This window comes from Passer domesticus, chromosome 2 (genome assembly GCF_036417665.1).
Source record: "Passer domesticus isolate bPasDom1 chromosome 2, bPasDom1.hap1, whole genome shotgun sequence".
Lineage (NCBI taxonomy): Eukaryota > Metazoa > Chordata > Aves > Passeriformes > Passeridae > Passer > Passer domesticus.
The window spans coordinates 32870935-32943023 of NC_087475.1; the positions used below are offsets into that span (position 1 = coordinate 32870935).

The window sequence follows — 72089 nt, forward strand, 5'->3', positions numbered from 1 at the left end:
AAAAACACAGAAGTGGCTGCTTTCCTTTGAAATACTAACTAAATACAGCAGCAGGTCAAAACAAGCCAGTACTAATGCATTCTCAGTGGGAAATGAAAACTATTGTAAGTCACAGCAAAAGTCCTCTCAGCTACTGAAACCAAAGGATGTTCAGTTTTCAGTTTCAATTTAAAGGCAACATTTTCAGCTGTATGTTTTGTTTTAAGGTAAGAGTGTGGGCTGGTTTTCTGTTTAGAATAAAAACCCCCAACTTTTGACTGATTTATTTAAATGCTAACATTTAAAATCCAAATCCTCTATCTGTGCAAGAAGGCTTTTATATATTTCCAAAATGTCTCTGAAATAATTCAGAAGGCAGCAACACAGCCAGAACAGACTATTCAAGCGTGAATTATTCAGTTTAGTTCTAGGCAAACTGTAAAACAATAGATATCAGTGAAAAGAGCACATTGCCAGCATTTATTATTGCATACTCCTTGAATCTTCAAAAATTTGTATTGCTCAGAAGTCATAATGCCATCAGTCATAATCCTGCTCACATGGGCCCTGTTTCCTATGCCAAATGGTCTGGACAAGATCAGCAGGTAAGACAGAAATGGGACAGTAAATGACGCATGTGTGCATCCAGTGTGTGGGTCTAACATCCTCGCTGTGCACAGGGAGAAGTGCTGAGGAGAAAAATGACAGAAGGGAATTGCACAGACGCTTTTGAAATTTGAAAAGTTAGCAAAAAAGAAGTATAAAGTATTTGTATCTTAGGAGAGAGGGCATGGAGCGGGAAGGGAACACCAGTGTGGCCCTGTGGCTCCACAGTGCCTGCCCAGGCAGACTCCCTGGGCACAGGGGATGGGGATGCAGAGAGCACCAGATGGGATAACCATGTTGGTGGAGTGCAGGGGGACCCACACCCCAGGATGTCCTTGGTGGGCCTGGGGGGGGCTCCTCCACTGTGGAGTATTGGGAGCAGTGAGGGTGACATGCAGCCAGAGCAGGCACATCCCGCGTGTGCAAGCATATCTGAGATCAGAACTTCTTGGGATCATCTGTAGAAGGGCAATTTTAGAAACTTGTAGGTTACATTGATATTTTGTAATTGTCTAGTATTTTCTATTTTCTCTTAACAAAAACAAAAGTTTTACCAATATTGATTCTGCATAAATGGTTCATGGATTTTGAGTCAATGATCTGTCATTAATAAATCATAAATGGTATCAATACTGAACTACTTCAAATCATGGGAAATTATGTTCACAGTTTTTCTTTGTGGCCTCAGGAAGGTCTGCAAGAAACAATTTCATTCTATACTGCCATCCTTACAGTGTTTTTGTGAGCTGTTTAAAAAGAAAACTCTTAGCTTCACAATGTATGAGGTCCTTTAAAAAATACCAGAAAAGCACAAAAAAACATTAGATTTCCAAGCTCACTAACCCTGCATCTGACACTGCCCACAGAGAATGGGAGTGGGCTGCAGATCCTGGAAGTTCAAGCATAAAAGGCCATATTTACAAATTACTGGAGGAAAGTAACTCTATTCTATCTTTCTGCCCTCTGCTTCTCTGTTGGTTTGCCAAGGAGTGTTTAGTACAACCAAGCATTGCCCAGATTCTTAAGGACTCCAAGAAGTATTTCTCCTTAGATATGCTTGAATGACTCCTTCCAGCAAGCCTGGTCTGCTATCACTGTGACCTTGTCATCTACAAAAGTAACTGAAAGTGGTTGACCACAGTTTTTTTGCTATATTGGAGGAATATGGTTTGGAAGACTCACGAGCATTTGGGATAGGGAGGACCCAAGCACAGAAGACTTCTGGTGTTTCTGTACAGTTGCCATTTTCTCCTGGGCTGAATAATTTGTAAGCAGAATTTCTCTCTTCCAGTAAAGCACCATTAACTGCCAGTGCTTTAACACTGTAGTTACATTTTTTCACATTTTCCGTTTTTTCCATTTCTTTTGTGACAGTAATTGATTTTGAAAGAAAAATTAATGACAGTAGGGCCTGCCTTTCCTCCAGGTATCTCTATAATGGACATAAGTGCACTGCCAGCAGCTACTTCAGCACCTTTCAGATACATTAACTGGTAACAGCCTTTTCTAGGAAAAAGGTATGCTATCACTAATGGAATAAATATATATATGTCTGTGTGGAAATACAGGAAAATTATAGCAGAGAAGAAGATCATTACTACATAATTGCAATTTTCAGAGGGAAAGACTTGTGTCTTGTCTGGCACTATTCTGGCATAACTAACCTTCAAGACCATGCAAGAGCTGTTAAAAGAGACTTAGAGACAACAACAGCCTCTCATGCTGTCCCTCTTCTTCAAGTTCAGGCCTGAACAAAAACTTCATAGACTTCATAGCAGAGTAACTGGTGCACAGTCCCTCTATAGACAATACCCACCAAACAAACACACTAATTATTTAATTAGAATTAACTGCAAAAATACAGTACAAATACCCACCAAACAAGCACAGTAATTAGTAACTGATCCCTGCATTTAGTCAGTCGAATATAAGCAGTTGCTTGCTTCTCTGCTCTGAGCATGTTTTCTCATTCTTCTCCTCTGAGCATTTCCATAAAGCAGTTGCAGACCATGGCTGCCTGCCTCCTTTCATACATATAGCTATACTCCTTTACAACCATTATAACAGAATGTCACCTGTAGGTTTGATTGCTTTCATCCAGAGTAAAAATTTATGGCTTTGATTCTACGTGCTCCCTGTGGGAAAAGGAGGATTACGTGTCTGGGCAGCACGGTCTGGACAAGCACACCAACCTCTGCTCTGATGGGGGAAATTAGCAAATTATCTTGGTTTCAGTGGTGCAAAATTTGGCAAAAAAATCACTGAACAGTTCATAGCAGTATTTCTTTTGTGACTACCTGTGTTTTTTGTTACAGGTAAATTTTGAAGATTAAGAAATCCTGACTGTCAGATTAAAAGGAAGAGAGACTTTGGGGAAGGTTGTTGAGCTACTTATCTACACCATGGAGAGAGAGCACGAGAGGGACTAAAATTTGCAAACTGGAGCACTGATGTCAACTGGGGCTCAGCTGCAGGAGGGTTGTGAACCAAGAGATGTTTAGCATTCAGATGCTAAGTTACCAAGATGCAAGTCTCCACATAGTGAGAAATTAGGATGTCAAAACCTGACAATCCAGATAATTAAAAGCTTCGATGCTGGAGCCTATGAAGTAAGGGGAAGAAGCAAATGGGGAGACAAAAGGGAGGAGAAAGATTTAATTATTCCTTCAGGGAAATTAGTTTCCATTATAATTTTTTGTATTTTTGCCAATTTCTGGTTGACAAATGCATGCCCAGAAAGCAGGAATTTTAAAAAATCTGTATGACAACATTCTTTTCAATGAAGATGAATTTAGTATTAACTCCTTGTGGGCCCTAGTAAAGGTTCTAAATAAATAATCTTCTGTAATTCTGTAAGGTAAGCTGCATCTGGAGTGGGAAAAAAGGTGTAATTCCTGATACATGAGAGGAGTCACAGCGGCACTGCCTCAATTATCACAGTGGCTGTCCAACAAACATTTGCAAAAGGTTTCACCTTGAGACACATTTGCAAGTTCCTTAGAATGAGGTTTGAGTGTCTCCTAAAAGTCTTGTGAAATAGAAGTCTCAGCTAATTTTCCTCACTTCCATGAAGCCCCCTGTGGTCTGACAAGTATTCCAATGCTGACTTAAATGAAGGCAAGGTATTACTGAGGTACTTTCCCACAGATTTACAGTGAAATATTTTTGTTTTTTCTTAGCATTCACAGTTGTTGGGGTTTTTTTGTGTGGTTTTTTTTTTTTTTGGGGGGGGGGTTATGGGGTTTTTTTGGTTTTTTTTTTGTTTGTTTGTTGTCAAAAAATATTTTATTTTGCTAATCTAATATCTGGTTAGTATTCCTTTTCCCAAACTATTTAATCTGGATTTTTCTGTTTGACTTGATGCTTTTCCAATGTCCTCAGAGTCCTGCAGATCCCTGCCAAGTGTCTCAGATCCTCCCTACTGATCTCTGGGGTGAACAGGCTCAGCATCATGGGGCAGTTTTCCACTTGCTCTCGCCCTCTGATTGCAGCCTTTCCTCTCTGTTCAAAGGATTGAATATACCCAGGACCATCTTGAATGAACCCAGGACTTGTATTATGGCAGATCTTCAGCTGGCTGCTTCGGCCAGGGGACACTGGGGACAGAGACCACCTGGGTTTCAGTCTCAGCACCCCAGAAGAGTTACACATTTTACACATAGCTAAAGAGTTTCAACATAAGTGAAGAGCATGCTCTATTCTAAGAGCTGTCTGAGGATAAGGCTCTTTTCCTGGAGCGTGAGCACAGGAGAAAGGAAGGTTTATACTGTGGGAGTGAAGTTGCAGATGAGCTGAAGTTGTTCTCCTGGTTCCCTTTCCTCCTAGTGAATTATTTAGCCTTGTGGCTAATGAAAAATTCATTGCTTTTTGTTGATGTAACTAACAGTGGGGCCTGACTCCTGTCTTATTACCAAATTCAAAAGTTTTTAGTTTATAGTTTTTGTATTTCATTTCAGCTCTGTTTTTCTCCATTTCTCATGATTAAAAAAAAGGAGAAATAATAGAATAAGGGTCAAGGACTCACACAGCAATAATAAAAGAAGTTACTTTTCTCTGACAAATTTTGTGATGTACTAGCTATATCCATAGCAAACATTAGGTAGGAAGAAAAAGCCCCAAACCAAAAACAAATCTGGGAGCTGGAAAAAGACTGTTTACGTATTCTTTTTATTTATGTACTTATTTCAACACCATTACCCCCCAAAATGCCAAAGCCCATTTTCTGAGATGAGATTCTCAAACAGAAAAGATGAATAATTAAAGATGAGGAATTCTGTAGTGGAAATTAAAATTTTTCATTAACCACACTGCTTGGATTACATCCATAGTACTGGGATTGCTATTACTCTTTCCTGATCCAGGTTAGGGTCATCCAGCTGGCTGACAGGACAGAATCAGGCCTATGTATGCCCACCCATCTCAAGATGTTAGCTCATACTAGGAGGTAAGCATAGAGTGAGGGCTGATATAGGTGCAAAGGGATGCTTCAGGGGATCCCTGCATGGTAGAACATATATAAACTGCATATATAAAATTTCTTGAATGGAGCACAATATAACTACATGCTATCAACAGTTAAATTCTAGCTATGGAAGAAGCAGGTTAGTCCATTTTTAACTATGAACTTCTTCCCCAAAGTAAAAATGGATTAGCTGAGTTAAGAACAAGTTTTGCTCTTTCATTCAAGTCACACACCAGCAAGAGATCTGTGTGCACTTGATTGATGCAGTGTCACAGCAGTGCTAAGTTACGTGTTTGACTGTCAGTGGTGCTGCTGAGGTACAGATGGGAAGTAAGAGCTTGCAATGTGCCAGACAGTGAGGCAAAGGACATGAGAATGGAAGACTGGAGTGGAAATGTCAGTGGGTGTCTTTCTTGTGCAAAGGCTTCAGCCCCACAGGAACCTTCATAGTAGCTGTGAAGAAAACAATTGGAGGAAAACTACCAGTGGCATAAAAATGCTGGTACTAACAAAAGGAAGAAAGGAAAAAGGTAGTAAATTACATAGCAAACACCCAGTTTTCTAGCCTTACTCTATAGAACACTGCTTTGGCCATCTTAGACCAGATACCATGGGAAGAAGAAATGTCAATTGAAAATGGCACAGACATTTTAATTGCTACAAGTTTTGACTTTTTAGCATGGTCCTCATTCCCTGGACCTTTTCAAGCAAAATAAGATCACATATGCTGCTGTAACATATCTCCCTTCCTAAAATTTTTTCAGTGACTAAGACCTCAGAAGTTGTTCCATACCCTTGTGTTGTCACTAAAGAGAGACAGTGAGCAGCTGAAGAGAGTGAGACTGAATCCTCTGCTGGTCTCCTCACTTCTGGCATCCCACAATTCTAATGGAGAAAGGCTCAGCTTGGCCTGTCCCCCTGGGCTTATACTGTGCTCCTGCTTTGTTATGGCAGGACCTTAAAAAACAAACTGATTACCATGGGTGGATCTCAAAGCAGATCTTTCCTAACTGGACTTTTTCCTCCAGCCTGGTAGCCTGGAGAAGGTGCCATACAGCCACTGCACTGACTGCTGAAGGAGTTGCTTCTCTTAACATGTAGTTCTTTTTCAATCTCAAGTACCTAAGTCACGTGCACATAATTGTATTTCAGCTTTTACTCTAGCATATGACCCTTTTTTAGGGTCAGACCTTGGGAGTTTAGGTGTAATTGACTTAGAAGGGTATTTAGGACCCAACAGACTATTGAAGGTCTTAGGACTCTAACTTGTTTAACTGCCCTTAAAACTGTTACTATCAAATGTGTCTGGTGAAGTTCAATAGAATCTGTCAAACCAACACACGTCAAAAATCAAATCAGAAACAAAAGTGTCCGTGGATTGTCACTTTGTGCTGTTTCACTTGTACTGGTTTAGGTTTTGCTTCCCTAAAGGGAAAAATAGCAAAGAAAAGTTACTTGCAGCAGTTGTTATATTATTTTTTTATTTTTTAAACATTGCAATAGCACTCAATCTTTTTTTTATTTTTATTATTATTTAATCAGTTCATCACAGCTGTACTTAAATGCTGATGGGGGACTCAGGCAATATCTCTTAGTCAGTGAGGTCTCCTCACTGACTAACAGATATTGCCAGGTCCAGAAAAAAATTAAAGTTTTCATTGCAAAGAAATGCCTTTAGTACATCTCTTCATTATATCCACATAGGTATAGCTTCATTTTAAGTGTCAGAGTTAATTTTAATAGCCATCAGAGGGAAGGGAAGGGAAGGGAAGGGAAGGGAAGGGAAGGGAAGGGAAGGGAAGGGAAGGGAAGGGAAGGGAAGGGAGGGGAAGGGGAAGGGGAAGGGGAAGGGGAAGGGGAAGGGGAAGGGGAAGGGGAAGGGGAAGGGGAAGGGGAAGGGGAAGGGGAAGGGGAAGGGGAAGGGGAAGGGGAAGGGGAAGGGGAAGGGGAAGGGGAAGGGGAAGGGGAAGGGGAAGGGAAGATTCATAGTTAGCAAGCAGCCCTCAGAGGGAATGAAGGAAGTACAGAAATATGGGTTGGCACCTTCTATATTGCATCCTGCTGGCCAACCACATTGACTGAATATTTTTATTTACTAATGAAGGAAATCTTTTTATCAGCTTCTCTTTGAATGCACAACAACTCTCCAGATTGCAGTTGTGTGTGCAACTATCTATACCTCCACAGCTCCCAAAAAATTATCCAGGAAGCAGCCACTGGAGGAATGCAAAAACCTTTATAAGAAGCTGAATTTCTTTACCCTCAAAGTTCCAAGCCTGGCATGTGCCAAAGGCTGTGTGGCCAGAACTGGCTCTGCTGTCAAATTAAATCTTGCAGACTTTGTTCAGTGTTTTGCATTAATGAACAGGGATTAATTTTGCTGAAGAAAGTATCAGTGCTACTTAGAGATCTTGTGGGAGCAGTCATGTACTGTTCTTGGCAGAATTCCTTCATCATCTAGTTAATAACTTTAGTTTCCTGAACTGTTGACCCAGAGATATCTTTGAGGAGAGATGGATGATGAAAATAATTGTTCTTTTAATCTTTGATTAAACACGACAATGACATACTTAGACTGATATACATATTGTAAGAGCTGTTTCAAGGGAAGAGGCCATGGGAAAGGATGGACTACCTTTCATTAGCAAAGCCTTCCTGTATACGTTCCTGGTGAAACAAATTTCTCATTGTGCTAAGTGGCTACCACAGGCTCTTATTCTAAGCTGAATGTTAGCTTTGGGACCAAGTTTAATTTCTTTTGTCAAAGAAGAAAATTACATTTAATCCTCCTAAGTAGATTTTAGTAGTTTTCTGGAGTTGATACAACATAAGCAACTTCATGAAGTTACATGGCAATAGGACCATTGTCTTCTATGTTCAGTCTCTCTTTTGAGGTTTCCAGGAGCTAAGTTTGAAGGTGATGTGAATTCTGCTCTGCACAAAGTGGAAACAAAAGTAATTAGTTCTGGAGACAAATTTTTGGTCAGTTCTCAATCTGAAAAATGTCTTTTGCCTGACAAAAGAACCATTAGTAACTTGGATCATTTTACTTCCCTCTACATAGAAAAACTTCCCTACATATCTGATATATTAAGCAGGGCACTGTGCAAAACCTCAGCAGTAGCAGTGTCATCTATTCCACCCTGAAAATTTATAGCAACTGAAAAGTAAAGAGATCCAGGATTTGGATCCTGATTTTGCCTCTGCTGTGTTAGAGGTTACTGAATGCAGAACTATCTATTTTGGATAAATAGACCATGCTGACCTGTCAAACACACTCATCCAATGCTTGTCATAGGAATGAGCTAGAAAGGCTCTTCTTCTTGAGAAATTCTTGAGCAATTATTATTTTTTTTTATTTGAAAATACAGAGTTTACTTTATTTGTACTGTTTTTCTTTGCACCATGGAAGGGAACTGAAAGAATGTGGCAAAACATGTTCTTTTTGTTGTAAATTAAGTTTTCTGAGATGGGGCATTGAGCAACCTGGTCTAGTGGAAGGTGTCCCTGCCCATAGCAGGGGGTTGGAACTAAATGGTTTTTAAAGTCTCTTTTAACTTCCAATTATTCTATGATTTTGTAAGTGACCAATAGGATTTTAATAACCCTCCAAAATCCTGTCTACTTAGCATTAAGGTTTGATTGCTCTCCATTCAATGATGATTCAGCTTCCATAAGTCAGCATTTAAGTCAGCCACCTATGCATTCAGAGTCAAATTTCCCAAATACCCATTTTTTTTCCAAGACTAAAATGAAACCAGTCTAAAAAATTTCTATGATTTCTGAAAGCAGAATGATTAAAAGTCCTTTACTAAGATTAGATGAATTTATTTATTGATCTTTTATAAACTTAAAGAAGTGTCTAAAAAAATGAAGTTATTTTCTAAGAAAATGTTGTAAGTTGCATCAATATGTTTCGTGTTTTTTTTTAATTTCAGAAATAAATTTTCTCCTATGCTCCTCAACAAAATATTTGCTGTCTGAAAAGATTCACATAAAATATTTTGTGTTATATTATCAGGCCTTTTCATTGCACCTTCCTACATATAAGATTAAATTGGAATAAGCAATTTATATAAATTTCAAATAGGGATATGGATATGAAGAAAGAAATTTTAAAAAAGAACTGTTAAATTCTTAAAAAATGTATTATTTTTGTTTACAAATCATTGGCTAACACCTCCTAAGACAGACATGCAGTAGTCTGTCAGAATAGTCTCTGTGAGATAACATTGATACATGTCTGTATATGATTTATGTCTTGTTTCATTTAAATCCTATTCTCTTTTCTGCTTCTAATTTGTGTAACTGTTGCAGATTTTTATAAGTCAAAGCAATGATTAGTGATTAAGAACACAATTTGTTGGATGAACTTTGTATTAAGCAGCAATTTACAACATAGAAAGATTTGGGGGACAAACCTAGGGCTTGTTGAATACTCAGTAGATGAAAGGCCAAGAAAATGAGGTATCTGCATGTATGAAAATGTTAGAACTGTATGTTTTAATATGTATGATTAGCTCTTATAACAAATCTGGAATCTAGGAAGAAGCTTGTGAAAAGCAGGAATATTTCAGGCACAGGGAAAACGTGTGCAAACGTGAATGCTTTACATGAGCTCATTCCCATGGCTGAGAAACCCATCTGTTTCTGTTTTCTTGCTTGCTTCCTTTCAGGCACACAGAGTTCTGTGATACCCCCCAAATAAAATAACCACCATCAAAGCAAATAAAGGCATTTCCCTTATCTGATAATTGTGACCTTTCTCATCCCCTGCTGTGTGTGCTTAAAAAACCAGTGTCATTGACATCAGCAGCTCCCAGTACGTGATGTCTCATTTGTACACCACAAGAAACAGAGCTGGTAAGAAATGTTCCCAAGAACTAGAAGGCCATTCATTGTCAATTAACAACACACTTTAATGGGTTTCTTAGCAACAACATTTGCTTTAAGCATAGGCCCCTAAGGGACGTGCTCTGTGTTGTCAGACAAACAGCAAATGAAGACAGCTATTGATCCTTATGCTTTTGTGTGCTGAATTACAACACACAAGGATAACAATTTCACAATTACATTTGGAGTCAAAATGCTTATAGCACAAGATGTTTGCATTAAGAATGAAATGTTCCTTCCATTCCCCCGGTGGGATTTGCATCTAAAAATACAATTTGCTGAAGGAATTTCAATCAGGAATTGCCAAAAAGGATGTCAATTCTCCAGTCTTGGAGTTATAGAAACATGGTAAACTCCAAAACCAGTGGAAACCCAATCCAGGTGAAAACATTTAGTCAGAATATTTTTAGGGAAGATACAGAACCAAGGCATTGAAAATCTTTCAAGATGTCAGCCAGTTCCATTAAAAATTTCCAATCTGAGATATGCATAGTTCCAGGGTGTAACTTTACCTAATGACAAAATTTCTCTTAATGCTTCATATAATTTTTCATCTAGTATCTAATTTTTCATCCTTCTCTTATTCAACAACCTGGGCATTCAGGACTGCTCATTTCCCTCTCTTTATTTGGCAAACATTACTTTATGTGTGTAAGAATACTATTTTTCTGAACTGAAAAAACACCATTCCTGGATTCATTCTTCATACAGCAAGTTTTCTACACATCTGTTTACTTTTGCTTCTTACTGAGCATTTTTTCTCCCTTTATTTTTCTGGGAGGTGCTAATACAATTATAGAATTATTTGAGTTGGAGGAAACCTCAAAGACCATCTAGTCCAGCCCTGCTGACATGGCCGGGGAGACCTTTCACTAGCCCAGGTTGCTCAGAGTCCCATCCAACCTGGCCTTGAACACTTCCTGGGATGGGGGATGCTGACCAAAGTAAGTCTAATACTCCCACTGAGCCCCAACTAGAGGGAAAGCTTCGACTTAGAAACTCCTGTTAGTGTAGACAGCTGTGGCAGTGCATCAAACAGGCTCTGTAACTGCTTCTCCTTCCTTGGGGTCTGTCTACACATGCTCAGGACAGTTTTCCTACGGCTTGGTTGAATAAACTGTGATCACATTGTTGTGAAAGAGCTCCTCTTTCTCTTGAGCTGCATTTGAATTCATGGTCTCTCTGCTTGACCTTGCCTATTGCCTGCCTGATGATTGGTTTAGGCATGGCTACACCTGGACAGGTACCCCACTGACCATCACCTACAGACTTGACCTGGCTGGAGCTCAGCCCTGTCCTGGCCCTGTGGCCATGCTGAGCAGTCACATGGCTCTGAGTGTGCCTGGTCACTATCCCCAGGCTTGCTGAATCCCATGAGACCCTGGCTGGTGAGAACAGAATCCCATGGCCATCCCAAACATCCCAAACCTGTTGGGGCAGCTGGCCAGTACTGTGGTCTGGCAGCAACTCAGGATGATGCATAGGGTCCTTTCAGACCCAACCAGTATCTAGAGATGTGTATTCCCCACCCCAAAAAACGGAGTTCGCTGTTCCAGGCTGTTTCCCTGTATTTTACCTGAGTAAACACAAGATGGACTAGCTGATGGACTAGCTAGTCTTTTGGACCACTGTAAAAAAAGGCAATTTTACAGATTTTTAGAGAGTTATTTTAAAGGACAGCTATTGTTATCTACAACCCAGGCATGCAACAGTCTTCAGTTAAATAAAATTTTCATTTTAGCTAGTTGATTTATTTGCTAGATGCTTAATCAGAGGGTGTTACTCATCTCTGACCAGTGATACTTGCTGGATCTGCCTTGTTTTCTGGGCTCATTTGCAGCTGTCAACAATGTTAACCCTCATTTCAAATATTTCTTAAAATAGCAGTTGTTTGGGCACTATTTTTGTTATGTTTTCATTGTCCTTTTAGCATTCATGCTAAAAGGTAGCCATCAAACACTGGTGAAAATAAGCCATATGTTAACTTTATGCAAGGTCTAAAACAAGAACTGCAGATAGACAATTTGTCTTCTCCTGGGTGGACTCTTTTTTCAAGGACTAGTTCTTAAAAATAATAATAAAAAAAAGTAATACAATTTGTACAAAATCTGTACAACACAATGCAATTTCCTTGAAAATATTAAGGAAATAATATGCAAGGCATGTTATTTTAAAGCCCTATTCATGTTTCCATTCTTGTCAAGTAGACATTTTGACCAAGGTAGAAAACTGATGTTAAAAAACAATTATGAAAGAGAGCATAGCCAGCATCTACCTTGGTTTCTTTAATCATTGCACTGCCTGGGCCAGTGCCAGATGCCTGAGAGCCACCCCCATAGACTGTCCCTGGTGGCCTCCCACTACTTGACCTGCCCTGCCCATGGCCCAGGATGGCACATAGCCCACTGAGGCTGCCAGCCCCTGCCTCTGCCACACCACAGCAGTGCTGGTCCCCAGCTCCCCATAGCCCTTCCTTGCTCAGCCATGGGACCATAATCCATTCCTGTCCCCAGACAGGTACCAAAGCCCAAAGCTGGAGATGAGCCAGTGGCTCCCAGGGCCTTGCTCCTGGCCGGGAGTGGGATGAACTTTGACTGCCAAGCATTTAAGGAAAAAGATATTGTTTCCTGTTAACAGTGGCTATTGTGCAGATATTTCTGCTGCCCTCATTAGCTCTGTCTCAGCCCTTGAGGTTAGGGAGAAGCCATTGTTCCGCGTTTTGAGGGCCTTTTTCTAAAAAGACCTCCCAGTAGTTTTGCAGAGTTATCATGGTGTTTTTCCTTGCTGTGCAATGCATATATGTACAAGACTCCAAGGGCAAAGGCAGCCCCATGCTGGATGCACAGATCAGATGAAGGAGGCTGGCAACTCACATCCCACTGACATCTGACCCAGGTGTCAGGCGATTTTTTTCCTTTAGGGTGCTCAAGGCTACAAGCAAGTGGTAGATTTAGGTGCCCTTATCATAGCTCTTCAGACCTTCTGCTTTCCTGCTTTGTCGTGGTGGCAAAGGAATGGTTGTGCCTGACTGCATCGGGGGGGACCTAGGGATTTCATATATAAGCCTACCTACAGAAGTGTTCCTTCAAATCCAATGGGATTTGAATCAGGCGACTAACTTGTATAACTAATTTTTATTGAATAGTCAAATTGAATTTTATTGAATTTTGAATATTGAATTTTATTCTTCTTTCTAAACTCTAGAACAAAGTTGCTGTAATGTTTCTTCCTTGCCTTAACCACACCCAGAAAAACAATACTGTAGGTGTTCAAGGCCTTGCAAAAAGTTCAAGACATGGAACAGTTCAGAAAATTTATTTCACTGCCCACCCCATATCTAGCCTCTGAAGAGGTTTATGGATAGACCATTTGCAAATGTAGAGTCATATCAGTCAGAAAAAAATCTTATGAGGCACTTTCTTCATCAGATATTCTATTGTACCTCTGAGTGTCTTGATCTCACTGCTCTTTTAAAGATGTTAGGGCCAAAATAGGGACAAGGAAATGAAAACTGGAAAAGGTTTCTTTATTTACTGTGGACTGCCTGTCTGCATTTTAGTTAAGGTAAATTATTCCACCAAAGCAAATAATTTAAAAGAATATTTTGAAAGTTAAGCATTTTAACACCACACATAAAAATTCCAGGTTGTTTCTAAACATGTCTTGTAGGGTTCTTGTGGCCTAAAATATAATTTTTTTTTTCTGATTTGCAAAGATGGCACAGTGGATTTACCACCATTTCTGTGAAAGGATGCTAAGGACTTTATTAAGTGGCCCGGATAATGTTAGCAAGCATGAATAACCAAAGTATTTCTCTCTTCAGACTATTTGATAGTCATTGCATAGGTCCCTTACCAACATACTTCTCTTTTTTAATTCAGTCCCTCTGCTATTCTTTTCTGCTGCTTAAGAACAATTTTGGGACTTGCCAGAGAGTTATTTTTTCTTTCCAGTTAATGTATAAATTTACCCAATTCTGCTACCGAGCTATGAAAGATAAAACAAGGTTAAAAAAGTACAAGATTCCTGCTTTCTTTACTCTCTTGTTACAGGTCAGAAAATTGCATTTTGACCAAAAAAATACTCTCTGTAACAAAAAACTTCTTTTGAACAATGTCTTCTAAATCTTGCATTTCAAGAACCTTCATCAAGTTATGAACAATAGTTTCTCTCTATGAAGAGATGGAGTCATCCACCCCCCATAATTTGGTTTACAAAATGGCTCTGTTTCCTCGGTAAGGAAAGAAACAACCTTTCAACATTCTGAAGAAAACTGGTTTTGTTCTTTGGGTTATTAGTAATTTCTGAAAGTCAGGAGCTCTTATAATTCTGGCTCCTGGCTCATGATCTTGATTGTATTGTTTCCAAAGTGAATCTATATTTCCCATCAATTTAATAATCCAGAAGTCCCTCTATTCTATACCGTAAAGTTTCAGAGGTAGTACTTATACACAAAAGAAAAAAGTCAGCATAGATACAGGAATGTAATTCAAGCTCTATTGATTTATATTTGCTGAGGATATGCTGGTTAATGTGATACAAACAGGGAATGTACTCTTTGAAAGACAGGGCAATCCTGTAAGGAAACCAGTTGAAGTTGCTACTTGCCAGGACAACACTTTTCTATTGCATTGATAGTTAACAAGTATTTCCAAGACAAAGGAAATACCACCTGGGAGTAATAGAGTAAATTCTTGTCTTACCCTTGACTTGCCATACATATTTTCAAATATTTTTTAAATGATCCTTTGAGCCATGTGCCAGATTAGTATGCCTCATTAGAAACATCTCAAAGGGCTTATTTTCAGAAAGATAATCTTATAGCTCTTGCCCCATCAAATTTTTAAAAAATCAGAAAGATATTTCAAGGGCAGCTTTGGATTAAATATCTGTCTTCAGAAAATCTTGGTCATGGACATCACCATCAAGAAATAGAAATCTGTTGGCTCTATCCTTTTGTCAGCTTTGTCTATCTTGTGCCCCTGAGTTTAAGAGTTACAAGGCCATGGAAAAAGAATTCGGCAGTCTCCCTCTTTGCCACCAAATCCAAAGGGGTTTCCCAACTTCTTAAGACCTTCAGCTTCAGTGAAGAATACATCTCATCAACTAAATGAGGTGTCTGTGTTTGTCATTGTCCTACTACCTTCACGCAAGTTTCTGTGCTCAAAAAATACATGAGAGAAAGGGCATTAACAGAAAAGAAAGGCTGAATACAGTACTGAGCCTCCCTCTCAAAGACATATCTGTTTCATAAGCTATCCTTGAGACAGTGAATACAAATGTGAAGAGAAAGTGACAGAGCCTTCGGGTCATGGAATAAAAAAGCTCATCTCAGTGTAAATCAAATGGGGATCAAAACAGTTTAATTTATGTTTTTAACTGATAATCAGTGCATTCAGGACTGATATCAACACTCAAAGAAATGTAAGATGTGCCTGTGATCATCAATGCAGTCTGTTGTGTTCTAGGACAGGTAGAAGAGCAGCACCTCTTTACCGACAGGGAAAACCTCAGGAGTCCCTGAAGTAAGATCTTCTCCACAATATTCTGCTTTGCCTGCTTTCCACATGCTGTTCTCGGCTGGGTAGCTCCTGGCTGCCTTACATGTTTTTCTTAGAAACAAGGAAAAACATCTGAAACTGCTCAGCATGTGGAAACAGAAGTTCTAGATGGGGGTGACAGAGTATGGGGGTGGAGTGTGGTGCCCTAAAAATAGGTATCCATGGGCTATTTAAGTGTTCCAAGTTATCAGACTGCCACTTCAGAGTGTCAGGAATGTCTTTTAGGATGGAGAACCTAGGAAGGAATTGTGTCAAAACTGATAGCCCACAGGCATTTCTTTCCTGAATGTCAAGGAATTCCTCATGGTTACGTGACAGCACCAAGCCCAGTTCAGCACATTTAGTGGAGTTTGGAGACTCAGTCAGCTTTTCATGAAGTCAATGCTCCCACTTGGAATCAGAGAATCATGGAATTGTTGTGGTTGGAAAACACCTTTGACATCTATGAATCCAACTGTTAACACTGATAAGTCCACTGTGGAGACCCTGGGGGCCTTCCCTGGTCTAGGGAGACACAAAAAGCTTGCCTCAAAAAGCTGTTAGAACCCATTGGCTCCTTCCCTTGTTCCTACGTCTGCTCCTATGTCCCTGAGCCACTCCTTCCCTATTCCCTGATTGGCCCTCATCTTTTTGTACTGCCCTGAGACCAAGGTCAGCCCCAGGCCCCTGTAGAGGGAAAGTTTAGACCCCCTGGGTGCCTATGACTGGGACCTAATCATCTCACCATGTGGCGGAATGAAATATCTGAGGATATTATGCAAAGGTTCTTTTTGCTTCCTTACCCCGGACTATGCTAGCAGCAAATCAGACTGCTACAGTCCACCACTAAACCATGTCCTTAGGTACCACATCTACACATCTTTTGCGTACCTCCAGGGATGATGACTCAACCTCTTCCCTGAGAAGCCTATTTCAATGCTTGACAACTTTTTCAGGGAAGAAATTTTTCTGGTTGGCTTGGGAAGCAACCTCCTAGTAATGCTAAAATGAAGAAAATGAGTTTATTTTGAAATACCATGAGACAAAAAGTCAAAATAATGTCATGCATAATATACAGTAAGTGCCTTATGTTGTTAGAAACATAGCACTATAGTTCCATTTGGGAATCAAATTACTTTGGGGAAGAGGGGGAGTTTGGTAATGCCTATTCAGTGTTACTGGGAGAATTGTAGCTTCAAAGTCCCTCTTATTCCCTTCCTCAGTGTAAGGTAAAGGCTTCCCTTTGCTGGTGTTCCCAGCATTTTGGCTTAATAGGCAGTTACTCCTGCTTGTAACAAACCTACTTTATCCTGATTTAATATCCTTATTTCATGCTAGGAAATTTAAGTGGGCCGACTCTTCAATGATGTACACTGCATGAGTTACTGAGAAAGTTACTCTCCCCCAACTTTGGCAGTTAAAGATCTAGGCTGAGTACCTGTATTACCTTTAAAGTTGGTTCAAAGGAAAAAAAGTGCCTCCATAAATGACCCATCTTACCCTAAAACAGTTCTTCAAGACAGATTGAGCGAACTATCTCTGGAGGTGTCCATTTTTCCCTAATAACTGTAAAAGGAGACTGTTGTGACTAGCCCAAACTTAGCCATCTAAAGGTCATACCTTCAGGATACATTAGGTGCCATCTGCTTTGTGGCCTCCAAGGGTGTCAAGGCAATGTTGGAAAAAATCAGGTAGCCAAGGAAAAAGGAGTGCCAGGTCCCTCATTCCATTTTGTCAGAATTGTGAACAATACTCCAGCCTTTGTTTTGTTGGAGATATTTCTATTTTGAAAACAGACTGTGAAATGTTGTTCACTTTCACATTTCTTTTTTCTTAGTAAAATTATCAGGTGTCTCACACAAAAGTTCCTTTCTGACACTCCAGATTCACAGCCCTGTGAAAGGAGAGGTATTCACTGCCAGGCTTGTGTCTTAGTCCCATGCAGCATATGCAACTCACCCACAAGGAAGCATTTATTCTTGCTTTGCTAATCCTGAAGAAAAGTGGCTCTTACTCTATTTTAGCTCTGGGGATTACAGCATTTAAACAGTCCAGAGAGCAGATACTCATAACTTGGGTCATTTTAGAAAGCAGCAATTCTTAATTCTTCTTCCTATTAAAACAAGGTGAAGATTTGCCATTTTAGTTTTTCAGCAGAAAGACTACAAAAGCAGTGGGGAATTGACCCCACACTGTAAGTTATAGACTAGGGAAGTGCAACAATACAGAGACAACTATGTAGAAAGTACACAGAAGCTTTTTTCTTTTCTTTTCTCATTAACAGTACAGATTTGGTTTGATTGTATGAGGTATTCATGTTCCTAGATTCTGCTTTGTTTAAAAAACAAAAAAGATTTATTGTAAATAAAAAGGAATCTGTAACTTTCTCAGTTAGATGTCTAAATCAATGAATCATATTAGAAGAAAAATGTCATAGTGTTTGGGCACAAAAATATTCTAGAGGTTGTTACTGCTTTCAAATGACAAACAGAGAAACCAATGTTGAAATGACGGAGTCTTATTCAGTAAGAATCCCATACCAAATGACAGAGACTCAGCAGAGAGACTTCTGCCATGAAACACTGATTTAACAGTAAATCCTCATCACAGGAACTAGACAAGAAGTGGTTTTCAGAGCAAGCCTTTGCAGTCACATACCAGGTTTCATTCAGCCTTTAGCCCAGCTGTGTACCCACTGTAAGGATATCCATGTGAGACTAAGAGGCAGAGTAGACTTGAAGAGAACATCCCCATATTTCAATATCTCCCAATCCAGCTTCCCTTTGCAGAGGGTTCTGCTACTCTGGGAACTCTCCACAGCTGTGCAGAAGGAACCCGATCCTCCCCACAACATCTACTCCCTTCAGAGACCATGCAGAGGGACCAAACACAGCAAAGGTGTACAAAGTTGAGTGCCTGTGCCCTGTGGTGAAGACAGATAATGTACTCCAGAGACCAGAGTGTAGGGGAAATGAGGAAGAAGTGATTACTGCATAATGGCTTCCTGCAGCTGGGATGTGACAAGGTATTTAACAGATCTCTGATTTGTTTACAATTACACCTAATAATACCTTAGACCCTCTCTTATGGGAGTCAAAATGTGGCTTAGACTTAAAGCAGTTTATAGACACATTAGAAAGAAATGTATAGAAGATTATCCTAATAAGGGTATATAGAAATATATATAATAAGGGTATGTATAAATATATTATAATTCATATATATTATATATTATTATAATCAATACTGAAACATGACTTAAGATATCCACAAAAAACTTGGAATCAAAGGTAGTTCTATGAGTGACAACTTGGAAGCTAATTTTTACATACGCAACTCTTGACTGTTAGGAATTGAATGCTAAATGTCAATGTTTACAGCTTGCACAACTGTAATTGTGTTAATGATGAGTTTGTGTTTGTAAGTTCAGGCTTAGCATGATTGATATTTTAAATAAATTTGTTGCGCTAAATTTTAGCACTCATTACTTGTTTAGCATTCACTAAATTACAGGTTTTAATTCACAAGTCTATAAAAAACCCCAAAAAACAAAAAAAAACCCAAAAACAACTGAGATAAGTAATTTCCCTAAACTACAGGTTACAATCTGATTAAATTAAAATTTGAGTGCTTTGATTCCCATCAGTGATTAATAATACTTTTAGACTTTTCTTTTTGCTTTTTCTTTAGCTTGTTTATGGAAATACCTTAGAGCTAAATGGTAAGGAAAAACCTAGCCATTGAATTCAGCATCATCTCTTAGAAAAGATTTTGTAGGCTCAATGCAATCTATTGAAAAGGCTGTTCTATCAAAATAAAGGTAAAATTGAATGAAAATAGCTATTTCCACTTCTTTGCAGTGATAGCAGAACAGAGAATCTCATCAATTCATACTCATCTGAGCATAGCAGTTCTTGTTCTCATCTACAGATGTAATCTGTAAATGCGAATTTTGTGTCTCCACCTGCCGTTTACCTCCTTGGATGAGTTAGGAAAGTTTCAAGGCTGAAGAGCTGCATGTCCTAAGGCCATTTTGGTGGCAGAGACTGTCCTGGTGACCCAATGATCTCTTTAGATATATCCCTGCCATTTAATAGGAGATACTGCAGTGCCTTTCCTTGAGCAAGCAAGGGCACTGTAATTGTATCTGTATGGTCTCTGATAGCCACTCTTCAGTATGGATTTGAGTCAATGATGCCTGCAGGAATGTGATTTGATTTAAAGACCAACTCTATGCACAAGCCTGTGTCACATATGGTTGTTCATGTCTCAGTAAATTGAGTAATTTTCGAGGTAATAAGGGAGATCAGGACATTTGGGCTCAACCCTAAGGAAAAAGGTTACATACATTTGCAGACTTGCCTTCCACTAACATATTTGGTGAGCATGACATGTTGAGACTTACAACTCTGTGAGGAGGAAGAGAAGGCACAAAATCTAACAAATAATCTTTCTACCCATTGTTTAGCAATATTAACTATGGAGATGGAGATTTGATCAAAAGGCCTTCAATCCTCAGCAACCCCTATTCTTCCAGAAGAGGAATTCTTTTACTGCTCAGTTTGCTGACTGTGGTAATTGTGTCAGTAACCATCATAACAATGTCAGAGAAAAAGGCTTTGCCCCAGCTCCTGTCCACAAGTTGGTAGTTTTCCCAGCTGTGTGTTTCAGCTGCTCCTTAGATCTTGCTCTGGATGGTACAGCTGCCTGCTGTTCAGAGCTGGCAGGTTTGCCCAAGCTCCCCTTGTTCCCTTCCCCTTGATGTCTGTTGCACTCACTTTGCTCTTCATCCATTCCTGCCTACTAACACATTCCTCAGTCCAGCACCAGCTGGGTAGTCTGCTCCCTGCAGTAAAATTTTCATGGGTGAGCAATGTGTGTGCCTCAACTCAGGCCAATGCTGTGCAGTGACTCTCCCACACGCTGAATTCTTGCTCTACTAAATACCCTTCTCCTACCTCACTCCCTCCATACTGCTGCTAGAGCAATAGTATGAACTCCATCTGAGGCAATTACTCTGCTTTTAATTTCTCTTTAATTTCTGAAGTTGGCCTGTGTGCTGTATTTCTGCACAGGGAAGCACAAATCTCCCCTTCACCAAACATTAGGATAATTTGATGTCTCAGCCTGCTTCTTTATGAATAAGGTCTAATAGACTATGATGATATCCCAGGCACAAACACAGTAATGGGAATAGGAATATATTTTATCAAAATATGATCTTTCTTGTGCTGTTGTCTCTTACACAACACCAAGCACAAATGCCTTTACAGTTTATCCATGAGTGCACAGCTGGCCTCTCCTCTGTGGAAGGAGCTGTGTGATTGCATGTGGTTAGCACATTATTTGCAGACTGAAGCTTGTATCTGGAAAATCCAGCCATTAGGCTGGTGATTAGAGTGAAAACCAGTTTGTGGATCCATGCCTTTTTTCCTCCACAACAATGTTCCTCTGACCTACTGTGGCCAGCCCTGTCCAGGTCATTGTTCAGTTGTAATGTTTTCAGTTTTTCAGTTTATTGTTTTTCACATTCTGGCCATGGCACAATATTGTTGATTCCTTCTGCTAAAGTTCCTTTACACAGTATGACTCATCCAGGCTTTCACTATCTTGCATCTTTAATAGTACAAAATTATTTTCTTCAGCTTTAAGAGATCCCTCTCTTTGCATATCCATTCAGACTGCTGCTGCAAAATGCTGTTCTATGAGTCATTAATTTTGATCATAATAGTCTAGGTTTGGAAACTTTTGACTGGTTTTTTTTTTTTTTTTTTTCTGTTCTGTTCTGTCAGACACAGGCCACTTATGATCTTATTCAAGGATCTTAACATCTTTGACTTTTCATTTCAGTTCTGTTCATTATAAAAATGATTTCTTGCAACTCTTTTCAGTCTGTGGCATCACCTGCATTTTTTCACAGTCTTCTAAACCTTTGTAAAGTTGTCCTTCAGTCTCTCCTCTTTTTCTGTGAAGATAGAAAAGACCTTGTCAATGTCTAGCCTGCTGATGTGCCAATACATCCAGTGCCTTTGCAGTACAACTCTCTCATTTACCTGATATGTTTGTTGTTTTCCTGCATATAGTGTGAAAATTGTCTGGGGAAAGGTTTAGGTTTTTGTTTTGTGCTTTTATTTCTCAGTCCTGATAGACATGGTCCTCTTCCTGGACTGGACTTCCTAACCACTGCCAGACAGCTGTGGGACTCTTTTGAATCAACATATATATGTGCTGACATAAGCCCAAAAGAGAATACAACCCTACTGTATACTTTCTTGAATGGTATAAGCAGTGTTGGGATAAATAATTGGGACAGCTGAAATTGAATCTTTTATTACAGTTGCATAGTCACAGCTGCAAAGCATGCTTATTTAGAAAACCTGTATGTCTCTCTGATTCAACAATGAGACACTGTAAGGATGGAGATAGGAATATACTGCTATGAGGAGCATTAGTATTATGAAAACAAGGGCTAGAAATACACAAGTAGATATTTGTTTACAAGATTATATAAGAAACACAGATGTAAAATTATCTGGCAGGACCAAAACTGTTTTTCAGGGGTGTGCTAATATCTTCAGATACCACATCATCATTCATCTTTGTCAGTTGTCATGTCTATCAAATCCTCCTCCCCAGATCCCCAGCACATGTATGTATTGGTACCTGCAGAGAATTATCCCTATTGCAAAAAAATAGAGATATAACCTTGTCTTCTTTTATGTTTTAACTATTATTCAGGCTTCTAATTGTTCTTCACCCTGTCCCATTGGATTGTTTTCCAAAGAAGCAGTACCTCCCTTGTTTTCCTGACACCAGCAACTTAAAGCATCTTTGCCATGATGATGAAATGCTAAATCCATTTTTTCTCACAGCTGCAGTAGGTTTAGCCTGCCATGAACTAAGTTTGTTTGAGCATATGCCCACCCCTCAAGTTTATAAAATAAAATAACCCAGTCAGTCAAATCTGTTTAAAAACCTGGATTAAGAGTTGCAACTAGCAAGTTAAAAGTAAGACGTACAGCATTTTGATCTCTTCTAAATGCCTTAGTTGAAAAGAGTGAAGACTTGGCGTATCTGAAAATAAATCCTTTTACCAGATGTCACCCTGGGGAACTGAACTGGTACAGCAATAACATTTAGAAAGAGTTCAGGTGTAGCTGAACTCGTGAGTTCTTTTTTTCACAGGGATAAGTCCCAGCACAAAACCTCACCTAGAAATATAGTTGGGGCAATAGTCCCTCTAGTTTACATAAAGCAATCAGGAAGCTAAGGCCCTAATTGAGCAAATACTCTGTTCTGCTAAATGTGTTCAAGTTATAGGCCTCTGTCTTCCTAATGTCATGTCCTAATTAGTTACATGACAAGAAATGACATACAGCAGTGGTCAAGGAAGCTGAGAATTAGAGACTGTCATAGGAAATGATTGATAAAGCCTCTTACAGGGGTTAGTGTAATGGGGAACAATGATTGGAATAAAATCTATTCACAGCAGCAGCTCCAAACCCTCCAATTATTTCAGGTCTAACAGTGACATATCTGTATAAAACTTGGCTAAGTCACAGGAGGAAGAATTAAGGCAACAGAGGCGGATCCAGAGATTAGTTAGCTACTAGAATGCCATTTTTTCTCCCAGACACTCATGACCTGAGGCAGACTAGTCCTCAATCCCAAATCTTTACATCAAGATATGGTTTGGGGCATGGCTGATTTTTTTCCCCTTTCCCTTTTTCTTTTTTTCCAGCCTGAGTGAACATTTAGACTTTTCTGTAGAAGGTTGACAAGAAGTTGGCCAAAAGGGTTGATGTAGGCCAAGTCACATCTGTGGTGAATCCAGGTGAATCCTGCTAAAATGCACACTTTCAGCAAGAATTCAATATTTCCCTAGTTCATTAAGATAGTCATCCATCTAAATGGAAAAGTATAGGCTGTGTGTATTTACTTTCTCTGTGGTCTGAGCCACAGAAGCCTTGGAAAACTGTTCTTCACTGTGGTCTATGAGACCAAGAGACCAAATACATCTGGGTTGGGTGCAGTTCTGAATTCAGTTCAGATCAATATGCTTCATTCCCTCTTCCCATCAGAAAATAAGAAAATTGTCTCTGAATCTCAGAGCAGGGAATGATGTGTTAAACACGTCACTTTCAACATCAGTTTTCGACAAGCACTTAATCAGACAGGGCTCAGTAGATCACAAAATCAAGCAATATAAAAGCAGCAGATGTTTTGACTCTAAATACAAGTATTTTGATAGTCATGAAGTGAATGGCAACTGTCCATCCTTCTTTAATGCAGGAAAAAGTTTTTTGACAGGCACTGCATCATTTGTTGCCTTTTCAAAATGCTGTCGTGTAAATGCCACTTGCATTATGGTCATTCACAAGAAATGTCACTTCAGCCAAGCAAGCTTGTGGCTGAGGCTCTGTCATTTTCCATCCAGTTTGCACAATGAATCAGGCACTGTGATAAAGAGGTGCATGAGGCAGACAACTGAGGTAAGTGGGGAGAGGGCATGCTGAGAAAACTTGGCAAGAAGATTTTCTCTCAGATTTATCCAAACCTATAAATGCTAAGAGAATGCCATTTACATTAAAACCATGGTCAGATTGCAAATAAAGTTTGGTGATTCACAAGCTGCTTCTTTCCTTCTGAGATAATATTTGTAGGGCAGCAAAATATTGCATTTTAAATATAGCAGCATTAGGGTACGATAAAGTGGGAAACTGCTTCTGTTAAAAAAAGCCTGCAATATGCATTATCCCAAGGACCCAGAAATTAATTTGCCACCACAGTTGTATCCCTATTTGATGCCATCAGTCCCTTTTTTCTCCTCCAACACTGTTCAAAGCCCTTCCAATGGAATTGGAGCTCACAGAAACTGCTGCACCATCTCCTGTGAGCTTGAGGTTCTGCTGAATGGAAGAGGAACCTGTGCATATCAGCAAGATTACCTCAGCCCTGCCCTTGCAGCTAATAGCTGCAAGGAATAGAGTGTGGTTCTGGCCTTATTGGTGAGACCAATGCAGCTATTCAAAAGGATTGAGAGCTGAATGAAATAAAATGCTGGCTTAAGTGTTTTCCACCTCCCAATAGATTAACTGGTGTCTCTGTAGGAAATCAGAAAAGAGTGTGTGGGCAAGCTCATCTTTCAAGACTCACCAAGCCAGCAGGTTGGTTGATCACTTTAGGCTGCCTTCAGAGTCAGAATTTACTGCCATGTGAGTTAAGAAAGTTTTCTGAGGTCATGTCCATCACATGCTATCCAGTCAAGCTTACAGAGTTCCCCTGGTTATATAGGACATTACTATACTTGTCCCTGCAATAACGTATTTCTATAAATGAACTCTGACTACTGAGTGGACTTGGGGGGCAAATAAAGATCCTGCCATCAGTCTTAGCAGAAAGATAAATTCAAATGTATGTGACACTAAATCTCTTTTCCCACCCCTGCCTTGTTACAACCATCACTCTTAATGGATTGTCTACGTGCAGGTGGCTGGATCATCCTGAAGGAATGTGTTAAGGGGCACAGTGATGTTGGAGAAATGGTATCAAAAACTGGGATAACAATGGCCCTGTCCCTATTTGAATCATCTCTTGTAAGCATAATTTGGGGGCAGCCTCTGACCCCCAAGCAACTGAAAAATGAAAGTCAAAACTGAACTAGAAAAAAACCCTACAAGCTGCAGTAAGAAGTTTAGAGTGGAAAATTAGATGCTGGCTTTGCCATGAGTGTTCTCTGGGGAATCAGTACAGTAGGAGCCTAATACATTTTATTCATGACCTGAGGAGAATTAATCCCAAGTGTGAACAAGATGGTATTTCACCAAATGTAGTCGGCTCCACTGATCAGAAGATGAGAGACCACAGTGCTTAAGAAATAGCCTGTAAGAAGGAAATGTTAATGATGTAGAGGTAATAAGGACCATTTGGATTTTGTAAGGACTACATATTCTATTTATCACTGACTTTTAACTTGCCCTGTTAGATGCGAAAAAAAAAAAAAGTTTCACAAGTGACTTTATTCCAAAATGTTTGCATTTTTATTTCTGTAGTAACTTTTCCTGATTTAAATTTGGAATCTAGCTGTATTTACAAGCCTAATTCAGTGAACTGTCTGGATTGTGATATTGCCAGGGCAGATTCAGCCTGTTTGGAACACATATACTAAAGCCTGACCTTCAGGATATGTGCATTTTTACACAACATCCGAATAAGCTAGTAACTATCTAAAAATATTTTTGCTAATATAATCATGCCATTTTAACAAACTTGATTCTCTTAAACCAGCCAACACTAACTATGGTGTTTATTATCATGTGGTATAGTTGAGGTCTATGTGAAATATTTTAAGAGTAGGTTAAACATCTGTTTTTAGTTTCCCAGAAGTAGAGAGTGATGGCATCTGCTTTTGTATTCTTTTTAAATTACTATTAGTTTATTTTAATTGATTTTTATCTTCAAACATGGTTAGTAAATATATTTTGAAATTTTTTCTGTGTGTAGATCACAAAACTACTTCATTTTATGGGCAAAAACATTATAAGATACTGCATTTAGTTGTACTTCATTATTAACAACAAAATTAATCAACTGTGATTGTAAAGAAATTTACCACTTACCATCATTTATTCATAATTCTGCATCTTCACTGGATCTGCAGGTTTAAGGTGACCTTGAGCTGTTTTCAAAACTTAAAAAAAAATTCCAAAACTTCTTCTAGTATTTTGCTTTTCTAAAGGACAATATGACACTTATAAACATAACTTTACATAAAGACCAATGACCTGCAACAACTTCCAGAAGTGTAAGCATCAGGTGTCTCCACACCTTGCAGAATGAGATTTGAGTTGTGTTATAGAAGGAGTCTGGGATTCTTCGCTCTATACCCTACAAGGGTATAAAATATCTAGTCACAAACCTGTTACTTGTCCCAGTCTGTGTAATTCTTGTTTTGGGCATGTGAATAGTATGTGCTTTCTGGAAATAAATCTGTAATAAAAATAACCACAGAAATCAAATAAAAGTCAAAACCCAGAAGATTGGCATATGAAATAAATTAATATTTCAAGTGGGCATTGAATTCCAGAAGTAAACCTTGCAGGACCAAATCACTGCAGAGTATAGGACAGCATATGCTCTATGAATAATAACATAGCAGTTACTGAACCTGTGTTCCTTCCCCACACAGGCAGGTCCTTTTACATATCTAGTTCAAGCATATGATCTAAAAAACTCATAATATAATATCACAGCATTTATTTCACGCTTAAATCCATAGCAATTAAAAATAAAACAGTCACAATGAGCCAGAAGGATCTCTTTTCCTATTCCCCATCAAATCAAAAGGGATGTGTAAAAATCCCTCCACCACACCAGTGACAATGCTGTTTGGTGCTTGTATTTTCCTTAACAAAGATAAACTATCTCATGACTGCAGAAAGAGAGAGGAGTTTAAATGACTAGACACACCAAGGTGTGTTTTCCCAAGAGTACTGTGTGTACTGCATTTACCACTGAAGATCTCAATTTTACCACAATATGTGTTGATTGACAAATTTTATGGAGATACAGAGAAAGACTCAGGACTGCTGTGTCAACATGGCTACCTAGTTGTCCTCCAGGATAACAGACATGGAGAAGAGGAATGTCTGTAAGTAAATTAATAAGTAAATTCCTGTCTTTTAGTTGACTGAAATGTTGAGATACGATGAAACCTGTGAGCCAAAACTGGTTAAAAGCACATTTCACAACCCAGCAACCCCTCCTTAGGCTGGGATGCACAAATAGGGGTCTTCATACCATGTGCAGGAAGGGTCTTTTCCTGTTCTTGACTGGAAGCACATCAATCTAAGTTTTCAGCAAAACGGCTGCTCAGTGTCAGCCTCAGTGTATTTTTCATAGCACCTGCTTCCACAACATCTCTTCAAAGCACAGGTATGTACTTGGCACACACACACACTCTCATCAGTTTGTCTCTTGACCACGTACCTCACATGGTATGGACATCCTTGCCCTGTTAGGATCTGTTCTGTGATTGAAACTGGGGGTACCTGAGCACCCTCAGTGATGACAGGCATGCCTGAACTACTGTGTGCTTCAGCCTCTCTTCCTGCATTTTCTCATCTGTCTGTCCCTTTAAGCCTTCTGTCAGAAGAGCCACTTTCATCCTTACCATACTGTTAGCATTCCAAACCCCGAAGCAAACAGAGAATGATAATTTAATACATAGATAGAAGTTCTTTTGTCTTTCTTCTATATTTGGCAATAATTAATTTGATATAATTCTTCATACAAAATTTTAGCAAAAAACCCTCCCTTACTGCAAGGTGCTTAACAAGTATTTTGATGCTAATTAATCACACTAATTCTGCATTTTTGAGGGAAGAATTTTTTATCACTGATCTTTTAGATAAGGGCAAAGTTTGCTAGGTTTGGGGTCAGCAAGTTTTTGTTTATAGACAAATGATCTCTTTGGCTCTTGAAACAGCAATGCTGGAAACACCTCTAAATCTCTCACATGTAAATGCCAGTTAATACTTTGACCTTTTCACTTACATTTATTTTACATTCACAGAGCCTCAGGCACAGACTAAATTGCAAGCCCCTCCCTGTTCACACACTTTGACTAGAATTGCTTAAGGTTAATTAGTTCTTCAACAGACCTGGCCACAGGTAATTTCTTGAGTTACCTGCTCTTGAACCTGGGTCTCTTGCTCTCTCTTGATTTTTATTTGTGTCTTCCTGATTCTGTGGCTTTCCTACATACAATTTAAAAGCAAGGGCAGAAAGTCCCACGTGGATGTCTTCCTGTGTAACCTGCTCTATGCGGTCCTGCTTTGGCAGGAGGGTTGGACCAGAGGATCCAACCAGACAGGGAAGAACCAGGGGACCAGAAGTCCCTTCCAGGAAAGTGAATGGGCTGCTACTGAGCCAAGGTGTCACCTGTCACCTCCTCACGTCCTGTGGTTCCCCACTCATCAGTGCTCTCAGTCAGCCATAGCAGCAATGAATTCAGCAGTAAATGTTTTATATTTCAAAACCAAGCCAGTTCTTTATTCTTACCTTATAAGCTGCAGCCAAAACTCCACCACGAGCTCACTTGAGACTTGAAGTTAGATCATGGCATACAAGCATTTCTGGTAGTAAAGAGACACCTGTGAAGATTTCAAATGTTCAAGGTGCTCCTGCATTGTGATTACTGATTAAACAATGTGCATCCTCAGTGGCCACACAGCTGTAGGCAGCTATTTTGGCAGCTGTCCTGGTGCTGTCTTACTTCTGCCTGTCACATCAGAGTGTCAGGTACCATGTCGCATGAGAAAGGCTGATTCAGGAGGTTAGAACAAACATGCCAATGGACAAGTTTTCAGTTAATTCAAAAGAGGCTTTGTTATTCTGTCTTTAGGCATTTGTGGGGAGGGAGGAGAAGAGTCTTGCATTACCCAAGAGAACTAGGTGTTTTGCCAAAGCGGGAGAACATGATTATTTTGGTCACAGGTGCTTGAACCAGGGGGAAAAAAATCAATTTAAAATAATATTTTCTAAATATTTTTGTTTAACTATTGGCTCATTCCCTTACTCTGTTCTGATGTCCTCAGACTGTCTGTCTTTAACACAAATTTCCTGTAAGGGTGCTATAAACCTCTCATTTGGCTATAACACCAGAAGTCAGCCTTTTTCCAGCTTTTCTCTAACTCTGCAGACATAGCCAGAATGAGCTGGGCTTTGATACTAATTGCTGCACATTTCCACCAGGAATAGGCTTGGGTAGCTCTGACTTGTGGAGACTTTGGAGAAGGGATGGAGGAGATTTGAGAGCTATACTCACTGGGAAACCTCACACTGCACTGATGAGAGCAGATGGCTCCTGCTCCTTGTGCACTACAACATTACTGGCAAATTGCAACAGGCCATGAACTGATCTTGTCAGCCGCAGTGAGACACATCAGAAAAATGTGTTTCTGTCCAGTGTGGAGAATGGAGAGACCAGGAGTCCTGGGGTGACCTTTTGCCTTCCACATAAGTTGGCCAGGATGAGACTGAAGTTCATTAAAATCTGAAAAAAAAAATCAGTTTCTAGATTTCCAAGTGTTTCTAAACTGCACAGAAGCTGTAGTTGAACCTGGATCATAGCTGAGGGAAGAGGTTAGGCTCACAGTTCCCTGAAGAAAAAAGTTCAGAATATGAAAACTTGGTTGAAACAAACTGCTGTGCTTAGCAGTCCTGTGAGAGCCCAGAGAAATGCATGCACAGGGTCACTCCTGCACCTCCAGCTGCCTGTGAAGCTTTGTGTCAACACTGATTATCCCAAGAGTTTGTCCCATGTGATCAGCTTCTGCCAGACCTGCCACAGGAATTTCTAGGGTTCTCCATGTGCTCCAGAAACATGGATTTATGGAAGACTTTGTTCAGTCCTGACATGCTGTGAGGAAACCAGGAGTTAGTATAGATCTATAAACATGCTCAGAGGGAGCAATTACTTCTGGCATGTGAATGATAGGATCAATATGCACACATTCTATATAGTCTTTGCCTGTCTGCTAAGTGCATAGGGGAGATTATTTTTAGCAGTGCAAGTTGTTTGCCAAGGTAGATTTTTGTACCTTTGTTAAAGTTACTTCAGCCTGGGAAAGGCCATGGGAGGGACATCTAGTGGAAGAGCTTGGATGAAGATCAAGTCTGTTTCTAAAAGAGGGAAAAAGTTTGGACCAAGCTTGCAAAGCCAAAAGCTAGGTTAATTAAAATATTTCATCCTGTCACTCTGATGTTCATGGAAGCAAACCAAAATACTTAATATTGCCCTTCAGGGTCAGACCATGTTTTGCCTCGCTTCACTTCTAGCTGCCTCTCCCAGTCATTGTTAAGTGCAAGCCTCCAGCTCATAGAGACATCAAGCTTATTAATCAGATTTCAGATAAGACCACATTATATTGTCTGGGTCCCAGGACTGTCAGGTGTTTTATGCTGAAGATGGAGTCTGATACTTTAGATTGGCCATCCATTTCTGGGCATTCAGTGGAAACTCATCTACAGTTATGCTGATAAGATTTCACCAGATGAGGTACACCACAAGCTGAAAAATGGAAATATTTCATATTAACAGAAAGCATTTTGAATTAACGTAGAAGCACACTGAAAGATGTAGCATGAAAGAAGAAAATATTTAAATATACTCTTCCAACAACCACAAGTTAGGAGCAGAGAGAATAATAAGGAGATGCATTAAACTTCTGCTACATCTATAGGATTTCTTCAAAGTCCTTGAAAAATCTTAAATTGAATCTCCCTGAAAAGCCATACATCAGAGTAACAGAAGTTGAAGGCTCCTCTTGTTGTGACTCCTAGCTGAAGTTCATGACTACCATGGACTCAATGACATGAGAAAAGAAGAAAAAAAATAGAAGAGTGACAAAAAAACCCCAAAAATAAGGAAAAGAAAAGAAAAGAAAAGAAAAGAAAAGAAAAGAAAAGAAAAGAAAAGAAAAGAAAAGAAAAGAAAAGAGTTTTGTAATGTAAGAGGAGAATTCAAATATTTGAGAAAAAGACAAAACTAAGTCCCAAAGTATTGCACATCACAGACAGAGTGACACACATACACAGGTGTCCAGGTTTCTCCTCTATGTCTTCCCCACGAGGTCCTCCAAACTGTTCTGCCTTTACCACACTACTCCTGCTTGGGCCAGAGCGTGACATACTCCAGCATTATTTGTTCAGATTTAATGTGACCTTCAAGGCATCCTTACTCTCAAATAAATGATGGCACTGGACAGTGGGACACAGCCACTTTGGAGAGCTGACATGAGCATGAAGTTCAGTGTTGCACCATTCACAAGAAACAACTAGACAAAATGACTACATTTGGATATATATTCAGTCAAGGTTTATTCCTCGGGTTTAAGTTTAAGGAGGTGATTGTATTTTTCTTGGAAAAACCTGAGGGAGTATGCAAGAAAAAGAGCTGACCTCCAACTGTTACAGGTTAAAGAGGTAAAAAACCTAAGGATAGCTTCCATCTCAGCTATCAGTGGTGAAAGATACCACCTGCCTTGCTGCATCTCTCTATTCAGTCTCAGGACTCGTCCCATTCATGGAGTCTGTAATTAGTATAGCATACCCTGTCTGCCCTGAAATTTGAAACCTGTCTCTCCTTATGTCTGAAAGATGATTTTTGTCATGCTTCTGAAATTTTGAGGCAAACAAAAGAAACTAGGCTCATTTCTTGGCTTTATGGCTTATCAGTTAGGACCAAGAGTTGTGATCTTATGGCTCAGCTCTTCTCTGAGCTTCTTCTGGGGTCAGCCTCACTTAGTGACTCTTTGCCTTCTCTTATTTCAAATTCCTGTTCCCCTGTTCTCCTGTTTCAAATTCCTGCTCTCAACACCATCAGTGACAAAGCAGTAATTCAACAGGTGTACATCATTAGGGCATCAGAACAGATTTTTTAAGGAAAGAAGAAGGGGAATTTCATAAACATGTTCCATTTAGTCCACAGCTCCTTCTGAACTGAGGGGAAATTGTTCCCTATTATTATAATCCTTTTTTTTGTTTGTTTGTTTTATTTCACCACTATAATAAATTAACCTGGAAACCCTTTTCTTCCTCAGGAAGTAATGAATAAATAAGCAACAGGTTAAGGATCTATAGCTCCATATTTTAAGACTTCATCTGCTTCAAAGTAACAAGAGCCCAGGTCTTCATCATTGGGATGAATAACTGCTGGTGATGAAACAGAAGGCTTAGGCTTTGCAAATGCCACTAGAAACAAGAAATCAAATGCAAGCCCTTCCTCACATCATTCTGAGTCCTCCGGAGTTATTGCAGATCCTCTCCTCCTTCTTCTTAAATCAATTCCTTTCTTCTTTGCCTCAGCTGAATGGTTAGATGGTCTCCAGAACTCAGTCCAAGGGGCAAGTGAGGTTTGGGGGAAGATTCTGCTATCCCTTCTGCAAGGTGAGTTATTTCCTCTGATGTAGAGGGAGTGTATTTGCTAGCTCACAATACTCTGCACTTTGGTCTGTTTTTACTATTATCAGTAACCTTCAGCAATGTATGGTATTCCATGCTCTCATGGAACTCTTATGAATTTATCACAGGATTTTTAAGCTTGTTTATGAAGCAAAATTTTACACTCTGGTTTTCTTAAAATTTCTCCAGAGTGCACAAGCCTTAGAGCCCTCCAGGTGCATGTATTAACTCAGTTAAAGTTAGTCAGGAATGTTAAGACTGATAAGAATCTTGGTTGAGAGCCTAGGAGTTCCCATAACTGGGAAGAAGGTCTGGGGCAGAGAAGGCTGACTGCACAAAGCAAGAGACAGTGTTTCTTAGGGTAAGGAGGTGGGAAGGGGGATGTGGAGCTCACAAAAATGGAGACCAGATCAGCAATTTGGTTGCTGAATGAACTGTGCTGTCTGTAAGAATGGGGAATAGGAGACAGGGATGAAGAAGAGGAGGTAAAGATGAGGAGGTAAAGATGAAGAGGTCAGTGTGTAGAGAGCGTACTTGAGGCAAAAACATACTTGATAGTTTTAGATTTTAGGCTGACACAGGGGAGGAGACGGAGAATTAGTGTTGGTCTTATTCAGTTGTAACATTCAGCTCTGAAATGAATGTTTCAGCAGAGAGTGTGACTTACTGGGTCTGGTGGTGGGCCACACCAGGTCGGGACAGGGCACCTCTGTTGCTGAGGGGTCACAAACCTGTGTCAAAAAGGATGGATAGTGAATAAAGGAGCTTTGAGTTTCTCTTTTGTTTGTGGTTTGGTTTTGTTTGTTTGTGTTCTGGGTGTTTTTGTTATTCTTTTTTAAACTATGAAGTCTTCATGTGAAACTACTGTAAAAAAGAATTTAAATAATGCTGTTTGCAGATGTACTAATTTCAAAGATAAGCAGTGTCAGAATCAGGTATGAATCAGTCTTTGATGACATATGTACTAAATTCTGCCAGTGTCACACTGAAAAGTAGTGTCAGAACATGTAATGATGCTCTCATGTGGCATACACAGTAGAGGAGAGGTGTTACATTTGATTATGCAAGCAAAATTTGAGTTTTCCCAACTCACGAGTGCTTTTTTTTGGCAATGATAGTAGTGTTATTTTAGCTTCACAAGTTCTGTGTAAGCCAGTGCTGGAGTTAATGAGAGGCAGTATGTACTGAACTGCATAATGCCATCTATTTTTACTGTATAACTTTGGAGCACTAATGCCCTTTAAACAGTTTATAGATCTTGCTTTGGCTGCATGTTTATAGCTCAGTCTTTCACATGTTTGAATTCAACCTCTACAAAGTCTATCTATATACAGAGTTTTGCTAGTATGTAATCAAGCTCATGTAGATAGGTGTAACAACACATTGTTTAATCAACTTCCTCAAGTAAACTATAAATGGAACTCTGCTTACTTGTTTGTATAGAATATATATGAATGGCATCTGTGTACATATGCTAAAAACAGACATACAAAGAGAGAGGCCATAGAAGATTTTCTCAAAAAATATGGCTTTTGCATCCTGCTGTCTGTGTTTCTCTGTACTGTGAGTGCATGAATGTGGTAATGTTTTTTTTTCGTTGTTGTTGGTTTTTTATTGCTAGGTAACTCATTTATCTATTTCCACAGCATTTTGACTTCTAGGAACCATAATTGGTGTTCCATTAGGTGCAGTGCTAGCTTCAGTTCAAATAAATATAGAAAACTCTTCCAGTATGCATCATTAATGACTGCATAGCACACACAAAATCATTCCCCATGAAAGGAAAACAGATGGCTTCTTTATATTTTTAATATTGCACAGAGTAAAATCTTGCAATTGCTTTTATTCAAGAAAAGCTTTTGTGTCCTCTCCAGTAAGAGATATTTTAGCCTTTATGGCCTCACAACTTACGAGATAAATAATTAATAGATTTCTGTCTATAACTGCAGGCACAAATATTCTCTAGGTACAGATGGGACTGGAGTGTATTTATGAAACTTATAGATCATCTTTAATCAGTGGGTTCCTGAAGTGACCTTCAGATACATAAATAGCTACCATCAGGTAGTCTGAACCTAGATTTCTATGAAGAAAACAGAGTAGGTAAGGAATGTCTAGAGGGTAAAAAGAAAGGAGGAAAGTCACTAAGTTGCTTTAAATTGTTCTTTGAGAGGAAGTCTACCTCTGAAGATTAGGTACAGTGTCTAGGAAAAGAACATGAGAACCTTAACAGAGTCTCAATATAGAGTCCCTGGTTGAACCCTCCCCTTGTTCTTCCAAGGAGAGTAGCACATATCAGAGGGGAGAGTATCTTGACAAGTGCTTTGGTTAGAAATTATCTTGAGTTCCAGGGGCAGCCTGTGTATTTCTTCCAGCTGAGTTAGATGAGAAGTACATAAGCACATGTTCAGCCTCACTTTTGATCTCAGAGAAAATGTATTACCTGCTGATTCTATGATTTAACTAGAAATCTGGTTTTAGTAGACTTCTGGGAATTTATTTACAGTAAGATTCTTGTGGCTCTAGATGAGGCAGAGCCAGGCTGTTTACCAGCCATTTTCCCAATCTGTGCCAAGCACTGGGATGTGAGGAAGGTGAGGTGGTAACCTTTCCAGCTATAAATTAGTGATGTCCTCTAAGATGTTCACCTAAGCTCCTTTGTGAGTCAGTGAGGGCAGAAAAGTGATTCCTTCCCCCTGACTTAGACTCTGAGATGCTTTGGTGAGACAGTACACATGAACTGAGAAGGGGCACATTAGGTTTTACAAAATTTGGTTAACCTGTTGCAGTCAAGTATTTATTCTTCAGACTGTTGAAGAGCATAAAAGTAATAATAAATAAATAACCTTCCTCCTTGGCAATGACAGGAGTAGGATGAAAATAAAAGGTGGAAGCGGTTGGTATCCACCGTTGCAAAGCCCTACTCCTCAGAGAGCAGAAGATCCTTGTGAGGGATGTCTTGTGTAGCCACTCATTTGGGCACAGATTTTGCTCTGAAATGAAATTACTTATTCCAGGGAGGCAAATGACTGAAAGCACAAGTGCTCTGCATTGACACTTGCATCATCAATGGCCCAGCTTCCACATCACCCCAACTTCAGTCTAGAGTTTCCTTCGATGTCATGGTGAATGGGGGCATCAAATGCTTAGTCTGACCACTCTGATCCCAAAAAAGGAATCATTGCTTTCTTTTGAACAGTGTAACAAAGGCATAACACAATTGGAGAGTTTTTAAAATGTTAGAAAAGGGCACAATTCTTTCACAGTGCTATATTTGCATTGGACAATTTTTTTAAATGTAATTTTTCAAATTCAGATGAAGAGGAAGCTCAGACCATTTGTACTTTAAGGATAACCTGGACAACAGATGTTTCTCTTACATCATGAACATTTTGTTCTCCTCTGTGATTTGTCATCTGTTTTTTGGCATTTTTTTTTGTTTGCTGTTTTCATTTTTTACTACCAAATTCTTGCCCCAATAAGTCTAACTTTCCTTTGAGCTAAATCAACAATGAGTGTAATGAAGTCAGTAGGGCTGTGCTGACATGGATACAGTATTTTCTCAGTGTAAAAGCTTTGGACATTGCTTCCTAATGCTGTCACACACTGCTCTGCAACCATGCAGGAACTGTGGAAGCTAGTGAATTTCTGAACCAGCAATTTTAGTATCTAGTTACAAAATGTAGCCATATGGTCATTTTTGTCTTGGTCCTAAGGGTCTGTATATATTTGCATGTTTCCTCCCGAGGGCCACCACAGATGAAGAGCACTTTGGAGACAGAAGGCAACAATAGCAGCAGCAATACTTACTTCAGCTGAGGGGGGCACAGATTCGTACCATTCCCATGGTATTGTTGGGATCTTCCATTTGTTGGGATGTTTATAATGGTCAGGTTATATAAGTGCATGTGTGCAAAAGGGAAAGAGACCTACACAGAGGGAAAATTCTGTTCGATGCCTTAGTAAAAAAAAAGTGTTCACTGGAAATCACAAAAAATGCCAATTTGCCTCAATGGTATTGAATGTTTTCTTTCCCCTTTGATATAAAAGTAGGTATTTAGGAGGTCCAAAATTTATCTGAAAGTGGAATGGTGGCAGCAATATTAAGCAACATCTTTCTTTTTCTACAGAAAATCCTGGTTTTCACAATCCATTCAATCCTGCTACTGGAGCTGTTCCATTAGCATGACCTGTATCTGCACTGGAAGCCAACTCCAAAATCTTTCTTGAGGTCAGTATAGCCTGGCAATGCGTCTCAACACTGTGTCATGATGACTGCCTGTTACCAAAGGACTACTGGTATCCAACTTTTCTTTTTATAGCATGTCCCATTTTCCTCCTTTCTCTCTTTTGGATTTGTTTTCTTTCTAATTGCAAGTTGGAGTATTTATGGTAAAGGTAGGAGCTTGGTAACCCTACCACTTAAAAACAGTTTAGCCTGTTCATAAAATTGAAAATGAATGTGCCTGAAGTTCTTAAAATTCAGAGAAGGTGATTAATGGTAGGTGGTCATCTCCATCATTCTTCTCAAGCAGTGCTGTGTGCAATTATGATCTTTATTTGCCTTTCAATCCCAAACAAAATCTCACCACTATGTTATTCCTATTCCTAACATCTGCTTACAAAACGCCTTGGGTGATTCCTGATGGCTCTTCTCAGATACATAATTGAAGAAAGGGAACCTCTGAGAAAAAAAGCCCTTAACCATGCTTTACTTTTTGAATTAGATGCTTAGGAGTCTTTGACCCTAAGGATGATCTCAGATACATCCCAAACAAGACAAATATTCAAGAAGGCCCTTGAAAGTGTTGGTTTTTTATTCTCCAGCCTTCTTGAATTTCTCTCCTAGGTTAGAGTATTTTGTGTCACATTTCATGCAAGTTGTAATCTCCAAGGGGAGAAAAGCACTTAAGCATGCTGTCAGGCTCTTACTTCGAGATCTCAGCAATTTTCTCCTTCCTCTGAACACTTGTGTATATGAATGAGACTTATAGATATTGTCTGACTAAACAAATCAAATCACCAGCTATCTCATGGAAACTCCGGAGGTAGCTTGGCATCCCTGCTCTTCAAAATGTCAGGGTGTTTTTTAAATATTATTGAAAGTCTGCTAGAAATGCCATCCAAGGTGTTGTAGCTTGAAAACAAACACATGAATCTAGGGAAACAATTTTGATAACATTGTCCTAATGATCTACAGTTTAGTAATAAGAAATTAGAAGGGTACATATAAAAATTTGTGAAATAATAGATATACAACTGTATTTTTACTTTATGTGCTTAGTATACAAATACATAATATATAAATATATAGTATATAAATACTATATAAATGTAACATAATAGCATACATACTGTTAGAATACATTATTTCTGTAAGAAGGGACAACAATGATTTATTCCAACTTCCTGACTGCTTGAGGGCTGACCAAAAGCTAAATCACATTTGTCGTGTCCAGAGGACTGCTGTGAGGAACAAAATCAAAAGCCTTACTAAAATCCAAAAAAACCTGCATTCATTGCCTTTCCTTCTTCCACAAGACAGGTGACCTTATCAAAGAAGGATATCAAATTAATTAAAGAGGACTTTTCCTGTGTGAAGTTATTTTGACTGTGCCAAAGTTCCTAAAGCTCTGTAAATCTAGAAACCCTGAGAAATCTGGGAACTCTAAAGGAAAAATCTGTGTGTGAACAAAAATATATTAAATCCATCCTAAATCACATTTGGAAAAATAGCAGCAAGTTGCTATGTCTTAAGATATCTATACCTGAAGTAAAATACCATTTGATGGATAGTCCACAGACAAGCAAATTATTGGGGAAAATTATTCACAGAAGAATAAATAGTCTGAAAGCTATACATTGATGGATGGCATACAGAATGGGTGGCTTATCAAATTAATGAAAACAGGAAACATCTGTGGGAAAACCTGTTAACCTTGTATATGGGTCACATAAATTAATCACACAAGGAATCATCACAGTTGACATAACTAATGTCTTATGTTTTGTGTATCAGACTCCATCACACAGAGATGAATTGTGCCAAAACTGGTTTTTGTCCAAGCTGGGTGTCCAGAATTGTGTATTCTGATATCCCCTGCTGTGGACTTTGGAATGTCTGTATCAGATTAGTCATTTTAAAGGGAAATAAATTTCTCTTGCTGGTGTTTTGTTTGATATCCCTCAAATGACACAGCTGTAGTTTGCAGGTCACAGAGAGATTCCTTCTACACTACTTTCACAGTTCTTGAAGACCCTATGGAACAACGTGAAGTTCTAAAGAAATATAGAAGAAGAGTTTGGATCTAATTCTCTTCCTTTCTTTTTTCACTTTCTTTTCTTCCATGTTTGCTAGCCATTACTGAGACACAGCACATCATTCATGAAGAAATCTCAAACAGCCTAAGAAATGGTGAGAACAAGCTCTCGACAAGGTACTATTGTAGTTGACATCTCTGCACTGGCAAGTGCTTACAATTCCCCTTGGGTGTCTCTAATTATAATGTATTGTTCATTAAAAATGGCAACAAAAGTTCACTGAGCCTGCATTCTTGTGATTAATTGCAATGTTCTCCTAATCTTTTATTGTTATTTATACTTCTGCCTTCATGCAACTGATTATGCTGTACATTTACACCATTCAGAGAGTAACAGGAGGGACACAAAGGGTGAGTTTACATGATGTAATGGAGCCTTGTGGAGCTGTGTCTGAACTAGGGCTGACCCAAGCTGTGTGCTGGCACAGCCCAGAGATGTACGTCACTAGAAATTCTCATCTTGGAGCTATAAGGAAGCCATGTCGAGCACATAAGCTCTGCCTCAGAAGGATTTGCTACACTCCATGAAGAGCTGTGGAATCACAGTTTTTCTGCTTTCAGTTAAGCTCATGCTGTTTCCAGTTGGTGAAATAATTACAGGCAGCTCAGTGCAGGTGTCTCTCAGGAATACCCTTTGAGTGTTCCTCCCTGTATGTGATGCCTGTATAAACATCAGATACCAGATTTCTGCTAAATCCTTAAGGCTCCTAAACATATCTTTAGAATTACCTATCTCCACTGACTAAGCACTGATGTACATTAAAGGATCTACTGAGCAAAACCCCCATAAAAATCTCTGCAGCTCCCAACATCAGGAGGAACAGAAATTTTGAGTTATCCATGATAACTTGCCTGTAGCAGGATTGTAGCTTGATCCACCTTGAGTTTACATTTGTCATTAAATGATTTCTGATTTTCCTTTGATGATTATAGCTAAGGTAGCAAGAAATTTTAGGTGCCTGTTATTGGCTATCCCAACCTGAGACAGACATCAATAAATTGAATTTTGGAGAAATTTCAAAGCAGCTATCTCTGAAAATGAGTTAGTCCCTCAGGTACCCTAGAGTGGATGGCTTGGAGAGATGCACACTTTATCGAGTAAAAATCTGGCTGGATGGCTGGGCTCAGAGAGTGTTGGTAAATGGAGTTACATCCAGCTGGTGGCAGGTCACTAGTGGGGTTCCCCAGGGCTCAGTCTTGACATGCCAGCTTAATTTTTGGGATATTTTTTCAGAGAAGCCCAGACTTGTGTGTTGTTAGAGGTCTTAAGTCTTCCTCTTCTATTAGTTTTCTGGTTGCTACACACCTGCTCTGAAACTCTTCTGTTCCTCAGTTTCAAAATTTTAGTTGCAATTTAATGCTATTTGCACTGCATTATTGCCCAGAGGCCTAAGTCAACATTGGCAAGGCTCCTATTGGCATGTCATGTTAATAACCACTTGCTTTTGTTCTCAGTGAAAGCAATTTGTTCCAACAACTGGGATTCATCCTGCTTTTTTTAGTGAGTACACAACTACATTCTAGTACAAATATTAAAGGCCTAGATCCTTAAAAATAGAAAGGTAGGAACCACCAGCATCACTGCATCCAAGCCAGCAGCTGCAGGATCCATAGAGCAGCTGCCTGGTCCAAACTGCTCACCACACCTGACCCCACCATCACAGAACACTGCTCCTGAGGGAAAATTTACATTTGCTTACTTCTGATTGAGGATTTTGAGCACCCAAGAATCCCCCTGCCAGCTTCAAATATTCAGACTTTTTAGCCAGACAATTGTGGAAATTTTGGTCCACCCTGGTGTGTAAATACTGCAGGAAAAAAACAATGCAGATAAGGACTTGCAATATACAGCATTGATTAATACACAGTAATGGGAATTAAAGTTGCAGAGAGCATGCTTGTCTGTAATCTACTTGTTCTTCAGTACATGCAAAACATGTTCCTAATATTACATGCATGTGATGCATGTATTTGACACTACAAGGATACATCTCTATAGTGTAAGCTTGGCATTTTGACTGCCTGGGAAGTTTCAAAATAAATATCCCCAGACAACAACAAAAAACTGTTACTCACAGGCAACAAAAAGTAGTATGTTTAAATCTATATTTTGAAAATAAGTGTGTGAAATTTTACAGTCATTTGCATTTCAAGTCTGCAATTAGATTTAAAAAAGCCCACAACTGCAGCTGTGACAAGTACTCTGTTCTGTGAAAAAAAAACAAACCCATGTAAATAATCCTCTTGTCCTTCAGTGGCAGCTCTGATGAGAACGAATTTTAGCACAGCACTCAACAATTGCCTCTTCAAGGTTGTTTTCATGCTTGATACAGTATGAATGGTAAACCAAAAAGAACTGGCATCCAAACAAGATATGTATTTAATTCTACAAATTGCTCTTGGTATTGCACATGACCCTTTACAGAGCATCTTCTCAGGTTTTTAGGATGAGCTGCAGAGCATCCCCAGAGCCACAGAGAGGCTTTTCCTGGCACACAGGGTGATATGGCATCCCATCAGCTCCACCACTATTCAGAAGAAGGGGAGATGAAGGTTTCTAAGGATGGCCATCCATCAGCTCCCCTGGAGCCACTCCCAGGAAGTGGAGCATGCCACACACTGGGCAGCCAGGTGTGCAGTGCACTGCTCTGCACTTTGGCTGGTTGTTGCCATTGCCAATGGTTTTCCCTGGTGTTCATTAAGGGTGATATTTGTGAGCATTTTTTATACCTAGCTGAGTTGGCAAAAGGAGGTGCTGAGGTTTGACACAGCCCTGCCCTGAGCACCTGGCTTCACGTATGGACAATGACGTCAGTTTTAAACCCCAAAATAATCCAGCATTTAAAGTCTCTTCCTGCCAGCATTAATGCTGATGCTGTAACAGAGGTGTGTTAAGAAGTCTGGGCCCCAAGACCTCCTGCATCTTGGAAAATATCCATTGCCTACATCAGAGAGCAAGTGGACACAGCAGGGAAAAGTGAATTGCAGACACAAAAGATGAATAAAAGTAAATGTTGAGCTAAGGACTGGGCAGAGGAAGAGACTGATGATTGTTATTGGGAGAGTGTGTTGAAATGACATAAGAGATGACATGATAAGGAGGAATAAAAACAGTAGGAACAGTATATAATAATTTTGTCATTTATGATCCATAAAGAGGGTTATTTTTTTTTTTTTTTTTTCTGCAAGAGGTGAAAGACTAAGATGGTGGTCAGGGGAGAAAAGCACACAATGTGACTTAAAATAACTGAACTCGTTTCAGCTTAGCAAAAGGAAGGGGGTGAAGGATGTGATTTCTCTCTAGAAATATATCAAGAATAAATGCTAGATGGAGAAGGGATATTTGAGCTAGAGGGCAATTTTGACAAAAGAGCAAAAGGGGGAAAATCAGCCATAAATACTTTCATTCTGGAGAGCTTTCTACCCATCTCAACAGCAAGGGTGTGCACTGATCTCTCAATTGGTACCACTGGGGCAACATCTGGGATTTAAAACTAGAGCCTGATCGCTGCATGGAAAAGAATCATTGACAGGACTGCCTGGCCTTGGCAAGGCAGGATGCTCCTAATGTTCAGGTCTTTGGGAAAAGCCAATGAAAATGGAAATTAAGGGATGATTTGCTGCAGCCTTTTTGTTAGTTATCAATTATCAATAAGACTGAGTGTACTGAAAATTTCCACAGTTGGCTTCACCCTCACCCAGCCAGTCCCCTGTAGCTCTTTCCTTTATATTTTACAATCACTTTACAATGGAAAAGAATGCATATCTGTGAAGACAGTGCTTCAGAAGTTACCAACACATTTTCTTATTACAGATGAAGCTACTAGATATACTTTTCAAAATCCTTTGATATGCCAGCCAGTACTGAACTCCAAATAAATGGCACCTAAATAAATACTAGACAGAAATTCTTCCAAGGTTGCTAAATTATTGGCAGCATGAAGGTAGCCCTTCCTTGGAGGCTCTCCTTCATTTTGGTTGTTATGATTTCTCTGTTCTTTAAACCTGTAGTAACTCGCTCTGAGACTTCTGGACTGGTGACAGTGGCCAGGAAGCAGCACAAGAGCCAGGCAATGTTTTTCGTTTTGTACATAGGAAAGTTTCTGGCCAAAAGTTCTTCACTTCCCAAATTAGAACTCTCCCATAAATTCAACATGGTTCAACACTGTTAGGTCTTGATAAACATTTCCTTTCCAACAAAGCATGTAATATGTCTGATTAAACATCAATAATACCTTAAATATTATATCAACATTTTTATTAATAAAGAATAATTAAACTACCTATCTGTTGCAGTAGGATGCCAGCCATCTGGAGATGGGGAGAATTTTCTAGACCTGCCAGATGTGGTCTGCTTCTATTTTTTGGTGATGGTTTGGAGGGTTTTTTCATTTAGTTTAGCATTTTGCTGCTAAGGGGAAAGCCTGGGTTTTGTGGACAACAATGGACAAACAAAAACTCAACCTGGTTGTTTTTCACCTCAACATCAACAACGTAGCTGATTAAACTAAAATCACAAAAAATCCTATCCATTGTGTCTATTGCAATTCCTTGCAGTTCAGTCCACTACTGTATTTTGATCTTTCTTATAGTCATCTTGTAGTCTGGAAATTTTTATATCTTGATCTTCATGCAGTCAATTAAGATGTAAATTTTTCAGCAGTCTGGTTAATATTAATTTCAGGTGGTATGAAAAGTCTGTTGAAACCTCTGAGAGCTTTTCTTTCAACTATAATGGGCTTTGGATCAGAACTCATAATAGCAGTAATTTGCTTGAATCTATTCTAGCTAATGAGTGATTAGCAGATGCTTTTTCCCCTCTTTACCTAACACTTGATAAACCAGAATCCATGAGGAGCTGTGTACTAAATAATGGTGTGATTTTACAACCCTCAAATTGCTTTAGAAAATAGATTTATAAATCATGCTCATAAAGGCAACGGATATTGACAAATTCTCTGCTATTAAAGAGGTGGCTTGCTGTGCTTTATGTGAGCCTCTCAACAATAAAGTGTTACCTGTCATGGGGTAAAACTAAAACCTATCAGGTTTTAAATATATTGGTGTCTCCTTTCTGTTTTCTTTTATTTGAGGTGATTTACATGTCTTTGGTATTTCAGCTCAAATTTCCTCTTTTTTAGAATCAAATCCTTGTTTAAACATTGTTAAACAACTGTTCCTTTGTGCAGGAAGACAGTTATGCAAAGGAATTACTTGTTGTTATTCTCTAAGTCACCTTTCAATCCAAGCAACCTTTCCAAAACTGAAAGATACCAACTATCAGGATTTGTTCTACTCGACCTTTCTTGATATTTAGGCATCTGGCTTTCCAGCTCGAGTAATCAAGATGATAATTAAACCTACATCTTTGTGAATGTCAAAACTGTCATCTGCATTCAGGATGTTACAGGTCTGCAAGAAATCATGATCAAGAGAAATGTAACATCAGTGAGGTCATTAGCAAATTGTTCCAGCACTGGCTTCACCAAAAACTACCTTGTCAAAGCAAATGAGATACATGGAAGCATGTTATATTTACTTCCCATATAGAATACCCAATCATTGTTGTTATAAAATAAGCATATTCATCGAATAGAACTGTCAGTAGTGTTTTAAAAAATGCCCAACAGTGGTTGCAGGAAATGGGTATCCTTTAGAGTGTTTCACTTCTAATATATTGCACTATGTGCAGTTGTGTATGCATTTATTACACTGATTAATTACTTTCCTGCAGCAAATGGGCATTGTATTTTTAGAGAAACCAACAAAATCCCTCTGTGCTACACATTAAAAAAGTGGAAAATGAAATAGTAATTCAAAAATTAATTAATGATTCAGTAGCCTCCAGCTTAGAATACAACCGAGTCAGGCCCATTAAGTTCATGTGAAAACATGAATTGAAATTGTTCCCATTTGCAAATGAAGTCATGTCACAGTTTTCTTATCCCCAAACAATCAGAAATCATTTTCCAATAGCCAGTGTGGTTCTGAGTTTTCAGCCAAAGCTGTGAACCCACACTCAGCTCTAACTGATACCAAAGCGAGGTGACAACTGTTGGTCAAGATATGGGATCACTCACATCACAGGATGTCTTCTGTCATCTGCACTGAAACTGTTTCATCCAAAACATTACAAATATAGGCAAGTGTAGGAATTATTTCCATTTCCCTGGAATTATTTCTCTCTCATTCTCCCTGTCTCACGCAAAATTCAAGCACAGCAACTCCAGCTGCAGAGCAGCATGCAAAAGCACTTCTGTGCACAAGTTTCCTCTGCTCAAATCTCTCTTTGGAGATGGTTTTGCAGCTAGTCAAAGAAATGAAACTAAAAATGTTGACTTGGAACTCCAAATGTGTGCTTTAAATAGTCAGGATGATAGTATGTAACTTCATTTGTTAAAAATAGGGTCTACAAAGATGGAAGGACTAACTGAATACCTCAGATAAATGTGCCATGTGAGATGGAGTGAATTCAGTCCACGTGTCCTCTTCTGTGGCAGGAGAATCATACAGCTCTGCAGGGCAAAGCAGCACATCCAGTGTGCAATTGTCCAGGAGAATGGCAAGAAATAGAGAGTGTAGGGAGAATCCATGCCTTGAAGGCACTCACAGAGACATGCCTGGCACCCAAAGCCTTTTCATGACAGGAGACTCCCCTCAATCTAAGATGCAGTTAGATGTAGTGCCTTTGTCAGCTCTTCACATCAGAGGCAGATGCCTAAAGCACTTGCCCAAAGAATGCTCTGGGTCATGTTCCAGGATCATTCTCAGCTGAGCTGGAATTTCCATCAAAACTCTACAGCTGCTCAGCCAAGAAGAAAGACCTTTGAAAACAAGAGGAGCACATGTGCCTGACTCCAGCCTTGCTCTCGGCCAGCTTGCACAGGGAAATTCACTGTGGTGGTTCCTGCTCCTGCAGTTTGTGCCTTTCACATTAAATATCTCCAATGGAAAAAAGATGTACAGATTGTTGCTAGAAATTTAAAATACTTCAGCATTTACCTACATTACTTGTGTTTTGGACTGCAAACTCTTAAGAGTAGCCCTGGGCAGGAAATTTTGTACCAAATTACTTCTCTCCCTGTAGATTAAATGTATAACTTGAAGGAAAATGTGAGCCTGGGTGAACGGAGAGAGGTTCTTAATTGTCTGACAGCCTGCAAATTCCTCTTTTTCTAGTATTTTTCAAAGGTTGGGAAAACAGGGTCCCTAGTGGCAGTGCTGGCATTTTAGGAGAAGGTGTGAAGCAGCAGCTCGTTGTTAGACTAATTATAGCATCTGATCTGTGAGAGACTTTCTAACAAGCAGAGGATTGAATGGTACAGCGGAGCAAGTCAGCACTTGGCAGCACAAGCCTGCAGGTCTGGGCTCTCAGCAGAGGGGTGGTTAACCTAGTGCAGGGAAAATGCAAACTCTGACCTGTGATGTGCATGAGGGATGGAGGAAATGCCCAGGAGAGCACTGCTGGGCAGATTTAAAGTGTTTAGAAAAACTCCCCATGCTCTGTCCCATATACATCCATATAAAAAGCACCAGCATCTGGAGACAAATGTGCTAACCCTTGAAGGCTAGAACATAACTGAAATATATTTAAATACAATATTAGAATGAATAACCTAAAGATTACCATCATGTATCTCAGCCCTGAGTCCACTTGCTCTTTGGCAGTGTACCTTCTGACAGCTGGGGTAACAGCTACTTTATCTCCAGGTTTTTGCAGCAGGAGCAATAACAGCTAAAACTGCTGACCTCAGCTGCTGGTGGTGAACTGGGGGATAATTCAGAGTTAGCCTAAGGCTCCCTCTGGAGTTAAAGGAATGATCAGTGCCTCCAAGGAGGGATTCAGACAGGGTCAGAGTCTTTCGGTGTAGGGAAAACCCAGAGAGTTTTTTGCCTCCCTTTGCCTTGCTGGAGCTGTGCCAGTGCAGGGCCACTTTCTGTGTTTTCTCTTGTAACTGGGGAGAAGAAAACTTGCTAACCTAAATTAGGCTGCAGTGCTGAGACAAAGATATACCACAGTGAATGCTGCAAAGCTAAGGGACATTGTCCAAACAAACATTGTGCTTGCTTAAGCATCACCTTAAGTTCAGTTAATTAGTGATTTAAACTTAGGCTGCTTTTAGGGGCAGTTGTTTTTTATTTTTGTACTATTACATCTGCATACCTTTAGTTTTCAAGTACAAGTGATGCTGTATGTTGGGAAAACTGTCAAAAGATTTGATTTTCTGAACATGTACATCAGAGTCCACAAATCAGCTCTCACAAGCTATAAGGATCACATAAATTAAACACCCACAATCTGAAATAATTTTTGTAAAGATCTGACCCTGTATTTGCAAGAGTTTGAAGGCACTTATGAGAGATTTCTTTGTTCAAAACCAATTCAGAGAAACCTTGAGATTCCTGTTGTTTTTTTTCAGCTACTGCTGTACCTCTTTTAGCAGGTGGCAGTTGCTGTTGTGACAGTTGTGTCTATAAAATCAACATCTGTGGAAATAGTCTTGATACTAACAGGACTGTAATTATTTGGAAAAAAGGACCCATCATTTATACTAGAACCTGAACTCTTTGATACAATGAGTAGTACTTAAGCAATTAAATAGTATCTATCCATACATCATCTCCAAAATACACAAAGAAATGCAACTCTTAGCAAATATTCCCAATCACAAAACTAAGCTTGCTACAAGGTTAATCTCTCCTCCTCTACAATGCAGGCTGGACTAGAAAAAATAGATCATAGATGTTACTTACAACCTGGGAAGCATTGCTAAAAGTGAGCAGAAACATGCTGAAATAAGAGGGAGCCTTTCTGTTGATTTAAAAGGCCATTACAACTGTGGTGCTGAATATTTTATCTGCTTTTAAAATTGTTACATATATCATTAGCTACTATGAGAATTATGCAAGCATATGACAGCTTGTTCCTGCTTTCCAAATTTTCAAAGCATTTTTTGGATTTGGGGAAGGGGTTGTAGCAATAATATAGTGTCTTTAAAATCCCATTTCACAAAATTCTCTGTATCCTGAATCTTCTAAAATAACTTATTTAGCAATAAAATGTTTAATGAACACAGTACTTGATTACTGAAACATATAAGTAAACATTGTCTTGTTTTGATATTAAAAACCTCTTTTGTGTCCTGGGTAGAAGCAGGCTTTTTCATACAAAGCACAGAACAAACTTTTTGCTCTTAACTGGCAATGCCACAGCTTGAAGACAGATTGGTTTGCTATTAAGAATCTTCCTAAGTCAATGGATGTAGTTTTTCCTTCTTCCTTTATTTAGTATATAAAGCACTAGGAAATATAGTTGTTCAGTGCTCCAGAATCTCTTCTTCTATTTGTGTGTTGTTTAGAAAATGCTTCCATATTTGGTCTTTTTCTGTAAAATCTGTAAGAGTAATCATTACATGCTATTTAAGATTAAATTTGTTTAAACAGTCATCACACTCCCTCCATTCCCAGAAAAAAACCCAATCAAATAATTTTTAAATCCTTTTTAATAAATTAATATTCATTCATCAATATTTTCATAAAGCATCTCTTCATCATTCCATTTTACTTTTCTTTTTTTCCACTGCAGAAGAATACCAAAAATACATAGTTGTGCCTTAAGCAAAAAGGACTGGGTTTTAGTTTATCTTTACAATGGGATGAAATCAACTTGGAGTTAAACCACCATTATATTTCTACTGTTTATTGACCCTTTTGGCTATAACAGAAAATAGTTCCAGTTTTCTTTTCTTTTTTTATGCCTTTTACAAACAAATTATGTGTAAATGTTATTTATAGTAGTGTTGAGTTACAAAGGAGTTAATTAGCTATGAAATACAATACTCTGGTGTGTTTTAATTGAAATTACCGTTTTTAGTAAGCAAACTATGGTTAAAATAATACACTGCAGCTAGTGCACAGGGTCAAGAGCCAGAAAATGGGAGGTCAAGGCAAACACTGTTCTTATCATGTGGTTGTACGTGTGTGTTTTTGTGTGTAAGAAGTCGTGCTGGGACTGTAGGAACGGAATTGGCAAAAAAGGCACAAAAAATGTGTGTGTAAGATGAAGTGCTAACCTTAAGTGAGATTTTTTCCTGGCTTTTTTCAAGTCAAACCAAGACTTGGATCTGTTCAAGGTTAAAGCTGTTTGTGACTAAACCAATGAATGTGAAATCTTTTGAAAAAGCTGAAAAAAAGCCTACTTTTTGCAAGGACAGGCAAGATGGGGAGTACAGTTCCCTGAAGGGGGCTGCAGTAATGTGCTGCCCTCCAGTAGTGCACAGGGTAAGAGAGGGACAGAGTCCTCAGAGACTCAGCCCTCTTGCACATGCAGGGCCCCGAAAAATCCACACTGCCTCTTTGCTCTGTACAGAGAGTAATTTTCTGCCTTCTTGGAAATTCTGGTTGAAGCCACTGAAGAACTGATTTCAGTGGGATTTGGAATACACATTTCTATCACAACTAAAAAGTCACTTCTTATTGAAGGTTTCTGCCTGGCCATGTGATTTCTAGGAGGTGAGGCTTGAAGAAAAGGAAGTGCTGTGGTCATGAGGGGCAGAACCATTCTCAAATCCGATTTCTCAGGGTGGTTCTTATAGGACACTTACAGGAAGACTTGCTTGGGGATAACTTCAGTAGGGAAATTTTTCTAAAGCAAAGCCTACCATTAATAATTTTTATTAAAATCATATAGTTTTATTTAAACATATTTTGCTATTAAGATAAATACTTAGGAGAGGTTTTCAACAATTCTATCTAATATGTATTTTGGAAGGGGTTTAATTGTTAGTTACCTTGATTAAAAAGGTGAGAATGTGCTCTATAATCCCTTCACAGTTTGGAGAGATGTTTGAGCACTCACAATACATTGCGTTTTACCAATGGGACTTAATACTGAGGAGCTTTAAAACACCAAGGTTTTCTGCTCCAGGTATACAGGTTCCTTTGAGGCTCTTCATGCTGTGTAGTTGTCTGCAGATACAGTGCTTAAAAACTGCAGCTTCAGCCACTTTGCACTATTGCCGAGGATGCAGCGGGACTGTGGCACCGATCCTGCCCACGGCAGCAGCCGGGGCTCCCATGAACATTCCCGGCTGGGGATTGCACTGCAGCCACGCTGCAAGGCAACTGGCCCAGCCCACCATGCTCAAGGAGCAGCCTTGAGGATGGAACTGAAACATCTTTGCACACCAGGCTCATTGACACTGGAATTTCAGTCCAGAGCAGTTTCACAGTTCAGCTGCAAATAGGGGTGGGAACAGTAATGGGCCATACATGGCAGCAACCCAAATATCGGTGCTCTACTCACAGGTAAATCAATTCCTAGCGAGAACAGGGGGTGGTCGCTACAGAGCCAGGGCGGCCTTTTCAGCTTCATTCATATTTGATGGTTTTGCTAAATGCATATCCACACATATTTTTGCCCATAGAAGTCTCCAGCTAGCATTCAAAGCTCTCTGTCAAAAAATCCCATTGATGTCCACAGGTATTTCGCATGCAGAGAAGTGTCAGGGCTAAGCCTGAATTCTATTTTTTTAGATCTATTTATGCTACTGTATTTGTTGTTATTTGAGAATGTACATGATAGAAACACTGCGTACAAAAAATATATCTTCTTTTCTTTAGAAAGATTTAGTTCTGCTAAATAAGAAATTAGGTTTACAGATCTGAAATTGGCATACCTCAATGACTACAATTTACTAGACTGAAAAAAGTTGGAATCCCAGTGAGGGAGTGAACTGGGATCAAAACTAAAGTGGTCACATTTTCATGAAGGGTATGTTAGAATACAGTTAATGCTGAAACAAAACATACTCTTGTGATCTGTGAATGCAGCACACTACCTTGGTAAGTGTAGGCATATACTTTCAGTATATAAATCAAATATGAAAATGCTCCGTTACTGAATCAAAGTATCAGAAGTGCTCTATTTGCTCAGCTCTAGAAAATAAAAAGTTATAACATCACAGCAACAAAAATATGACATAACATGCGGTCACGATAGCAAGCACAGGAAAGAAAAATATTGAGAAAATATACTTATATGCATATTATGCAAATATATTTTACATTAACATACAATGTTATAAGAATGTTAAATAATATGAATGCATGTTTAAAAAAGGCTACAGCTAGGTGATTTCATGTTGAAGTAACAAATAACCTGAGACATCTTCTATGCTTTCACTGGAATAACAATCTTTAAATCTACAGCAGATGTAGAGCACATTGACAGTAGTTGAATTCTCAGCTAAATTATACTAGAAATGTGCTGTTCTTTTTCAAAATGACATGGCAGCTGGAATCAGTCCAAGGGAAGGAAAATGTGCTGTACATTTACAGTACTTACAAAAGATTCATGTCACTGTTGATGGACATTAAAATGCTTGTTTGAAATATCATAAACCTGTATATGTCTCCAAAGACCTACAACACTCCCATGATCAGTTTGCTTACTGCAGAAGAGAAAGCAAGAGATCATTAAAAACTATGTCCATCCTGGACTGGGAAAATATGTATTATGACATATATAAACCCAAAAAAATTTAGCAAAGAAAAATACATTTGGCTTGATGAAATGGTAGTTGATGGATTTGCAATATAAATAACTTATTTTAAACTTACCAGTGTAACTTTACTGCTTTATGATTAGTGTGTACGGCAGCATTTACAAAGGATGTTACTAAATACTGACTTTATACATGATTACAGCTGTTCAAAAATTTCTATGACAATCAAAATTTTGTATTGATAATATACAACACTTACTTTCTCAAGGCTTGCTTCTTTGATGACACCTGCCTTTCAATTAAAAAAATTCCTGTGAAGTGCATTCTATGTTAAAGTGTCCATAACCTCAGAGTGAATGTGTTCATGTGTGTGTGCATACATATTTTTGCTTTGCAGTATGTGCTTTAAAGTACACACAGTTCTTTGCTACATGTATTCACACATACATGAGTATGGTCTACATAGTAAAAGTTCATATATATATTTTTTTATATATAAATATATATATATATAAATATATATATAAACTCTGCAGGCAAGTAGTACTTCACTTGTTATAGTTGAAGTCCTTTAAAAAAACTAAGTCACTCAGTTAACATAGTATAGCCAGTAAATTAAATTGAAAAGAGAAAATGTGAATGGAAACACCATTCTTGACCATCTGTCGATGGCATTCACATCTGTTAGATCGGGGATTTTTATTTTCAGTTGCGAAGACCTTCTTCGTAAATGGCCCCTCTTGCTATGGGAGCCTGTTCTTTCTGAGGAACGCCTTCCAAGGCTTTCACGATGTGAGCTTTGCTTTCTGTACTGGATTCCTGAGTTGTCAAAGGATATAGTTGAATTTCGGGCTTCTGTAACGCTGGTGGTGACCTCGTTGCTTGCCACCTCATTGTGAATTTCAAGCGATGTTAGCAGAATGTTTCCATGGGTGTCCACCTGGGGAGAAAAAACAGAAACATAAATTCTTTCAAAAGACTTGACATCGATGAGCAGAATGTGGGTGTATGTAAATCACCAAACCCATACATATCTAGAAAAACAATGTAATTAGTTTTAAGCATGTGATAATCTTAAAAAAGAAATGGCACTATTCAGCTGCCTAAAATGAGGCAAGTACTTCAATACTTTTACATCATACTTTGTTATCATCATACTACCAAACATCCAGTACACAACGATACTAGGCAAACTCCACCATTTTCTTCTCCCTCTGAACCAGCCACATTTTAGAGGATGGTGTAGTTCAGTGAAACCTCTGCATTGCTGGCAATGGAGCAAGAGAGTAAGGGATGGATCCTCTCTCTGCTACAGTAGGAAATTAAATTTAACTGGCTATATTTTTATTTTCCTAACTGTGATCTAAAATAAGAATTTAAAAAGTGCCTGTGAAGTTTGCTAAAATCACAAGAACAGTTCTTATGTGCTGAACTCTGTATTTTACAATCACAAAGCTTAATTACAACTTATCTTCTGAAGTTTTCTTTCCAAAGTCATTTGCATGGTTTTCCAATCATGCCAATTTTCAGCTGCAGGTATTTTCTGTATGAGTGATTGATCTTAAAAACTAATGAAGTTAAGGCATAGAAAAAAAGTGGGTGAATTGAGGAAATAGGAGGGACTCTTCCCTTTCACCACCCTATTCCAGAGGCAGTGACCAGTGTTTAGCACAAAGTATATTTATCATGCTAGCAAAGTCAAAGTCTTATTAAGAGAAACTTGACAGAGATTTCTGTGTAGATATTTTGCTTTAGTGTTAATAATACTTTGCTTAATTTAATAGCAACTACAACTAGAGCAAGGTCAATGTTTGTGTTAGCAGTAACCCATACACAGTCAAGGACTAGGCATCACCCTGATAGACAAAAAAACAGGTCCCTGGCCAGCCATATCACAGAGAGCTCCATATAAAAATCATAAAAACCCCATATATATTTCCAAGTACAGAGCAGTGTAATGCCATTTTCAGTAATAAAGAAAAAAGTCCTGATCATCTAGAGACTTAAAATCTGACCCAGACTCTCCAGTCCTCCTGAGTGGCAAAAGAAGAGCAGCACAGAATTGTGTATGGCTCCATCAGTCCAGAGACCTTAGGGGTTCCCATGAGTGGCACTGAGGAGAAGTTCCAAGGAATGGTGTCTGAATCAGTATTTGATACTTTTATTGGTGGGGCATCACAACCCCCATGCCCCAGGCCCTACATGCTGAAAGATATGCAGTCAATGTAGGTAATGCAGGGATCAGCTCCAAATTTTCTGCCAGTTTTGGGGCAAGGAAAATGATGGCTGAAGGTAAAAAAAATGCCACGTGCTGGGTATTTTCAGACAGTTAGCACATGTGTGACTCTGTTCAAGAGAATTTAGTTCTCTGTGTCAGAAATAGGTAGTGAATCATGGAATACATGATAATTTCCAGTTTTACATATGCAATTTATTCATCCATAATTCATCACACAATTAATACATTTTTCTAACCTGCCACATGATCTAGCTGTGTGAATTGTGTAGCAGTTGAACATCTCATTCTAGAAGCATCATTTTAAAAGTGATTGTAAAAACAGGCTACTGTCACACCCTTCTGAAGTTTGCACAATCATCTGATACCACGTCCTTTGCAAGCTGTGTGATGGATTAAAAGTATGCACAGCTATGTATCCGTCCATATGCATTTAACTTTTTTCATTCTTATTGAAATGTTGTGAAATGGGTATTTCTTTCATCAATTATTGATGCTTCAGCTTATCTCTTCTCAGGGAAAACAATTATGATAGTGTATCAGTAATGCTTTGCCAAGGTGCTTGCAAATGGAAATGGAAAAAAAAAGAACATAAAATGCTATGAATGGTATACAGCCAAGTAGGAGAAGAATTCTAAAGTATCTAACAAATCCTTCTGCTGTAGGTAATGGCATATTATGCTGATGAGTGCCTATAAATAAAAATAAACAACATGAACAAAAATAATGGAATGGAGAAGCCTCAGTGGTGATTAAGAAGAATTTATTTTCTCCATTGGAGAAACCCTTTGGGTACAAAAGTAAGATCTCAAGGCTTGTAGAAAGGAGTTTATGCTGTTGAGCAATCTCTGTAACCAGGGAATAAACACAAGTGTAAAATACAGTCATGGATATCACTACTTATGGTGGTCTCTGAAAAAACTGATTCAGTTTCTTCTGTTCTCTTTTTTTTTTTCCCTAAGAGTCCAAATTAGGATCAGGATTTTTTTTGTGCAATGTGTAAAATATCACAACAACCTGTTTTTTCCTTGTGTAGCTTAAAACTAAATCTCTCATCCAGACCCCCATGGCATCAAATGTTATCTTTCCCATCTCCTCCTAGGCTTTGAGAAACATCCTTCAGCTTACTAAAAGTGTCGTAGCAGAGACATTTTGGTGGGCTTCACGCCTAGAGCACTGCCATCCCCTTGCAGGTCTCTATTCCTTTTCCTCCCACCACCACAAATGTCAACTTTTCTTTCCCTCAGGACTTCCTGATCTCTCCTGATTCTTACTGCCACCTACAGAGACACAGACATCAGCCCATCCTGGGTACTTTGTGCTTCTACACTGAACCTTGACTGTTGTGAGCTGTCAGTTGAAAGCCTGTATTATGGAGGGTACACCTGTGCATTCAGGCTTCTCCTGATAGAGGAATTAATTTTATTCCTATTATTACCTTGCATGGCATAGCCTTCTTCACCTTATCTGCCCACTTCACGTGCCACCTTAACAGCTTCTGCCTTTGATGTGACAACTTTTCATGGTTTGTCACTGCATCAAACCAGAAAGGCAGTCAAGGAAGTTGCAACTTTTGTGTAAATTCTTTGTCCGAAGATACCAGTATGTCCTATGAAGCTGCATGACAGTATACATTTTTCTCAAAATGTCAAATGAAACATATTTGGAAATATACTTTAGAAATTCATCTCTTTGCTAATGGATCAACAGGCTTGCATGTCAAATATGAGGAAGGAGCAGATGGAGAGAAGGGGTCTACAGAAGCTAAATCAGCCTCTTGTCCACAGATATTCTTGAGATTTATTCTCTCAAATTGATGCCTTCAGAGGTTTTGAATAAACCACCTAAGCTGTTGACAACATTAGAGCACTATATGCTAATACTTTGTGACAATCTTAAGGTGATGTCTTAAATATGAATACTTAATGCATGCAGCATGTTAAAAAGTATTTGCACATAAACATGACTTTGGAATCATTTAAGCAATGATTTAAATTACTTTGACAAAGGTACACAAGCTCTCTCAATGAATAAAGAAGCAAACCAATAATGGCAAGGTAACCTGTGCAAGACACCTCATGCTTGCCTGAATATACAGGGAAGGCAGAATCCTTCATGAGTGAACACGAGTGTTGCTCAGTGGCTCCAGGGAAAATGTTACCCCAGGTATAGATTAAGAAAAGTACCTGACTGGATTACAGGCAGTCATGGCTACGTATGACAAACAAAGCCAATGTCTTTGATAAAATTTAGTTTTACTCTGTATGAGCCTTAGAATACAATTCATCACCTGGCTCAAAAATGTCACTCTGTGCACTGGAAATTCTCCCCAAAATGCTAATAGCAGGCTTTTCTCTCAAATGCTGTTATAAATCATAGAGGACACTGTGGATTTGGCCAATTTCCCCTCAATTCTTACCATCCTTCTTTAACAAAAGTATTTCCCTTTTTTTCATTTCTGCCAACCCTGTGCTTCCATTCTTTTTGCAGCCTTCTTTCTCCACACTTTGGCTCCACTGAAGCTATTCCTTCCCACTTCTCCACTATGGTCTTTCCAGAACCAAACATGTTTGGTTCTCACATCTTCTGCCCAACACAAGCAAGGGTTGGTTGTTTCCTTGGAGTATTTCCCAGTAAACTCATCAAAACAGATGAAAACAGCTGAGTACCAAATCATTAATTAATTCTCTGCTGAATCAGCATGGATACAAATATGCAAGACCAGTGCTCTTATTTCAGAATAAATTTTTATCAAACTCCATCCCTCCCACCTCTGAGTAATTACAGCACCTGCACCAGAGTGAAGTGACTGAATCTCACATAAGTGCATTTTGAGAAGCAGATTCACCTTTGAAAGTTCACCATTTCTGAACTATACATATTACAGTACAAGGGAACAATTCAAATACTCCAGCAGCCTAATGTCATTACCCATAAATGACTGTGACTCACCTAACTGAAGCCAGAAAGAGGAAGATTAAGACAACGTTCACAAAGAACCTGCTCCTTGCTCTTGGAGGAACACCATGTCACCAGTGGACTCAACTTGGATTATATGTTTCAGGTCCAAAACTTCAGTGCCCTGTTATATCTGGGAAATCTGAAATCTACTTAATTCTGCCGAGGATCCAGGCTCATTTAGATGTTTGCTATTTTGATTTAAAAAACAAAATGCAACAGCTGCTATTAAATACCTTTCTCCAATATTTTTTTAAAAACTTCAACTTTAAAGCTACTTTAAAAGCACTTTACTAGGGCCAGAAAACTACCATAAGCCTTGATTTATTATTAGGTAGAGTCTGAATTTTTTCAAGTTCATTTAGTTCTCTGTTTAATATTCCATCAATTTTAAAGAGTATGTTACAATGAAATCTCTTTCTCCTCATAATTCTTTCAGAGGAAGCATTTTGCTCAAAAATAGGAAGCATTTTGTTCAAACCCCATAGGTATGTTTACTTGTTCATCAATTCCAAATTTTCAAATACCACGTAAACACTTCCCATCATGTGTAGCAATATAAATGCAAATAGGGGGTTTAAATAACATAATGAAAAGCTCTGTCTCTGTAGTTAGTCTTGCATTATTTTACATCAAAATTAGTATTTAAGTACATACAGAATCACAGAATATTCTGAGTTGGAAGGGACCCTCAAGGATCATCTGGTCTGACTCCTTACCCTGCACACCACCATCCCCAAGAGTCACACCATGTGCCTGAGTGTTGTCCAAACATTCCTTGAACTCTGTCAGGCTGGCATTGTAACCACTTCCCTGGGGAGCTGTTCCAGTGCCCAACCACACTCTGGGAAGAGAACTTTCTTCTAATATCCAGCCTGAACCTCTTCTGACACAACTTCAGGCCGTTCCCTTGAGTCCTGTCACTGGTCACCAGAGAGATCAGTGTCTGCCTCTTTCACCTTCTTTATTTATGCATAAATAGCTTTCCAAGATGTAGAAAAATATGCAATCAGGCCTTAAGTTTAATCTGTGCTTAAAGTACTAAGTGCTGAGTACATTGACCACATTATAACTTGGATATTTAAAAATAACTTAAAACTGCAGGCAAAACAAAAATTATAGTGTTGAGTGTTCTCCCTGAGTCCAAAAGTTGATACTTCTCTCACTGCCATTTAAATATATTTATATTAATTAATAAGCATCAAAAAATGGAAGAGGTTATTACGTTACTACGCCTAGTAGATGAGCCCAGGATAACCAGCAGAACTGAGAAGATAGAAAGACCTTGCAAAACAGGGAAAGTATAAAGAAGCAAACTAATTAGGAGCTTCCATATTATTTTCACTGTCTATTAAGTAATAATGAAGTTTTACAATTAACCTTGATATATTTCAATGGAGGAAGAAAAGAAAACAAATGCATAGTCCTCCTTTACCCTCTATTTCACATTGTCTGTATTATTACAACCTCTGAGATTCATATATGTCCCATGAATTGTACATACAATCCTTCTTACCATCTCAGGATTTGCACGATTCATACTTGTGCAAAGTGGCTGCAAAACAAAACTAGCACGTGCATGTGTCTCAGTGCACAATGAATGTCCCCACCATGAGCTACAGGATGAGTGTTCTTCCCACAAGAACTGTGCTTATCCCCCTTGACAGATATATTTAAAAATTTGGTACCTACTCATCACAGTGGTGATATAAAAATCTCCCACTGTTAAAAAAAGCACTGAAAAAAGTACCCAGGAAAGATGAAGATACACAGGAGAATACTGCCAGTTTTGCTATTCTCGTACTTCCCAATTTAAACTGAGTGATAATTCTTCCACAGAAGTCAAGATATTAATTTTCACAATGAAATCCCACTTATGAGAAGGGTTGCTACAATTAACACAACTGCTAAGTAGATGTAAGTGGCCTGAGCCTCTATTCTCAGCAATGCCTGGTGGGAAGCTGCTGCCTTGGCCAACAGCGGGGGTTGGAGCCAGGAATCTCCAGAGCTAAAAATACATGCAGACACTGCCTGATGAGAAGGGCCTTTTTACAAAGGGTTATTGCATTATTCTTGTTTCAGAGGAAGCTCTTCCCACGTCTGACTGCCATTGGGGGTTTGAAGCTTGAATGAGCTTGTGTGATAATTACCGTCCTGATTGGTACTCTGGGGCTGACCTTTTGGTCCCACCAAACTAAAAACATAAATTGCCACAGTTTGAACCAAAAAGCAATGTTTTCAGCAGGGGACTTAAACATATATCACATAAACTGTGTGGATTGGCCCAGAGGGAGCAATGTCCAAAACACACGCTCACCATCTGATTATACAAGTAGCCTCTACCACAAGAGTGAACAAGTGACAACAGGATTGCCTTAAAGCTCTCTCATGCTGATGTAGCCATAAATTAGGCTTTATCTGAGCCCTATTTAAAAATTAACAACTTATGTAGCAAAACTGCAAGCTTTGAGAGCTACAAATGAAGCCTCAGTCTGCCAACACAAACAGGATAAATGGAATTGATTCATAACAATAGCAATTAATTTTCAAAGGAAACATTTTTAGAGACCACCTATTATTTTCTGACAGTTTTTCTACAATCAGAGGACTTTAATTTAAGCATCAATACCATATCAGAAGTAATATTTCATGAAAAATAAATATAAATTTCTTCCTTGATCCTAGAGCTTTCCCTCATATACGACGCAGAGCACCAAGGCTTTCAAAAGAGAGTTTTCAATCCCAAATGAGTATGTGTATGAAAATTGGTTATACATAAAAAAAACCCCCAGCATCCTGTGTTTGTCTCAGTAACTATGGTTTACTGTGATAGGCTGGAACAATTCAGTGAGGAATACTATTTACAGTGCATTATCTGAAATAAAATGTGATGCAAAAGCAGTCAAAAGAAGAGACAGCTATGTGTGAAATTTCCTCTGTAGTCAGCCGCTGATCCACAGATGAGTCACTCAGAAAGGATCACTCAGGTTTCATCTCATCACCAGCTCTGAATCTTCTGAAACCTTTTCCAGAGATTGAATTTAGTCAGACATGCTTCAGCCATCATGCCACCTTCAGCAGTGCTGCACAGCAGAATACAGTGCAGAGTTTCTCTCCCCACTGCTTTTCTTTGTCACCTCTGCAACGTGAGGACACTGGCTGTGCCAGTTCCATCTGCAAGAGCTCTTCTTTGCCTTACACCTGGAGCTGTTGTCTCGCTGGTTTCAACACATGGACAGAGCTGGACAGCAAGCCATAATGGGAGCACTGAAGCCAACAGACAGCTCAGCAGCAGCAGCTGGTGGAGCCCTCCTGAACACAGCAAGCCTTAGTGGTAGCATACCAGGAATAACTCAGAGAGAAGTACCTAAAGGCCTGGCACTGGAGAGGCACATCCAGAGCAGCAGCACCAAAATGGAGGTGGCTGTGCCAGTTTTGGCTTTTCAAACCCATAAATTCTGACAATGCAAGTGCTTTCATTATGAAAATGACTTACTGAGCATGAAGTTACTGCTTTGCAAAGCAATTATCAAATACAACACCAACACACCCACATCTGTGCATTTTGTAGTCTAGAACATTTTTTTTTTACTAAAAACCTCCCTTGCTCTACAGTCCAATAGGAAAAGCAGGAAAAGCCCTTTTGCTACTATAAGAGGTGTGTTTTTAACCAAGCCTGCTAGCTTGCACTCCAGATTTCAGTTCTCTGACGTCTAAAAAATAGACTACAATTGTAGTATCCATGCTGGTTCTACTGGTTTTCATGGGCTAATACACTTCTGAGTGGAAACAACATGCCATTTTCCCACTGCCTTCTTTTGTTCCCTTTGCCTGAGAGAAAGACACTGTCTCAGCAGCACAGCCAATCTTTGGAACCATAAAACAAAAGCTTGAACTCAGGGCCTGAGCACCAGGCAATGTATTGAGCTGCCCCTTCTCTGCTAGTGCTGCCTCCCAACACAAGGGATTTCCACCACACCACCAGCCCCTCCTCTGACTAGACCTGATACAGCACTAATTTGTTCTGTCACTACACCCATAAGTTACAGCATCTGATGTGGACAATAAATTGAATAATGTTTATTTTTTCATTTGGCTCAGTTCGGTTTTTTGATTTGTTTTGTTTTGTTTTCCTAGCGCCCTGAGCTAGTATTCTTAATCAGTGGCAGGGAGCTCATGCACATGGTTCATAAACAAGAAAATTCAATTACTAAAACAAAACAGCAACAGAGCGACCCAAAATAGTAGTCAGAAGTAAACTAATAACAACACCTTCCTCCAGTTTTATATTTGAACATTTTTCAATCTTCTTTCCAGCACAGCTTACATTTGACAGTCATGAAATAGTGGTGATAAAGTGGGCTGCCTGCTTTTGGCATTCTCCCTTTCTTTAAAAATGTCGCTCATCCCCAAAACACATAAGATTGGAAGTATTTTCCAGGATTAGAAACCTTCCCTTTCTGAATGGAATTACATTCCATGGAAGACAGAAGCCTCAGCAAAACCACAAAACTATTAATTTCATTGAACTTGCACAAAATAGTCTCCATATGTGTCTCTGAGCCTCCCTTACTTGTGCAGTAGTGGGGTACACTGTGTGAGCCTGTCCCAGATCATCCAGCACCAGAGTCCCAACTCTAAAGCAAGAAGCAAGTAACTGTTATTTCCATCAGATTCAATGATTTTCAAGAGCCACCAAAGGAGAGATTAGAAGTTAACCACCCTTTACATCCCTGAAGTGGTCAGAACCAAGGTTGCAGAGCTTTCAGGTACTGTCTTCCATAGAAAGTATGCTAAAAACTCTTGCAAGACTCCAGTCCTGCTGCATCCATGGATATCTGTATACCATGTTAAATGGTGGACATGATCCAGAAGATATGACATTTTCCTGCTTCAAAGCTGTGGTATCTCGAAGCCATGGAAACTTTGTATATCTGTTAGATGTATTTTTCCTGAGATGCATCTTGAAATCCATGAGACCTCTTGCCTGTTCTGATCCATTTCCTGTGCTTCACACTTGCCAGTGTTTCTCAAATGAGAAATCTGACATCCTACATGCAATGAATCTCCTATCCATGTTTTGTTTCAAAGGAAGATTTCCAATTAGCTCTACCTAATGTTTCTGCCTGTGTCTGTTGCATGCTGGCACAGCTTCTCTGAAGGCCCTGAATCCAGAAACTGGAAAAAAAGCTCTGCTGAATTCCCCAGCTGAGGCTGGGGACAAAATGTTTTCTACACAGAAAGGGACTATACAATATTATTTATCCCGTGTTATTTGAACAGCAAATATTCATAGTAAATATGAGTATGTATGATTCTACAATGCATACTGAGTTCCCTTACACACCTGGGACTCCAAGGGACAAAGTAACATACTCTTCTTTAAACTCTGGTACGCTGAATTTGTATCCTTATTTGACAGAATCATAGAATTTCTTAGGTTAAGAAGTCCCCTAAGGTCACTGAGTGCATCTGTTAACCCAGCACCATGTTCACCAATGAAGCATGTCCCCACATGCCACATTCACATGACTTTTGAAGTCTTCCAGTGATGGTGATTCCAATGCCTGACTTCCTTTTCTGTGAATAAATGTTTCCTAATATAGAATCTAATCCTCCCCTAGTGCAACTTGAGGCCACTTCCTCTCATCCTGTCGCTTGCTACGTGGGGGAAGAGACCAACCCCCACTGCGCTACAACCATGTCTCCAAGTGCCACATCTGAACAACTTTTAAATATCTCCAGGGATAGTGATTCAACCACTTCCCTGGGCAGCCTGTTCCAATGTTTGACAACCCTTGCTGTGAAGAAATTTTTCATTCATGCACGGTTGATATTAAACCAGCAGAAAAAGCAGAACGGTTCATTGTATTTGCTTGGGATGCTTCAGAAACAAAAGAAAAGATTGTAAGTCAAAAGCCAGGGGGAAAAAAAAAAGATTGCTATATGGTATGAGCAGTTTCAGGATATAAAAATGGCATGAACTGGGTATAAAAATACACATTTTCATTAGTTAAGGTACTTATGAATATTTTGAAAATGTAGATAAATTGATCTCAAGATAGAAGAACTGTCAGGCATGGGGTAGTACTGGACCCATTAACAAGTCTTGTATTGAATTATGTAAATCATTTAAATGGATGAGATACACCAGATGGTTTCCAGCAGGAGAATTAAACCTTAGTGCATACATCTGCATTACCTGCTTGCAGTTACAATCTTCTCCACAGCTTTCAATTCGGAGACCCTTTGTTTTCCCCATCTGTATTTTTTTATTATTATGACTATTTATTTTTCCAGTAAAGGGAATTCCTTTGTCCTGATATATTAGTTCTAAGTAGAGCTGCCAACTGTGATGAGAATCTGGTTTCATAATACAGTGGAAAAAAATGTGTTTACTGGTTCAGAATTGTTTCACATAGAGGAGTGCTGATAATTAGGTGTAGTTCTGTATTACATTTACTAAAGAAGACAAAATCAGTAGGATAAACAAATATAGCTTGAAATTACTTTTGGTTTGGATAAACAGGTAGTAGTTTTGTCACTGTGAATTCTTCCAATTTATAGCTGATAGAAGAAAAAACAGTCTTACTCAACAGAATGGAATGGAAAAGCCTCATTGGGGGCATTTTAGTAAAAAAAAAGAAAGATGTTCTATTCAAACTGACATGGCTTGTTTATGTCAGATACTGCTGAATACCTTGAATTTTTCTTCCAAAGATTAAAAAAAGACGTATTCACTGGATAAAGTAATACTCCAGGCAATGAAATAGGCTGGAGTATAATCAGCATAGACCTTGCCAATACCATGCTTCAGAAATCAGTCTGAAAGTTTCTCTAGGACTTACACTTTCCTGCTGGTTTTTAACAGCAGCAGATGACAATGCCACACACAGCACTGAACTATGCTGGCCAGTTAATTAGCATGGCAGAACTAATACTTCTTTATCTGTTTTCTCCCATGGTAAATACATCTCCTCTAAGTGAACTGAGGAAAGGTGAGCTCAGATCCTGAATTCACTTGCACAGAAATGGAAATGTACATAGGTACTTAAAATCACAGTTAGATTATGTTTGATTTAGACAAATAAACACCTTTGTAGATCTGAGCCTTTGTTTTCAAGCTAGCTTCCCTCCCACTATCTTCTTCTTACACTTACTTATCATACAGATCATACTCACTTTCACATCTGTATGCCTACATATAGTCTTCTGAAAATTCAAATGGCCAAGTTTGTCCACAAAAAGATGTGGTTGGTTGTCACCAAATGGTTTCTTTTTGGTTTCTTTCATACTGATAGTCTTTGCAATGTAAAAATAGAATATATGTAAATTAAAGAAACCTACCCGACTGCCTTCAAACCTTGAGCGATCATTGTTTGCCTTTGTTGTTTTTTCTGCAAGTTTCTTCTGCCTTTGAGGGCCTTTTCCAAAGAAAATGTAGTTGACAAAGGCGTATTCAAGTAAGGCCAAGAAGACAAACACAAAGCAGCCCATGAGATACATGTCAATGGCTTTAACATAAGGAATTTTAGGCAAAGTCTCTCGCAGGTGAGTGTTGATTGTTGTCATAGTCAGCACAGTCGTAATTCCTACACAAAGAAAAAAGATCACATATCTTACAACTCCAAGCTTTCAGTTCTATTTTCCTTCTTGGCAAATATGCCTTGTCAGTGGGAAAAAGCTTAAAGATGTGTAAAAGATGTCTTGCAGGTGACATCACTGCAAAAAAAAGAGCAAAATTAAAACTTGATGCATTATTATTCTGTTACAATAATTTCCTTCCTATGAGTGGGGGAACAGCTAACAATGGAATCTGGCACCACTGCCATGAGTTAATGCAACTTCATGGAAGCCTGTGTAGCTGTATTGAAAATCTCTTCCATGGGGACCAAACTGATGTGCAACAAGAACAGTGCTCACACAGATGATGCAAGTCTTCTCCCAGTTTTAAATTTCCAAGAGTTAGGCAGATGGTTGATGTCAGTCCTGTAGGGTCTCCCTGAGGTAGATAGGGAGAGACAGGTACCTTTCTAGAGCAGTTCATCTCATCTAGTTTAGATACCTATTTCAGGAAAGGACAATGTATAAGTGGAATTTGACATGACTAATTTGGTGAAGCCTACTGCTGTAAGCCAGTTACATAGAAACAAGTGAGGTGAGCAATGAGAGACAGACAGGGATGTGAATTTTTGGAAGAAAGAAGGAGGGAGAGCAGTATTTTTATAGCAACAAACTGGACACTAATAAAATATCTACAAAATATCTATATCAACCTTACGTCAAGCTATTTATCTAAGGTTGGACATAGCACCTGAAAATCTGGAAAGAAAAGCAAATTTATTGTCAGTCTGCCTGAATTCACTATAAACTGCAGGATCTGTATCTCCACTGGAAATTCTATGGGAATTGCAAATCACAGGTTGATGAAAACACTCATTTGTGGAATAAGTCTCATTTCAAGGCAAGTCAGCAAGTCATTCTATTAGTTCTCCTCCATTACTATTTTCTTTGATTCCATAATTATACCATCAGTTTACATGTAGTCACTAAAATACAGGCAGAACAAAAATAAAGGATAAAATAAAATTGCTGCCATATAATAAAGCACAGCTTCTTTTACCTGAAGAGACAAAAATAAAGACAATATAACTCAAAACCAAGCTGTCAGTGTAAGCAGTGCCACTCCAGGGAACTCTAGTAATACCCTATGAGATCGTGTAACAGATATTTTGGATATTTAGTGGGTTAGTGTCATGCGGTTTTCAGTGTTTTTCCTCTAAACTGTGAAACAAATGTGTATTGCTGTCAGATGTCTGGTGATCTGGAAGATTAGGCACACTGAACAAAAAGGTAGCTATCATTAACCAAAGGGAAATACCTTCCCTAGGAGATCCTAAAATCCTGTGGCCAAATGTCCTTCTGAAGCTCAGTAATTTATTTTAAAGCACAGCTGGAGGAGAAGAAGCTGACACTCCCCTAAGACAAAAATATAAAATAATCTTGTGATTATAGTCCTTCACACAAGAGAGGACTCCAGAGATTATTCTCCTCACTCAAAGAACTGAATTTAGGAACTTCTAGGGCTAGCTAGCAAAAAGTTGAGAGTAGAATTGATAGGTTTGAATATTTCTCTTAAGATCAGCACTCTATCACCATCTGTTTGCAGTGTCCATAGCACATAGTCTATGGAATGAGCTGGCCTTTGCTCTGCACCTTGGCTTCACCCTGGAAGCAACTATTTGGTTCAGTGCAACAAGGGATCAGGCACAGGGGCAAAACGTGGAAGTAAATTAATAGAATCAGGCTCTTGCAGAGAATACTTCTTGCAGGGGTTGAGTAAAAGTTTGTGTCCCAAGAATTGCACAAGGAATGCTTCCTCGAACAAATACTTAGGAAATCAGGTATACCTTCTCCGTAGTGTGCTTTTCAGAGCCAATGATATATGTCCAAAGGTGTTATATTGCCTTTAAGCTTTTATACTGGTTCACATTAGGACGCCATGTAAATTCACAGACACTACAGAACAGGGAGCAGCTGTTGCCTCCCCTGGAGGCCTGAAGGATCTGCAGAGAGACCTCGACAAATTAGAGGACTGGACAAGCAATCACCAACCATGTGAACTTCAATGAGGAGAAGTGCCAGATTCTGCACCTGGGATGGGCAAACCTCAATGTACAGACAGACTTACAGACGGACTGGGGAACAAAAGGTTGGAGAGCAGTGCTGCAGAAAGTGCTGGGGGTGCTGGTGGATGGCAACATGAGCCAGCAGTGCCCTGGCAGCCAGGAGAGCCAGCCATGTCCTGGGGTGCATCAGACACAGCATGGCCAGCTGGGCGAGGGAGGGGACTGTCCCGCTCTGCTCTGCACTGGGGCAGCCTCACCTTGAATATTGTCAGCAATTTTGACCACCGCACTATAAAAAAGATATTGAACTATTAGAAAGTGTCCAATGGAGGGCAACGAGGAAAGTGAAAGGTCAGGAGGGGAAGCCGTGTGAGCAGCAAGTTAAGTCACTTCGTCTGTTCAGCCTGGAGAACTCATTCTTCATTCTTCATGAGTTCTTCATTCTTCAGCTTCTTCATGAGGGGAAGAGGAGGGACAGGGACTGATCTCTTCTCTGTGGTGGCCAGGGACAGGACCTGAGGGAATGGCCTGAAGTTGTGTCAGGAGAGGTTTAGGCTGGATATTAGAAAAACACTGTTCACCCAAAGGGTGGTTGGGCATTGGAACAGGCTCCCCAGGGCAGTGGTCACAGCACCAGCCTGACAGAGTTCAAGAAACATTTGCACAATCCTTTTGAGTCCATGGTGTGACTCTTGCAGATGATCCTGTGCAGGGACAGGAGTTGAACTCCTGTGGATCCCTTGTGGATCCCTTCCAACTCACCATTTTCTGTGATTCTGTGATACCAGCTTAAGACTAATAAGAGGTGGTATACAAAGGAAGATAGGATTAGACCCGTGATACTGAACTCTATTATACAATGCCACAGACATAATCACCAAGGCACTAATTGTTTTCTGAGAAGAAACTACTAGATGGATTTTTGTCCTCTCAAAAGGACTTTCTACCAATTGGAAATAGAACATCTGGTCTCCTGAGCTTGCCTTGTACTCTCTGATTTTTGTTCTAATATTTGTTTTACAGTACTTGATGAACTTGTGCTACACAGAAATGGGTGACATGGGACAGTCTTTCTCCTTAAACAAGGAATAATCTCATTAACCTGTAAAAAAAGGGCATGAAATGTCACTGGGTATGGTAACTTCTGTCTAACCATCTGTTCTCTGCAGTCCTGGCCAGTATGTATCTACATGGTGATGGTTGTGTTTGAAGTACCTTCACTTGGTCCACCTGGGTGGATCTCTGCTATCCAGTAGCTCATTTATGAACACATCAGGGGTGCCTGAACTCTATGCCCCGCTTCCTATTAAGCTGCTACTTAGCTTGAAGCTGCTAAACAAACCCTGGCCGCTGAGTGGTAATGCCAGACTGTGTCATGCCAGCTAACCCACAGTATGTGCAGAATTACTGCACAGTAACTGCAGTTAATGTACAGCATCTCCAGCTACCCAAATTCAGATGCTGGATAATATGTTGCACAAAGGTGGCTACCCTGCCTGCTTTGGTATGTGGGACCTTGAGAGACTTGGGGTAAGAAAAAAGAGAATCACAAGGACACAGGTTGGAGTCTGGGCTTGCTGTGGTACATTATAGAAAAATAAGGGAACTAGGGAGTATGTTCCTGTTTTAAGAAAATAAGAGAATACAGCAGGAAGATAGCACAGACACAGTGACAAGTTTTGGGTAATGGGGAAGTGACAAGGTATGTGTCATTGAGAAGCACAGGGTTGAAGATATAATTTGGGACAAGATGAGAGGCAGAAATATTTATAAGGATTTATAGATCCATTTAATCTTCGTTAGGTATAGCTATCCCTGCTTCTGTAAATGATAAAATATTTGCTGTGAGACATTCTCATAGAATCTGTCCTGGTTCTGGCCAGGACAGGCTTAATTTTTGCAGTAGCCAGCAGGGGGCATGGCTAGGACCCAAAGGTTATCCTATATCACCTCACTTCATTGCCAGAGGTTGTGGGAAGGGAGTCTTTTCTGGGAGGAAGGTTTCCCATCAGGTTGGGGCAAGTGTGGCCGCCACTGAGTCACGAGTTGCACAATGAGCATTTTTGCGTATGAATCACTCTCTTTTGTACAGTTTGCTGTTCTTTTTCGTGTCTCATTGCTGTTTCCAGTAAATTGTTCTTACCTCAGCCTAGGATCTTTATCTTTTGTGTCTCCAATTCTCTCCAGCCACCCACAGGGGGAAGGGGACGGCGGAAGCAAGCAGCAGGGTGGTTTTTAGCACCACTAAATTGGAGAACACTATTCCTAAACTATGACAGAAACACAGAATGGTTTGGTTTGGCTTGGAAGGGACCTTAAACACCATCTAAATTTGCTGCCATGTGCAGTTCAAGTTGCTTGAAGACACATCTAACTTGTCCTTCAACACTTCAAGGGATTGGGAATCCAAAACTCCTGTGGACAATCTGTTCCACTGCCTCACCATCATTACAATCAAGAATCTCTTCTTAATCAAAATCTATTCTCTGTCATTTTGAAGCCATTCCTCCTTGTCCTGTCACTACATGTCCTTGTATGAAGTCCCTTTCCAGCGCTTCTGTAGGCCCCCATTGGGTACTGGAAGGTGCTGTAAGGTTACCCTAGAGCCTTCTCTTTAAGCTGAACAAAACCAAGTCTCTCTGCCTGCCTTGACAGGGGCAGAGTCCCTGATCACCTTTGTGGCCCTTCTCTGGACTCACTCCAACAGGTCCATGACTTATTATGTTGAAGACCCCAAACCTGGATCCAGCATTCCAGCTGGGGTGTCATGAGAGCAGTCAAGGAGAAGAATCCCCTCCCTCACCCTGCTGGCCACACTGGTTTTGGTGCAGCCCTGACACAGTTGGTTTTCTGGACTGCAAGTGCACATTGCTGGGTCATGTTGAGCTCTTTGGCAACCAACACCCCAAGTTCTTCTCCTCAGGGCTGTTTCTCAATCCATTCTCAACCCAGCCTGCACTTGTGCTTGGGATTGCCTGACCCACATGCAAGATCTTGCACTTGGCCTTGTTGAACTTCATGTGGTTCATGCAGGTACACCTCTCAAGCTTGTCAAGGCTTTTCTGGATGGATCCCTTCCCTCCGATGTGTCAACTGCACAATCTTCTAGTGACCTTCCCTTATTTAAAGGATACCTTGACCTGAAAAGTCCTTGGGCAGGAATCACATACCTGTGCCAAATCCAAGTTTTTCTGTCATGAGGTAAATGACACTTTAAGCTGTCACGAACATGCACTTAACACACCATGTACTCTGAGGGTTAGGTGGCATAGTATGGTCTATAGCTGATGTGTGCTGAACCAGCAATGGTTCTTGAAGTCTGCTCCTGCCAGTGTCAGTTAAAGCACCCAGGACCTCAGGAGGAGGCTTGGAGCCACATTTGTCCTCCCACACTGAGCTGGACTAAAGCCCATGCTCAAGTATGATTGTGGAGCTTGTGTCCTAGATGAACTTACTGACAACAGCATTAGCTTTGGTGAAAACAAGTCTGGGACCTGTATGAGCAGCTCATGTCAGAGGTTCAGTGGTAGCTACACTCTTGCATGAAGGGGAAAACATCACTTTTGAGGCAATACTGGATGACATGATTTTGACGCAAATTATTTCGGAATTTCAAAACACTGACATCATGTTGTAGCTTTTAACAACCTCTGAAGGCTACATTAAATCTGACATTTTAATGTCCCACTCATTTTAGCACATACCAAGGGCAACTCTTGCTGCTGATGCATCATAATTGATCCAGAATGACACCCATGATAAAATGGTAATCAGTATGGAGGGCATATAGGTTTGAAGAATAAAGTAGCCAATATTTCTCTTCAGCCTGAAGCTCAGTGAAAGTCTTGGATAGGCACCTGAGAAAAGAGAGAGGAAAACAGTGTCATTTATACCGAAGGAAAGACACTTGTAGATAGCTGCCTTCAGTTTCTGCACATTTTGTGGCATAGCATGAGATCTGCAGAACAGTAGGGATGACACCTTCACTGTATTACTCGTTTGTATTAAAAGAAACCCTGCAGTGAATACAGTGATAGCCAAGGAATTTGTATTTGGGTAGAAAAAGAGAGACAGTAAATTACTTTCGACTATTGAACAGATAGGTGTGCACCAGTTAGTTTTTAAAAACAATTGCTTAGGTGTCCAGGTAAGATGCTTATCCAAGTACACAGTTTTCTGTATAGAATTTATATTGAGAGAATAAGTAATGTGCATAGTTTTTTCCTTTACAATGAGGAGCTGTTCTCTTGCTTTGACTGCAACCCCTGGTGCGAGGACACGAGGCTTGACTCCATTTTCATCAGAAGGCTGATTTATTATGTTATATATTATACTAAAATACTACATTACAACTATACTAAAAAGAACAGAGAGAAAGAGATTAGAAGGCTACAAAGACAAGAATAGAATAGGAATGAATAACAAAAATCCTGTGACTCTCACAGCCTTGGCACAGGTGGCTGTGATTGGTCACTGATTGAAAACAATCCACATGAACCAATGGAAGATTCACCTGTGGCACTCCACAGCAGCAGATAGTTATTGTTTACATTTCTTTCCTGAGGCTCTCAGCTCCTTAGGACAGGAAAAATCCTAGCAGAGGCCTTTTCCCTAAATTATCATGGCAACACTGTTCAAGAGATGAAACTTCTTAGTTACATCTGAACTATAAGAAACATGGGCCATGGTTTCAAAAATAAATTGTAATGAATTTCATTACAGGAAAAACCTTCAGACTAGATCCCCTAAACATCAATTATAACCAGCCCAAATTTTTCTTCCAAACATATTTTAAACAAAAAAAAATTGATTTTTGTGTGCATATATATAGTTCATGAACAGTTACAAACATTAAAAATTAACAAGAGAAAGAATTAATATCCTCAATACCAACTTAATTTCAAATTGGTGTATATATTACTGAATTGGTGTTCATCTTACTGAATACATTTTAGACATATAGACATATATATATGTATATATATATTCAGATGAATATATTTAGAAATCTCAAATTGTTAAAAATAAACTTTCAAAACTTTTTTCACCAAATGCAAAGATGAGTAAATCTTAGTACAGCTGTATAAAAAAAGGTGGTCCTTCACACATTAGCTCTATGATTTCAGTGTTCACACTAGCAGTCTTAGATATACTTCTAACAGCTCATTGAAAAGATCCAGTTAGTCAACATCCTAAAAAAAATTTCAGCGCATACCAAGAACCCAAACAGATATTAGAACACTTCTTGCCCATTCTAGTGCAAATATGTAAAAACTATGAAAGATTACATCTAGAGAAAAAATGAAAACTTAAAAACTTCCCTTTAAATTATATTCATTTGTTTGCATATGAGCTTAAGAAATTACATTTGTCCATATAGATATGAATAATGGATTTCCTAAGAAAGAAAGGGAAAGAAGGAATGGAAAATGGAGATTTCTCTCGATCACATTCCTGATAGTTTGTTACACTTTGACTCATACGACAGAAAAATGCCACACCATTTCCAGGCAGCAGGAGCACCAAGGTAATATCAAACTTGTGCAAATATCCTTAACTGTTGTATCAAACAATCTCAGAACAACTATCACTGGGAAAAGAAATATCTAGTACATGTATCTGGTGCTGTGATTACTTCAATCAGTAGCATTTTTTCCAGAATGAAATGCCTTTTAGCTTCACCAATAGAAGTATATTGCTAGAATCAGAAGGATGTATTTCATCCTGATTATACCAAGGTTTTCTGCTGTTTGGAGCAGTAGACACAATTTTCAGCAAGCAAACATCTACACTGCAGCTTGCTTAACATCTTCATTTTCAGATAAACAATGTTTCATTTCAAAATACAAGTTTTCTCATCGAAACCAGCCCTACTTTTTTTTTGCAAAGCTTAACATTTTCATTTGGATTCTTATGAAAATGTTTCTGTGGCCTTGTGTCTGCAGATTATATAAATAAAACAGAAGACCATAATGAAATATATAAACTCTGCTAT

The 72089-nt window shown here is 39.3% G+C and overlaps 1 protein-coding gene and 3 long non-coding RNA genes across 7 annotated transcripts in view; 2 read left to right on the forward strand and 2 right to left on the reverse strand.

Annotated features, from left to right (window-relative positions):
• Positions 1 to 20760: 20760 nt before the first annotated feature.
• Positions 20761 to 28681, reverse strand: LOC135295292 (uncharacterized). Of its 3 annotated transcripts, none has more exons than XR_010357334.1 (4): positions 28543 to 28681; positions 26399 to 26469; positions 26100 to 26170; positions 20761 to 21445 (listed from the first exon to the last, which is right to left on the reverse strand). It is a non-coding gene; the product is annotated as an uncharacterized LOC135295292 (long non-coding RNA). The 3 variants fall into 3 exon arrangements; XR_010357335.1 differs by lacking the exon at positions 20761 to 21445 and adding an exon at positions 23687 to 25362; XR_010357336.1 differs by lacking the exon at positions 20761 to 21445 and adding an exon at positions 23687 to 25362 and having other exon boundaries at positions 26100 to 26212.
• Positions 28682 to 28724: 43 nt separating this feature from the next.
• LOC135295293 (uncharacterized) lies at positions 28725 to 30003 on the forward strand. The gene is made up of 2 exons (XR_010357337.1): positions 28725 to 28816; positions 29236 to 30003. It is a non-coding gene; the product is annotated as an uncharacterized LOC135295293 (long non-coding RNA).
• Positions 30004 to 32292: 2289 nt separating this feature from the next.
• Positions 32293 to 40092, forward strand: LOC135293692 (uncharacterized). The gene is made up of 3 exons (XR_010355804.1): positions 32293 to 32430; positions 36576 to 36676; positions 38804 to 40092. It is a non-coding gene; the product is annotated as an uncharacterized LOC135293692 (long non-coding RNA).
• Positions 40093 to 48250: 8158 nt separating this feature from the next.
• GABRB3 (gamma-aminobutyric acid type A receptor subunit beta3) overlaps positions 48251 to 72089 on the reverse strand; it is a 125483-nt gene continuing 101644 nt past the window's right edge. The window contains exons 7-9 of one of the 2 annotated variants that reach the window (XM_064408151.1): positions 69799 to 69951; positions 63813 to 64057; positions 48251 to 52211 (exon numbers count right to left, since the gene is read on the reverse strand). In XM_064408151.1, coding sequence (XP_064264221.1) covers positions 51861 to 52211; positions 63813 to 64057; positions 69799 to 69951 — 749 coding nt within the window. In that variant the 3' untranslated portion in view covers positions 48251 to 51860. The remainder of the gene's footprint in view (positions 52212 to 63812; positions 64058 to 69798; positions 69952 to 72089) is intronic. The other variant, XM_064408153.1, reaches the window with a different exon arrangement.